Here is a 71,130-nt window from a genome sequence, read left to right on the forward strand (position 1 = left end):
CAAATTGATTTTTTTCTTTCCAGGGCTCCACCGCATCAACCAGGACCCATACACATTGAATATTCATACAAAACCACTGCTGCACTAACTGTATATTTCATTAAAATAATACTTGAGATAATATAGTAAACAGAGTAATCATTTTGACACTCTTACTATGACAAACCAGCGTCTCACAATCAAGCCCAAAGTTCACATTAGAGAGCCAGAATTTCATATTATATTTAATAAATCAATAAATGATCAACATATTTTATATTTAACATTTTTTTAAAAGATTTTAGCCTATACCACCTACCAAACTTTTTTTGTTTTAACATTTTTTATTTAAACTGTTAACTAAAAAAAATAATGAATATAAAATAATAATTTTGACATTCTTAATAAGATCAGCATCTCACAATCAAGACCAAATTTCACATCAAAGCAATTTCATATTAAATTTAATAAATCAATATATAATTGTGATATATAATAATTTCTCAAAGACTTCTCTTACATATAATTATTTTTTATTCATATTTTTTTTAATACATTTCTATCATTCATGATGTCACTGCTTTCGGTCACTACAGTTCTTCTGAGTTCCTATTGGTTTATGTGATGGAACGTGCAGTTCATTAGGAAAAAAAAAATTCAAGACGGCAGCGGGAAAGCGAACGTTTGTTTGATTGGTCAGAAGTGACACAGACACGCCCACTCTGTGCTCTCGGTCCACGTGAACACGATTCTCGTGTAAGCCGGTGGAAAACAGGTCGCGACTGTGACATTTCACTTCACAACAACATTCAAACAGCGATAAAAATCAATCATAATGATCTATATTTGAGTGTCAGAATAAAGTTTTCAGTTAAAGTTCGTCTGAGATGTTTATATTACGTGATTGTTATTTAAAAGAGCCAAGAGAGTTTTAACTAGTTTTGTTATTAGTTTGCATAATGCTCTCGTGATAAATTATAATCAACTTTATAAACACTTTGTGATAAACACAACTTTAAATCAAACGCTATGAATGTGCAAAACGATGAAAAACATGCAACTTACATGATTTCGCTTCTGAGGAGAGTTAAAAAGCGGTAAAATGGCTGTTTGCTGAGTAACCTTGAGAGGTTTCAGATATCCTCGACAGCAGTATAGAGTTCAGAAGTGAAATTTAGTAGTGCCTTTGGGTGAAAGTGTCGAGAAACTCAATCCTGGCGAGATTCGAGCAGTTCTTCTAGCGCTGAAGGGACTTTCTGAACTTTATGAACTACGGTAGGCGTGTCCAGGCGGTGGGCGGGGCCTAGTGGGAACTGCACGTGGACTGAGCCCGGTAAACACATGACAACACGTGAGCGCGTGTGCAGCGTGAACGCGCCTTCATCAGGACATTCCAGTGGATCTGCGTCACAGAAAAGAACAGAACCTCCCAAACTGAGCGGATCCGCCCAGGACAGACGCGCTATTTTTACACGAGAGTGTGCTGCTATTGGTTTTAAGTGTTTATTTCCCTTTCTTGTACGAGCATGGCAATTAAATTACAGAAAAGTCAAGTACATTCAATTACCACGCAAAAAAAAGAAAGATTCTTCAACGTACTCTATATACACTGGAAGGAGCTCTTAGAAATAATTGAAAACTTCTTTCTTACTGTTAAAAATACTAAAAAAAAAATATTGTATCCCTTAAATTTACTACTGCTGCTGCTGAGCCTAGCTTTAACCCATTAACCCACTGTTTTTACATTTTTTAGCTTGTAAACTTGATTTCTGTTTCATGTATAATTAATTATAGACAGAAACCCCACACAGTTGCTAAGGATTTTGAGTAAAATTTAAAATAAATTTCAAGTAAAAAGCGAACATTTAGAATTGTACACTAGATTTTATTTTGCTTTCTAAAGACTGACAGAAAACCATGAGATTAATTGTGAATATTTTATTAATAGCCATGTGAACAGTAAGATTTGAAAACGAATCTGCATTTTGAAAAACAGAAATCATCTCACATTATGTTTTATTGTTTCTCCATACCTTGTTTCCAATACCTTTTTAATTTTTTTTTGTTATTTTTATTTCCTTGGTATTTATGGAATCCCATTTCTCTTAATAATAATAATAAAAAATCATGATTTAGTAAATCATAATTATGACACAAAAAGTTGATATTATGAAATACTAAGTACATACATTATGAGATGAATTGTCAAAACTATGGATTAAAAATTACAAATGTGACAAAAATGTGAAATTCTGAATTAAAAATGACAAAATTCAAAGTTGAAATCGACTTAAAATGTTGACATGACAAAATGTAGAAATTACGAGTCAAAATATAATAAAGTTAAAATATATAAACAAACAATAACAACAATATAAATAGTAAAAATATGACAATGTTGAAATTATGACAAGTTGAAATTATGACTTAAAAAGACAATGACAAAAAGTTAATATAAGACATAAAATTTGAAATTCTTAATTAAAAAGTCAATTACAACATAAAAAGTTGAAATTGACTTAAAAAGTAAATTATGACAAAGTTTAAATTTTTGACAAGAAGTCAATTTTAAAAAAAAAGTCAAAAAAAAAAAAACGACAATTAGAAATTGACAAGTCATAATTGCAACAAAAAGTTGAAATTGATTTAAAAAGTTGAAATTATGGCAAAAGGTCAAAAATTTTGACATAAGTCAGTTGTGACATAAGTCTAAACTGACTCAAGTCAATAACAAAAAGTCTAAATTATGACAAAAGTTGAAATTTCCTAAAAAAGTTTTTTTCATAAGATTTACAACTACATGACTTTTTCCTTTGTGTGGCAGAAATGGCCTTCCATATATTTAAAAAAAAAAAAAAAAAAAAGTAACTTATAACACAAATGTTAACTAATATCTCTGTTCTCTTACAGCAGGATATTACAGACGAGCCCCGCCCACATATGAGAGGAGGCCCTCATTATTTATAAAACTAATAACCTACATCATGTAAAGATTCAAAGTAACAAGCAACACAATTAAGCTGACAACACATGTCCAGAAAACCAGTTTCACAGTAAATAATGAGTCAGGTCAGAGGTCACGCTTCCGCCGGAACTCAACTTACATATGGCTATTGCTGGATGCCAGTTATTGTAGTTTATAAAGTTTTAAATATGGATATTTTTCTTACGAAAACCCATGGCTTCGCTTCAGAAGGTCTTTATTAACCCCCTGGAGACGTGTGGATTACTTCTATGATGGATGGATGCGCTTTTTTGGGCTTCAAAACATCAGTTACTCATATACACCTTAACCCTAACCCATTTTTGTACTATCCCTTTAAGGACCATGGTATTGCATTTTAGTACAATTGATTTTTTCCCCCCTCAAATGTATTTATTCCATATGAAACAGTAGGAGCTAAAGGTGCCTTTGATTTTATTTTCCTCTAAACCACTAGATGGCACAAAAACTTTCCAAAACATCCGCTTTTCAAGATGCACAAGGAAATTTGTCTGGTCCTTGACGAGATCGCAAACAGCAGCGCAAAAATTCTGACTTAAAAAGTCATAATGACAAAGATTAAATTATTGACAAGAAATCAAAATTGACAAGTCAAAAAAAAAAAAACAACAATTAAAAATTAACAAGTCATAATTACAACAAAAAGTTTTTGATTTAAAAAGTTGAAATTAATGACAAAAAGTAAAAAAAAATTGACAAGTCAATTGTGACAAGTCTAAACTGACTCGTCAACGACAAAATGCCTAAATTATGACAAAAGTTGAAATTTTATAAAAGTTTTTTTTCATAAGATTTACAACTATGTGACTTTTTCAGTGCAAAGTTGATTATGTGCTAATTTGATAAAATATTTTGTTTTTTAAAATGTTGTAGATTTAAGTAGTAAATAAGAATTGCTATAATTATTGAATATATTTCGAGACAAAGGTCTTCTTAATGATTTTCAGTTTTATTCAAGGTAATTAAAGCAACAGTTTTTCAATAACTGAAGAATATATAAAAATATGGTATTTAGGGTAAAGCGCGCCGCTGCTTTTTAATTAATGATAATAAACAATTGTCTGATTTGGTTAGATTAAGATGGTAAAATATCATATATTAGTTTGGGTGTCCATCTTAGAGATAATCACCATATTCATAACGAAACCATCATATAATAAAATAAAATTTATTATAAGCATTGACCTTCTTCAATGCTTTCATTTACTTTTTAAAATATTTTCTCTTTTTAAATATATTTTTATATTAACATGTTTTAATGATAGTATATTTATTGACCAAAAATGTTTATTTATAAAAAATAAACCGAAATTAGTACAAACTTTGCTAAAGTGACTGTTTTGAACATGTAGCCTATTAACTTAGACATTATACAAAACATATATGAGCTAAAGTGTTTGTTTTAATACTGTGTCTTTAGTAAACACAACAGCACTAAATAAAATTAAAATCAGTTAGTCAATCAATCACAGTTTGTTCACTAATGAGACCGAGTCAGTGTTTCTCAGGACAATCAACAGTAAAGGCCTTCATTCATTAATTAGTGACCTCTTCATTAGTGTTCGCGGTGTTTTGTTGGGAGTCTGACAGAACATTCCACAGCGCGAGGAAGCCGCGGGAAAATCAGCCAGCCACCCGACGCGTGACTCATCAGAACGTGACGTCACGGAGCCGTGAGTAATGCGAGGGAAAGAGCGGGAAAGTTTGAGTTTCTGTGGAACCCGTTCATTCACTGAGATTCATTGGTTTTAAATGAACGTTTCGTGACTATAAAAGATATTATTAATATAATATGAGCCTTATGAGCTCATATTAATTGAAATATACATGGAAGAAATTAATTTATTAAACCAAAAGAAGACTGAGTGAACTGCTAAAAGCGAAAAGTGATTTAAAATGGTGGAAAACGTAAACGTCTTCTGGTCTGTAAACTAGCGAATGATCCATCATTACTCACTCATAATAGAAAGATTTAACCAACCACACCTCTGGCAGCAGTTACATAACATTTGTTCTCAAAGTGGAGGGGTTTTCAAGGACTATGACAAGCACCACCCCTGAAGTCGAGCTTAAGTAAGAGGTTATCTTGTGATCCGTGGCCTTATGAAACCACGTGACTGTAGGGTTAGAATGAATGACTGCTGGTATTCAGTAGTAGCTGGTTTAGTCGGAATTATTACATCATTTAGTTGTCAAGAAAAAAGTCCTGAATGAATGGAGGATTTGAACTCACCTTTAAACCTCACCAAACCAGAACCCATTTGAGTTATGTATTTTAATGCATAAAGATGCAGTTAATACTATATAAAAAAAGTAATATTATAAATGTGTGAAATGTTTTATTACATTACACCACTGCGTTTTTTCTACTCAATGTAGTACTGTCCTGTATGCAAGTTTCATTTATATACTTAATTTATAAACAAAACCAGAGCCAGTCAATGTAGGGTTAAAGTTCGCCCTCTGCTGGTACTACAACATACTGCACATACACTGATACAGGTCATCTTACCTCTCGCACACCATCTGTATATACTTCAGTTATATAGTAGTCAACATTACAAGTGGATCAAAAAAAATTGATCAAATTTGTCCTAAGAACTAAGTTGTCCTTAGAAGGTGGTTTTAGGACAACTTTGATGAAAAGTTGAGATCCACTTCAAATGTTGACTACTGTATTTAAGAATGTTTTTACCTTATTGTTGGCCGTCCAAATTCCTCATGAGCGATTTAACCTAAACAGGAATCCAAGTTAGATCCAAAATGAAACTTACAGCAAAACCTCAAACAAGGTACAGATATCATTATAGTTTAATATTTAACCAGGATTTTCAGCTAGTCAGTCATCATTACTGTACACAAGCATATATCTTTGAATGGAGACTTTAACATTTGCAGGGATAATAAATGCTGTAAATTAAAGCTAATGCATTAATGTCTTAACCCTGTGTGTTTTGCAATTCAATGTCAATGAAAGATGCACAAACATTACAAACAAAATATCTTGATTTAAATTCAGACAACCCTATAAAATGGACAAGAATTGTAAAAATTCAGAAAGAGACAAGGATATTTTGTAATGAGTTTTAATTCAGATCAACATTATAAACAGTACAAACACTACAAGGAAAAAAACAAACACGAGAATGAAAGCTGTTCTTCATTCCACCCCCTGCTGGCGACACAGTGCCGTTACACCTTCCCCCTCTGATGCACACAAACAAAGCAAAACGCTTGCGGTCGAGCTCAGGCGACAGGAAATGAGCTCAGCGCAGCAGGACCAATCACATTCACCGACAAAAACAAAACAAAAAAAGTCTTAAAAGAAGTGTGAGATGGAATGCTGTCGCATTAAAACCGCAGCTACAGAAGGAAAGAGAACCGCTAAAATAATGTTCATAAAAAAAAAAAACAAAATAAATGGGGGACTCGGAGCAATAAAGTCTTTTCAACGTTTTTGATCGACGTTTTCCCGTCACAACGTTTTTCTCAGAGTTGTGGTTCATTTCCGGTCATTAGATCTGGAACGACTGTAAACGAAAAAAAAATTCGAGATGTGAGCTCTGTGTCGGACGTCGTTTCTGGCCGGACGATATAAAGGAGCGAAACACTTACCTCCTCGATCGGGAGAAAGATCGCGAAGGCTTGTGGTTCCTGTCGCGGGACAGCGATCTCTCCCTCCTGCGTTCTCTGGAAAGAGATCTAGACGGAGTCCAGAACCAGGGTTATTATAGTTAACTACAACTGTAAAAGTGTTTGTTACTTGAAGAAAATAAACTTGCTCGTTTTCCAGCAACATCTCATTTTAATTTAGTTCAACTTGATATAAAACAACTAAAATTAAAAACTATAGACATGTTTACGGAAGAGGATTAGGGCCAAGCAATAATAAAAAAATAAAACCATCGAGATTAAAGTTGTTAAATTTCGAGAAAAAAAGTCGCGATAAAAATGTTTAGAATAAAGTCATTAAATTATAAGAAAAAAAAAGGCGTTAAATTGCGAGAACAAATTCGTTAAATTACGAATTTGTTCATTAAATTACGAGAAAAAAGTCGTTAAATTGCGAGAAATTCGTTAAATTCCAAATTTGTTCTCATAATTTAATGACTTTTTTCTTGTAATTTAATGAGTTTCTCAATTTTATTTTGACTTCATTCTCGAAATTTAACGAGTTTCTCGAAATTTAACAACTTTAATCTCGAGATTTTTTTTTTTTTATTATTGCTTGGCCCTAATCCTCTTCCGTACACATTTAAAAATGACAAAACGGAAAATACATTCTCGAAATATTACTAAAAAAAATATACGATACTAAAACAACACAATGATAAAGTGCTCGCACAATAACGCAGCCTTGTTGCGCGTAAAGTTGCGCTAACTCTTACCTGCTACGACTGCGACTGAAGCTCCTCCTCCTGGGAGATCTGAAGAAGAGAAGAGAAGAAGAGCGAGTGAGCGCGGCGATCGACACGGGAACGCACCTCAAAAGCCCTGAAACTCCAGCCTGCTAACAGTCAAACACTCGTCACCGCCCTGATACAGGGGTGGAGTGGAGATCTCGCCACATGAGGGTTCGCTAAGAGCGTTACGCTCGTGTACAGAGAGCTACACAGTAGTGCACTAGGAGAAACTCAACAGAAACGCACTGCAAACAATCCCACAGAATGAAGACACTGAAAGAAAGCAAGAGCAGCTCTCAAAGCCCACGCTTCTTATGTAACCTGAACCTCCGTTTGGGCTCCCCATCAGTCTGCTTTGCCTAACCTTAACGGAGTCTGCACATCTCAGATCTCATACCAACCCTGTGTTTCTCAACTCAACAGGAGATTTCTCCTCATCTTATATCTGTATTCAGCATTAAACTGTATGAAGCAGGAAAAACTTACTAGTCTTTCGGTTTTCAACAAGCTAGAAAAGGCGAAGGGGAGGCGGCTGGCGGCCGGGGAGCAGAATTGGCGGGAAAGTGCAGGCCAGATGCTGCGAGCTGATTAGCTGGCTTGCGGATGGGGGCTGGATGTAGTGGATTTTTCCTGCTTTTATTGGTTAGCCGAAGGCTGTTGCTGGTGGTTGGTAGTGTAGACATTGGGGAACGTAAAACGCTGATTGGTCAGGAATGTGAAGTGGGCCGCTGCCGATTGGGTGTTAAGGTTGGAGGAAGAGGAGCTGACAACGGCATGCTCAGGAACCAATGGGCTGGTGCGACCTGATGACTGGCCACGCCTGGGTCATGTGACACCAACCCAGCCAGCTGATTGGGGCACGCTGGTCACATGATGCTGAAAGAGGACTAGTAGACTGACTCAGAGGGTGGTGAGGAGAGGCATGGTGGTGACTCTGCAACGGGGTTCATTTTTATTAATATAGATGATAAGATAAGAAAATAAAAACAACCTTCATGTAAAGTTAAGTCAACAAAAGATTGCATTCCAACCATTACTAGAGCCGAGCAGATTACTGAACACAAGCGACTGGGCTTTGACGACCAATTCGCAAAGTTTGCACAATTAACATTAACAAGAATCATCTCTCACAATGCGTGCGAAATCGCATCCGGGTCAAATCTCAATCCGAAATCAAAAGCGCATTTTAAGGACAATTAAGCACATCCAATCGCGCCAAAATTCTCATTAGAAGTGTAAAAAACATCAATCTTTACATTTTGAATACGTTGAATTACCACAATCACAGTAATGAGAAGTTGGTGGAAGAAAAAAAGGTGCTGAATTGTCATCAAATCAAAGATGCAACAAAAGCAGCAACGCTTCACAATAAGGTCCCATTAGTTAAAATCAGGTAATGCAGTACATCTGTTAGACTATTAATGTTGGTTAATCGTGTACAACTGTTCATTGTTAGTTCATGTTAATTTCAACATCAAGATTAGAAGTCATTTTCATCGTTAGTTCAATATGAACAAACGGAACCTTATCGTGAAGCGATACCCAACACGCGATCAAAAGGCTCGTTTTTCTTGTTCCTACTTTTAATTTCGGCGTGAAACGCGACCCGGGTGTCGAGATTAGCCCAAATCACTTGCTGATCTGCATTTAAACAAATCTATCAGAATTTGAAAAGCCCAGTCAGATCATTGTTTAATGGTTATCAATGACAATGAAGATGGAGGAGCTAAAGATCTCCGGCAGACACCCATCAGAACCGGGTCACGTGGCACCGGCGGAGCAGGGGCCTCCAGGACTGGCGGAGGGGGGCAGAATCGCATTAGTTTCCTCTGAAACACAATCTACAGAGAGACAGGTGAGAGGGAAAACAGGTTTACCTGCGCCTGGGAGGCGGGCTTCGCCTGCGGTAGTCGTCGCGCGGACGTCGGCTCCAGGAAGGAGGCGGACCCCGGTTACGAGTTCGCTTCTCGCCATTGGACAGCTCCACCCTCACTCGGCAACCGCAGAGAGTCCTGCGTGACCCGTCGGTTAGATCGAAGCCGTTGGGTAATTTGCTGATAACATCTAGATTTTTAATCCACACTCACCGTCCGTCCAGCTCTCTGACGGCGTCTGTGGCGTCACGAGGGTCCTCAAACTCAACGAACGCAAACCCAGGAGGGTTCCTGGCCACCCACACGCTCCTCAGGGGTCCGTAATAACCGAACGCCCTCTCCAGTTCGGACTTATTCCCATTGTTCCCCAGATTCCCAACGTACACCTTGCAGTCCAGAGGGCAGTCGCGATGCATGGCTCAATCTGCACAATATAAGTTACTGTTACATAAGCGTAATGAGATGAGTTTGTTATTTTGTGTATGAAACAGTCCCAACTTTGAAATTCTGTTGATTTTATCATGAAACTCAAACAATAAATGTGATAAATATATGCACTCTAGATTACATTTTAACTTACACGGTTAGTTCACCCAAAAATTAAAATATGGAGGATATTTTTGGTGCGCCAAAAATAACAAAATAAAGACTTAAATAGTGATGGCCGATTTCAAAACACTGCTTCAGGAAGCTTCGGAGCGTTATGAATCTTTTGTGTCGAATCATGATTCGGATCGCATGTCAAACAGCCAAACTGCTGAAATCACGTGACTTTGGCGCTCCGAACCGCTGATTCATAACGCTCCGAAGCTTCCTGAAGCAGTGTTTTGAAATCGGCCATCACTAAATAAGTCGTTATTTTGTTTTTTTGGTGCACCAAAAATATTCTCGTGGCTTTATAATATTAATATTGAACCACTGTACTCACATGAACCGATTTAAATATGTTTTTAGTACATTAAATGGATCTTGATAGAGGAAATGTCATTGCTGGCTATGCAGGCCTCACTGAGCCATCGGATTTCATCAAAAATATCTTAATTTGAGTTTTGAAGATGAACGAAGGTCTTACGGGTGTGGAACGACATGAGGATGAGTAATTAATGACATTATTTTTGGGTAAACTAACCCTTTAACCTGTTCTTCAATATGTTATTTCATTGAAAAAATACATAATGAAAACAAGTTTATGATTCATTAAAAGTTACTTTAACGTTAATATGAAATCTGCCTTGTTTGCAAAATTGTTAATTTAGCCTTATATATTAATGTACCAACTGCCTCCCCCTATAGTTTACAGCATTATCCCAGAGATTTGACATGTAAAAAAAAAAAAACATAAAAAAAAAAAAATGTAAATCCGATAGAAACGTGAATTGTGTGTCAATAGTTACCGTGCCATTTATACACTAATTTAAATAACAAACCCGAGAATCTCTAGAGAGATGATAATGGAGGTGTGGCTGATTTCGGTCTCCATCCCCCTCAATACCAGTCTCTCTCTTCTATTCTCTTGCTCTTTATGTTGAATGTTGTCTTGACATAATAAAAGATAAATAATTGGTTTTGTCCTAGAGCCCTTAGAGTCAAACACCGTTGATTTGTGTTGTTTTTTAGTTCCTAATAGGCAAAATTGTTTAATTTCACCTACTACAAAACTGGTATGTTACACATTTAAAGCAGAACAAAATAAATGAATCTAGAAATAAAGATTAGCGCCTGAAAATAAAGTAAATTAGGCTACGAAAATAACAGTAATGAAAAAAAAATGCGTCTTTTGCTTTTGTTCGCTGCTCAAAATGGCGCATGGCGTTCACACGCGACTACACACAAAACACAAAACACTGCGAAACACAATCTCTCTCTTTAACGCGCGATAGGTGCTGTAAATATAATTAAGATCATTGTTAATTTAAGACGCGCGATAAAAGACTCAAAGTAAGCTGCTAACAGCTAATCTGGGTCAATAGTAAAATGGCGCCTGAAAGACCCAAAATTAAGCAAAAACGCACAACTGTCTGCTAACGCTGGTCACTAAAAACCACAAACGACAGAATCAAAAGCATTACAACAGAATGAAAGCGAATAAAAGTAAATTTACCGTCAGTATCGCGTGTTTCTGACCGTGTGTATTTGATTCCTGGATCAGATCCGCTCTGAAATGGCGCAGCGCGGAAATACGGAGGCGCTCACGTAATGAACGTCCAGACGCACGCGGCGGGGCGGGGCTTCAGAGAGGAAAAGAGGATATAAAATGAGTGTGGCTCCTGTTTAAATGCACAATTTAGCCACAGTTTTGTTTTGGCACAATGTTGAGCAAACACAAATTATAATCTTCCTCAGAAATGATGCCTTAATGGAGATTTTGCTGTAGCAACTCTCATTTCTGTTTTTGTGTATTGAAGCACACAAAAACCAACAGGGTTATTCATGTCAAATCCAGCACAGTGCATCTTGAGATGCTAAATCTGTTGAGAAAGAGAATAAAATAGAATATTTTGGAATAGAGAGCTAAGGTTGGTACTTTTTAAAGAGACTCAACAGAGAAGTGAAAACATCAAAAAAATGTAAATACACAAAAGGTTATAGAAGTTTAAAAGATTTCAAAGGTAACACAACTTCAAAATGGTTTTCACAAGATGAATTTTGACACTTAATTTATGAATTTTGAGTGCTTAAGCTTTCGAATGACACCTAATTTATAATAATTTACTGTAAATCAAATGTACTGAACTAAACATGTATTTTATACTATATATATATTTGAATATCACAAAAATTGAACCACTAAAAGGTTTTAAAGTACCGTTTCAAAAGTAACGCAACTTCAAAACGATTTTTCACAGGATGATTTTTGAGCGTTTAAAGGGTTAGTTCACCCAAAAATGAAAATAATGTAATTTATTATTAACAACTCATGTCGTTCCACACCCGTAAGACCTTCGTTCATCTTCAGAAAACAAATTAAGATATTTTTGATGAGATCCGATGGCTCAGTGAGGCCTGCATAGCCAGCAATGACATTTCCTCTCTCAAGATCCATTAATGTACTAAAAACATATTTAAATCAGTTCATGTGAGTACAGTGGTTCAATATTAATATTATAAAGCCACGAGAATATTTTTGGTGCGCCAAAAAAACAAAATAACGACTTATTTAGTGATGGCTGATTTCAAAACACTGCTTCAGGAAGCTTTGGAGCGTTATGAATCTTTTGTGTCGAATCAGCGGTTCAGAGTGCCAAAGTCACGTGATTTCAGCAGTTTGGCGGTTTGACACACGATCCGAATCATGATTCGACACAAAAGATTCATAACGCTCCAAAGCTTCCTGAAGTTGAACTAACCCACTAACCCTTAAAGCTTTGAATGACACCTAATTTATAATCATTTACTGTAAAGCAAATGTACTGAACTAATGTTGTATTTAAATAAAAAAATATGTTCTACATAATCATTTGGACTAGAAAATCAAAGTTGTATTGTGTTCCAAATTTGAAGTTGACATCACAAAAATTGAGCTACTAAAAGGTTTTAATACTGTTTCAAAGGTAACGCAATGTCCAATTTTTTCACAGGATAAATTTAGAGTGTTTAAAGGGATACAGTAGTTCACCCAAAAATGAAAATTATTCCATGATATACTCACCCTCAAGCCTTCCTAGGTTTATATGACTCCAGGGGCTTAATAAAGGCCTTTTGTAGCGAATTCGTACGTTTTTGTAAAAAAAATATCCACATTTAAAACTTAATAAATTAAAATAAGGAGCTTCCGGCGCAACAGCCATACGTATTCGACGTACGTCCAAAAAGTGTTAACTTCCGCGATGTAGTACACAATGACATGACGTTCTACGAGTAAACCTTGGACGACTATATTTTTAAATATATCTCTGATTGTGTTCGTATGAAAGAAGATAGTCATATACACCTATAGGATGGCGTGAGGGTGAGTAAAGCTTGAGATCATTTTTATTTTTGGGTGAACTATCCCTTTAAGCTTACAAATGATACCTAATTTAAGATAATTACTCAAATATATGATCTCTCTCTTTCTCTCTAACTATCTATCTATTGATCCATCTATCTAGCTCAACATGTTTATTGTATGTTTTATGGCCACTGTAGGCTAATATTCTTCTTGTTTTCTACAGAAGAAAGAAAGCCATAGAGGTTTGGAGTGACATGAGGGCGAATAAATGATGACAAAATTGTCATTTTTGGCTGAACTATCCCTTTCAAGTAGTTTTGTAGGTTTGAGGGCATCTGGCGGCTGCTAATCAGAGATGTCAGACTTTGCAGCAATCCCCATCATCAAACGCTCGCTGCATTTCTCAGCTGTAGAAACCACATCCAAGACGGGTTGCCATGGTGTAAGTCTCTTTAGCGATGCTCTGCTGACGTGGAAACACGCCGACGGCATTGCTTAGTTTTGAAGTTCTAACGAAAAGGCATTTTAACTAGAAAGCTTGTTATGGACACCAGTAGCTTTATTGTTTAGACTTTTCCTTTCAGCGTCAGTTTTTAACTCTCAAACTAAGACTTTTCTCCTGTTTTCAGCTGATTCACATCTCACAGCCTTTCTCAGCAGTTTCACAACCCACAAAAAAGGCACCAAAATTCAATCCCAGGTGCCTTTGAGCTCAACCTGTGAATTAATCAGTAGTTTGATGCATCCATTATAAATGACTTGATTGAAGCAACTAAAGCATAATTGCATGATAATTGGGGCTTGAGGAGGAGGAGGAGAAGCTCTTCAGACCGTTTCCTCTGAAGTCTGACTGTGTGAGGTCACTTCCTGTGTTGGGGATGCCAGCGGTCTATATAAACCCTGAGAACTGACCGTCTGTCAGTCAAGCATCTGCAGACAGCAGGAGAACAGACGGCCGCCTCACTGTCCAAGAGAGAGACGATGTGAGTACTACTGACCTCCGGAGAAGTTAACGCTCAAGTTAGTAGCTTCATTAACTGAGTCATGTGTTTGTAAAGTTCATGTTTTTGCTCTTCAGCTCAAGGAGTTTATGAGTTTGCAGATGATGTTGAAGACGCAAAGATCTCAGCAGCGCGTCGCTTTCATGATACTGATGGTGGTTGCAGCCGTACAGTGTCAGGAGAATGAGAGGTATGTCTATCTATCTATCTATCTATCTATCTAAGTTCAAAAATATGACCAGAGGTAAAAAATAAATAATAGTGGACCCAACACTGAGCCCTGTGGAACACCGAGATTAACTGAGACCGAGCATTCTTAAAGGATTAGTTCACTTAAAATAAAATTTTCCTGATAATTTACTTTCCTCCATGTCATCCAAGATGTTCATGTCTTTCTTTCTTCAGTCGAAAAGAAATGAAGGTTTTTGATGAAAACATTCCAGGATTATTCTCCTTATAGTGAACTTCAATGGACTCCAGATGGTTGAAGATCAAAATTACAGTTTCAGTGCAGCTTCAAAGAGCTTTAAACGATACCAGACGAGGAATAAGAGTCTTATCTAGAGAAACAATCACTCATTTTCTAAAAAAATACAAGTGTATATGCTTTATCAACACTAAATATCACATTGAACGTGCTTCCGCTTTCCGTATTCTTCAAAACGCTTACGCTGTATGTCCTACGCCTTCCCTGTTCAACTTACAGAACGAACGGAGAACCAGTTTCGTTTTTTTTCCGTAAGTAGAATAGGGAAGGTGTAGGACATACAGCGTAAGCGTTTTGAAGAATACGGAAAGCGGAAGCACTTACAAGGTGATCATTTGTTTATATGAAGCATACACATTTACATTTTTTTCGAAAATGAGCGATGGTTACTCTTTTTCCTCGTCTAGTATTGTTTAAAGCACTTTGAAGCTGCACTGAAACTGTAATTTTGACCTTCAACCATCTGGAGTCCATTGAAGTCCACTATAAGGAGAAAAATCCTGGAATGTTTTCATCAAAAACCTTCATTTCTTTTTGACTGAAGAAAGAAAGACATGAACATCTTGAATGACATGGGGGTGAGTAAATTATCAGGAAATTTTCATTCAGAAGTGAACTAATCCTTTAATCTATCTATCTATCTATCTATCTATCTATCTATCTATCTATCTATCTATCTATCTATCTATCAAGAGTTGTTCTGAGATGAATTGTCCTCTCTGCAGCAGACGGGCGGTCACAGAGCATCAGTTGATGCATGATCGCGGTCGCTCCATTCAGAGTCTGAAGAGACTGATCTGGCTGTCCAGTGCGATCGAGGGGCTTCACACCGCACAGACCCGCACACTGACCACCGACGAGCCGGACAGCAGGTGGCGCTTTCGCGGTCCTCAGCCCGGTAGAGACAGCAGCAGCCACAAGAGGGCGCTAGAGACGCTGTTGAGCGACATGTACAGACCTCACCTCACTTCTGGACTGGACGGAGAGAAATAGCGCCATACGAGCACCATTCTGATTCCCCGGGAAAACTAACCAATGACAGTCCGACCACGTCTATAATGAGACTGACTGGCGAAACGCTGATGAACAAAACTAGATTGCTGCCTTTATAATCAACAAAATTGGATAGTTATTGATTAGAATGTAAGCGATCTAGTTTTGGCGCGTTTCTCCCTCTGCGCAGACGCAGAGCGGCTCATCCGTGATCTTCACCTGTATAAATCTGTCATGTATTCAAGAAATATAGAATCAGTTTAGAATATTTCTTTGAAATACACCACGTGCAATCGCATTACCATGGTCTTCACTAATCACCTACACGTCCAAAAATATATGTATAAAAAATATCACGCTGTTTTTGTTTTGTAAGTGTTGATTTATTTATGAGCAGAGGATGTGTTGGATGGGTTTCAAATCATTCTTGATATATATGGATGGCTATAAACAGATCGTATTTTTGATTTATTATGTATGTGTGTGATTAAAGATGCTTTTAAGTAAACTGTTGTTCATTTCAGAACTCAATTCGGTTAAATATGGTGTAATGAATGTTTGTGTGTTTGTAATACACAAAATGAAGCACGACACCAAAACAATGCATTTTTATTCGTTTTTCTAACAATAGTGAAGGTCGTTTCCATTTAGTAGCCTATATTTATTGCTTGCACAACTATGTCATATAGGCCTACAGCTGCAAATCTAATTTGAGTTTAGTTTGCAAAGTATTAATACAAAACATTATGAATTTCACAGTGCCCAGTATGAATTTGTGCATGAATATAAAATGATGAAGTAAAATTGAAGTTCCACCCAGCTAACAGGCAACGTTATCTCAAAGTTATGAACAAACGTTTTATTTCTGACACGTTTTAGTTGGATGTTTGTCTTTTTTAAACGTTCAGAGAACATCGAAAAGTAACGTCCCCATAATGTTTGAAGAATGATAAATGGAATGTTTCCTTAACGTTCGCGTAACCAAGAAACAATAACTAAAAACTGGATGTTTTGAACGTTCAGAGAACATTCAGAAATAACGTTTTCATAACTTAATGGAAACGCTGGCAAAAAGTATTTTTGTTAACTGGGTCAGAATATAAAACAGTATGAAATATGAAATGCTTCACATCAAAGAAAAGTAAGCAGATGAACAAAACGCAGTGATTCATTCAAACTTGAAACGAATTATTAAAAAGTATAAATCCTCTCGCTGCAGAAAACATAAAAGTACTAAAGTAATCCATCAGTTTTACAGGATTCTCGGATTTCAAACCCTCACGGTAGAAATCACAAGTAACTAAACGTCTCTTGATGCAGAAAGTGAAAGGTTTGGGTTTCTCTCTCATGCACACAAACACTCTCTCTTCACTTTTGTACAAGTGTACGTCCACTATCATTTCATTACCCTGCAAAAGATAAAAACAATGGCTTTAATTGACAAAATGAGAGTTTGAATAGTCTAAAATATCTCAAACGTCACCTAGAACATCTTGACCTAGAAGCTAAAGTGAGACCTGAATCATCAGATGATCCCTGCGATATATGAGACACACTTGAGATAGACAGACCAAATGAAGGACTACACTTACTATTTCAGCCATTTCTATATTTTGCAGAAATAGTAGTATAGCGTGCTGTTCGGAAAGGGTTAGTTCACCCAAATATGAAAATAATTTAATTAATTACTCTCCCTCATGTTGTTCCACACCCGTAAGACCTTCGTTCATCTTCAGAACACAAATTAAGATATTTTTGATGAAATCCGATGGCTCAGTGAGGCCTGAGCAATGACATTTCCTCTCTCAAGATCCATTAATGTACTAAAAACATATTTAAATCAGTTCATGTGAGTACAGTGGTTCAATATTAATATTATAAAGCCACGAGAATATTTTTAGTGCGCCAAAAAAACAAAATAACGACTTATATAGTGATGGCCGATTTCAAAACACTGCTTCAGGAAGCTTCGGAGCGTTATGAATCAGTGTGTCGAATCAGCTGTTCGGAGCGAATCATGATTCAACACACTGATTCATAACGCTCATACATTACATTAATGGATCTTGAGAGAGGAAATGTCATTGCTGGCTACGCAGGCCTCATTGAGCCATCGGATTTCATCAAAAATATCTTAATCTGTGTTCTGAAGATTAACGAAGGTCTTACGGGAGTGGAACGACATGAGGGTGAGTAATAAATTATATTATTATAATTTTTGGGTGAACTAACCCTTGAACATTGCTAATCTCAAAATGGTGCTCCCTCACAAAACAAGGCTTTCCCAGAATTCATTGCAGCTATCTTTAATCCAAGATGGCGGACGGAGTCAAGTGAGTATATTTGTAGTCATTACTGTTTTTTTTATAAATTTTATTTTAAATTTATTTTATATCAAGTAACAAAAATGTTTTTATGGTTTTGTCGTAGGCTAATGATCTTCTCTTACATCACTGCAGGATGTCGGCCAGTTTATCTTGATAGTACTCGTAGTTCTCCTGGCAGTCCTCCCACGGCGTGAACTGCTCCTCGTCGTTCTCTACGAACGTGTCCCAGGTGTAGGTGAAATCCAGCGGCTTCATCATGCGCAGTTTGCAGCCAGCAGCCGCCAGCGCCTTTAGCCCCGCCTGAATCTCAGGCTCCTCCCACTCGAAGAGTCGCGCGGAGAAGATCGCCAGACGGACGCTTTTCCTGGACTTCAGGACCTCCGCCAACTTTCCGGCGCAGACGGCACATGGGCTGGACGACATGTACCATGTGATGGTGTATTTGCAGGCGGGGTCATAGTTGGGCAGGACCTGCTGGAAGAACGCCTCCTCGGCGTGGCCGCCCGCGTGCTCGTCTTCGATGTAGCCCCGGAGGAGGCCGTCCGAGCCCTGGTCCACCAGATAACACAAGAAGGTTTTATTCCGGCCGGACGAGTACTCGACATTCTTAAACTGGAACTTGAAGAAAAATGGGTCCATGCGATCCCTGTGGACATAAAAGGGGGTGAATTCAAGATCTGCACAGCGCCCTCTACTGGAACCTCTTCACATTACAAGGTATTTAGCTCAGATTAGTCACATGATACTTTTAGCTGCTCAAAGTTTGGAACACAACTTGGTTAGACATGTGACTTTAGTTTTCTATCAATTTTAGAGTCCAGATTATTTTGTAAAATATATATTTTGTGTAAAATAAAACGTTTAGCTTGCTTTACAGTAAGCTTAATCTTCTGTAACTGTTTTACACTTTAATTTTTTTGATGTGTTTTCACTTCACTGCAATAATCTCCTGAGTGTCTCTTTAAAAAGAACCAAACTTAGGTCTGTATTCCAAAGCATTCATGAATTGCAAACATTTAAGTTCATGCTATGCTCCAAAAGGAGGGTGATTATTTACAGTTAACAGGTTAAATGTGCATAAAAGTATCTCGGCTGTATTATTACCCAGCATTCCAGATTCTGCAGCCTCCGAGGGGGTTTCTGTGGTCGTTTATAACAGCTCCTTCACAGGCTGACAGATGGAAGGGTTGTCAGGGTTATAAATACCCTCAGCGGGGGCAGAACTTTATTCTTGGAGTCTGACCCATATACAGAACCGTTTGTGGTGAGACGGTTTGGAAGTATTGTGTGTGTTTGCTGCCAGATGAACCTGTTTCATCTGTAATGAGCACCTGCTATTAGATGATCCATAACAATTCACAGCTTTAATGTGTCGACAGAATCAAACTCATCAAACTCGCTTGGATTCTTAATCGCCAGTCGGAAATGCAAAATACCCAAAACTCAAAGATGTTTAACCCTTTAGAAATGCAGCAAACATCTCAACGATGTCTCAACCTGTGCTCTAGGTAATAATCAGAAATATGAAATGATAATTTCTCATCAGATGATCTGAGCTGCTCCACGTTCATTTTGCAGCTCTAGACTCGACGACTGCTGACTCATTTGGGTCTGTTTTTATTTCTCCTTGGGAATTTTAGTAGAAACATCTGAGAGGACGTTGATACCTACATGAGATTCAATTGAGAACTTGTTGGAGACTAATAAAGTTCTTGTTATTTCAGGTTCTTCAGATTTGTGTTTTGGTTTCTAGAGTCTTCAAAGCACCAGGTGGATGTTCTAACGTTATTTTTAAGAGCGTGTTCTTTAGACGACACACTGCAGACAGCGAGACACATCACCGCCTGTCACGACTGACCTTGGTGGGGGTTGGGTTGAATCTATCTGCTCTACACAAGCTTTTGACCTGAATGTTCATGCAATTCCCTACAGAAACACAATTCTTAAAAACAAAGGTTCTTCATTGGCATCAGTGGCTCCATGCAGAACCTTCAACATCCCTGGAAACTTTCCATTCCACAGTAGGTTCTTTATAGCAGAGATTCTTCAGATTATTCTTAAAAATAAAGCTTGTTTATTGGCATTAATGGTTCCATGAAGGACCTTTAACATGAAACCTTTTCACTGCACAAAAGATTCTGTCTTCTGGAGAAATGTACTCTCTTAAAATAAAGCAGTAATTCCATAGAAGAACGATTTTTGATTCCTTTCTTAAAAGAACCATTTTTTTCTTTGTGTGAAGAACCTTTGATGTTAAAGGTTCTTCATGGAACCATCAATGCCAATCAAGAAAAAAGTCTTCTGAAGTCACAATGCTTTGTCTGAGGAACCGACCCTTAATTATTCATTTATTAATTTATTCTTGTCATCTGTTGTCATTCGTGTTTGTGTAGATTGGCATACTCCGCTAGAAGATGCCACTGATCCCAAGCACCATTGGTTATCACATATCATGTGACCGATTGTGATTCAGCAAGTTTGTGAGCAAAAGTATGACTGGATCTGTTCCTCACACACAACTGTCATATGGCTTAAGAAGAGTTGAAATATAGCGCACAAGTAACATTGACTACTTTTACGAAACTTTTAAGGTTCCAGTAGGGTGTTTTTGATGACATAGAAGCACCATTTTGGTGTTTAGTGAACAGTTCTTCATTTTTTTAAAGTGTGAAGAACATTTTAATAATCTGAAGAACTTAAAGAACCATAAGGGGTTCCATGGATGTTCTTCATGGAACCATTGATGCTAATAAAGAACTTTTATTTTAATTAAGTGTACGTTTATGATGTTTTCTGTCTTTTTTTGAGCTCGAGAGCAGAAACAACATCTCCTGTTGTGTTCCACAGAAGAAAGAAGGTAGTACAGGTATGGACTGTAAATGAAGGTTCAGTTCTAGCTCCTCGTCTAATGTTCTGTCGTGTCTCTCTGTGTTTTCAGACTCACCCTGTGATGATCTCAAACGGCGGCAGCTCCATTGGCTCAGGTTTATCTCCGTTCGCTGCGGCTCCATTCTCTGCACCGGTGACGGCGGCAGCAGCCTCTCCGTTCTCCACGGGCGCGTTCTTCCCATTTACCTCAGGTTTCTCTCCTTCTTTCGGAGGTTTATCCTCTTTCTTTGCCTCATTTTCTGCTTTCTCTTTCCTCCTGACGGTCAGGCGAGAGCCGCTGCTGCTCTTTCTGTCAGCCATCTCTGAAACTAAACACACACACACACACCTCAGTATTTATAACAGCACTTGAGTGTGTGTGTGTGTGTGTGCAGCTGTTGGTCTGTTCTATTAAAAGACCTCCTGGCCATAGAGATGATAGATAAACGAAATCTTACACAGGATACATCGTCAAAAGTTGGGCACTTCTTTCTCAGATATCAAAATTATTTTTGTTGTTGTAGCACATAGTGAAGTAAAACATCATGACGTGGGTTTATTAATGCTCCAATATAGACAAAGAAGAAGCTCAAATATAAAAAAAAACAAGTTCTAAGAACTTTTGCTAACATTCCCATTCAGTTATTTCGGAATCTTCTCTGAACGTTCAGAACCTCATTGTTTTTCTTGGTTATGTGAACGTTAAGGGAACATTCCATTGTATCATTCTTCAGACATTATTGGAACGTTACTTTTGGATGTTCTCAGAACAAGTAGTGACATTTAAAAAATGTTAAACATTTGAGGTAAAATCGTTCCATGAACAATGTATAAATATTTGTTTTTGTGCTAAGAACATTATTAACGACCAGATAACTTTTAAACAAACATTCTATTTCTTATATATATATATATACACTGCGTTCCAAATTATTATGCAATTGACATATCAGTAAGATTTCAGTACAATAAACATTCAGATTTTAGTTTTTCTAAGAAAATGTTTGTTTGTTTATTTATCCATGTCTTTTTAGATAACTGGTATCAATCTCAGACAAAATAATTTGCCAGGTCTATGGAAACCCTACTTAGAGGTTGTTCCACATTATTAAGCAAGTCACAGTTCTCATGCAATATGGAGAGGAAGAAAGATCTTTCTGAAGATGAAAAGCATGAAATGGTGCAATGTTGTGCAAAAGGCATGAAAACAACTAATATTGTGTGAAACTGAATGGAGATTATCAAATTATCATAAGATTTGTGAGTGATTTAGAGCACAGCAGAACTCGGTCAGATAAAGGCTTTTTAATGAAAGGTCCTATCAAAAAAATTAGTTGTATTAAAAGGGCAGCTATAAAAAAGCCAGTGTTGAGCAGCAAACAGGTATTTGAAGCTGCTGGTGTCTCTGGAGTCTCAAGAAGCTCTCCATCAGGCTGGCAGTTGTGCGTAAAGATGCATTTCAGCCACTCCAAACCAAACATCACAAAGAGAAACACTTACAGTGGGTGTAGAAATACATTTTCAAACAGTTTTATTGCTGTGGTGTTTTTTGCAGCATGGGATAGTGCATAGTGCATTGTACAAATAGTGCATTGTACTATGCACTATCCTCCTTTTTATACCATAGCTGAAAATGAATTATTATGAACTCCACATATCTTGCAAAAGTCATTTTAATACCCTCCATCTCACTTCCCAGTATTCCAGCCCAAATCATCACCCACCAGCTCCTTGCTGACGTCGCAGTCTTGTTGGAACGTGGAGCCATTCACCAACCATCCAGAAATCCATCCATTTAGACCATCCATTGCAGTACTGCATTTAAAAATTAGTCTTCATGTATTTCTAAACCCATGGTAAATGTTTCTCTGTGTGAGGTTTGGTTTGGAGTGGCTGAAATGCATCTTTACGCACAACTGCCAGCCTGCATGGAGAGCTTCTGGAGACTCCAGAGACACCAGCAGCTTCAAATACCTGTTTGCTGCTCAACACTGGCTTTTTTTATAGCTGTTTCCATAGATCTGGCAAATTATTTTGTCTGAGATTGATACCAGTTACCTAAAAAGACATGGATAAATAAACGAACAAACATTTTCTTAGAAAAACTAAAATCTGAATGTTTATTGTACAGAAATCTTACTGATTTGTCTCTTGCATAATAATTTGGAACGCAGTGTATATATATACAGTGGTGTGAAAAAGTGCTTGCCCCCTTCCTGATTTTTTATTTTTTTGCATGTTTGTCACACTTTATTGTTTCAGATCATCAAACAAATTTAAATATGAATCAAAGATAACACAAGTAAACACAACATGCAGTTTTTAAATGAAGGTTTTTATTATGAAGGGAAAACAAAATCCAAACCCAGCAACAACTGCAATCAAGCGTTTGCGATAACTGGCAATGAGTCCGTTACAGCACTGTGGAGGAATTTTGGCTCACTCATCTTTGCAGAATTGTTGTAATTCAGCCACATTGGAGGGTTTTCGAGCATGAACCGCCTTTTTAAGGTCATGCCACAGCATCTCAATAGGATTGAGGTCAGGACGTTGACTAGGCCACTCCAAAGTCTTCATTTTGTTTTTCTTCAGCCATTCAGAGGTGGACTTGCTGGTGTGTTTTGGATCATTGTCCTGCTGCAGAACCCAAGTTCGCTTCAGCTTGAGGTCACGAACAGATGGCCGGACATTGTCCTTTTTTTTGGTAGACAGCAGAATTCATGGTTCCATTTATCACAGCAAGTCTTCCAGGTCCTGAAGCAGCAAAACAGCCCCAGACCATCACACTACCACCACCATATTTTATGGTTGGTATGATGTTCTTTTTCTGAAATGCTGTGTTACTTTTACGCCAGACGTAATGGGACACACACCTTCCAAAAAGTTCAACTTTTGTCTCGTCAGTCCACAGAGTATTTTCCCAAAAGTCTTGGGGATCATCAAGATGTTTTCTGGGAAAACTGAGACGAGCCTTTATGTTCTTTTTGCTCAGCAGCAGTTTTCGTCTTGGAACTCTGCCATGCAGGCCATTTTTGCCCCGTCTCTTTCTTATTGTTGGAGTCATGAACATTGAGCTTAACTGAGGCAAGTGAGGCCTGCAGTTCTTTGCATGTTGTTGTGGGGTCTTTTGTGACCTCTTGGATGAGTCGTCGCTGTGCTCTTGGGGTAATTTTGGTTTCATTTGTGGATAATGGCTCTCACTGTGGTTCGCTGGAGTCCCAAAGCTTTAGAAATGGCTCTATAACCTTTTCCAGATTGATAGATCTCAATTACTTTCTTTCTCATTTGTTCCTGAATTTCTTTGGATCTCAACATGATGTGTAGCTTTTGAGGGTGTGGATAGAGAAACCGAACTCAGGTGTGATAAACCACAGTTAAGTTATGTTTTAACAGGGCCATGTGGGTTTGGATTTTGTTTTCCCTTCATAATAAAAACCTTCATTTAAAAACTGCATGTTGTGTTTACTTGTGTTATCTTCTTCATATTTACATTTGTTTGATGATCTGAAACATTAAAGTGTGACAAACATGCAAAAAAAAAAAAAAAAAAAAAATCATGAAGGGGGTAAGCTCTTTTTCACACCACTGTATATATAATTCGAAATTGAGAAAAGTGTTGGATATTGGTGAAAAGTGTGTTTTATTGTAGCGCCATGAGTGTTGAATTTAGAGACATTTTTAAATTTGGTTTTCAAAAGAAAGATTGCTATCAAAGATCACTTCTACACTTTAGAAGCAAATTTACACTTCTCAGTTTCTCCAGATGAAAAGACCAAGATAAACTCGCATGTGTTTCATCTAGAGTTTTAAAAGAGTTATTTTGCTCAAATTCACCAAAATACCAAAGTCTGCAATCAAAAGCAAAACATCTGATTATGAACTAATTTCTCATCAAATTTTCCCAAGACCAAAACTTTCTGGTAACCAAATGATATTTCTCTAAATGAATGATTACATTTACAGGTTACTGTATGTTTGCATTAATGTTCAATCATGGATTTTGATGTAACAACACAAACATTGTACATGTGATTTACTGGCTTTTGAGTCGAATGAAGATGTTTTTCTCTTTTATTTGATCTGTTCAAACATCAGTGTGTCTGGTTTGATCTGTCGGTGGATAAACAGCTTCTGCTGGATGTTTGTCGTCTCTGTGTGCGTCAGCAGTTTGTGGCTGAAGTATTTCTTCATTTTCTCTCCTGCTAATAAGAAGATCACAATCTTCCACTCCACACTAAACATCTTTACACTGAAATAAAGTGAATCCATCAACAGTCAAATAAGAGTCGCAGGTCAGAGGTCAAATATGATTGGCAGCTCACAGCACTAAATAACACACCAGTAGATTCAGATATCTAGTCCAATATTTCACTCTTCTGCTATTAGTTTTCATTCAGGCCCAGAATTCATTTGAAAATGTAAGATCGGCAAAAACTTGTTGATTTTCGTGATGGTAAAGGAGACGGATGTGTGAGCGGAAACTAACTGAGGATGGGAGGATTCACACACACCCAGATAAATATCACAGTCAATATCACAATCTGAGTGCTTTCAGACATTTTAAGAGTCACTATCGTGGGCTTTTCAGTGAACCGATGAAGAAAATGTTCCTCAAGTTAGTTTTGCTCTGTTTGTGGCGTCTGGATGGTGAGTTTTAAATGTGTTTTTATGGCTTCAGTTGTTTCTGTTCTGGTACCATGTGATAAATTACTGGTTAAATTAGTTAGAGAAGATTAACATTCACTGTTAGTGTCAGCGACGGTGGCTGTAGTGAAGCGCACGACTCAGGAAATAACTCAAATGGTTTAAATGTGACATTAAACATTAAAAATGTCTTTTTTAGTTATTGATCCATATATAAATCTATTTCTCTTTTCATTCATCATCTTTTGACTTTGTGCTGCTGCAGAATATTATTCACGTCACATTTAAATGATTCAAAGTATTTCAGTGAAGCTTCATCAAACCAACATCAAGTGATTTTAAAGCTTTAATCTGTGAAAAACTCTGTTCTTCAGGAGTGTTTGGTTATTATAAACAGAAGAGAGTGTTTGAGGGAGATTCAGTCACTCTAAACTCTGATCCTACTGAAATGAAGAATAATGTTTGGATGAAGTGGTGGTTTAAAGATCATAAATACACTTTAATAGCTGAAATCAATAAACGGGCCGACAGATTCACTGTAAATGATGATGTTCTTGATGGGAGATTCAGAGACAGACTGAAGCTGGACAATCAAACTGGATCTCTGACCATCACAAACTTCACAATGAAACATGCTGGAGATTATAAACTACAGACTGGTTACTATAAGAGTGTTGATTTCCGTCTCATTGTCATTGGTGAGTTCAATATCATTTTCACCTGTTTTATATTTTAATCAGCACAAAGATTCAATTAATAATCCAAACTAAATTTTGCTTCTGTTGTTTAATGATGAAATTTCAAATTTAAGTTTAAAACCATTTACTTTCATAAATGAGTGTCTTAATCTGTGTTGAACCTGTTTGTGTTTGTTCTCCATGTGTGTGTTTGATTCAGTGTCAGTGAAGGAGGGAGATTCAGTCACTCTCGACTCTACTCTTACTGAAATGAAGGATGATGATGATATTCAGTGGTGGATTGGAGATTATAAAAATGCTGTAATAGCTGAAATCAATAAACGGGGCATCAGATTCACTGTAAATGATGATGTTCTTGATGGGAGATTCAGAGACAGACTGAAGCTGGACAATCAAACTGGATCTCTGACCATCACAAACATCACAATGAATCATAGTGGAAATTATGAAGTACAGACCAAGGATATAAGGGTTGATTTCTATCTCGCTGTCATTGGTGAGTTAAAACATTTTCTCTTTCGATATTACACTTGTACTGCATCATTTGCCTTATTATTATAAGGCAAGACGCTACAGGGAAAACTCCTTTTTCACCAATTTCTGAAGCCTTACAGCAAGCCAGTAGTGAGCAAGCCAATTTGATCGGCAGTCAGAACAGCTCGCCACTCACATTCTCAAGCAGCCTGGTCAGCGCTTCGCTCCTGAGCTGCCTGCAGCACCGAGCATATGCTTCCCGGTGTTTCATTTACATTTATTCATTTGGGAGACGCTTTTATCCAAAGAGACTTACAAGTGAGGAATACAACAAGTGAGTCGTCATGACGAGGCAAATAGACACAAGAAGTGCTCACAATACAAGTTATAGGCAGTGCTCAGAGAGGGATTAAAGGAAGTGAAAGGATAGGTATAGGATTTTTTTTTAGTATGAGGATCACAAAAGAGATGAGTTTTCAGCTGTCTTTTGAATATTGCCAGGGATTCTGCACTCCGGATGAAGACAGGAAGATCATTCCACTAGCAAGGGACAGTGAACATGTTCTGGAGAGTGATTTCGAGCCTCTCTGTGATGGTACCACAAGCCTTCGCTCCTTTGAAGGCCGTAGGTTTCTGGTAAGAGTGTAGACTCGTAAGAGTGAGTGGAAGTAGGAGGGTGCTGAGCCTGTGGTAGATCTGTAAGCAAACGTCAACACCTTGAATTTGATGTGAACAGCAAGTGGTAGCCAGTGCAGAGAGATGTGAAGTGGGCTCTTTTGGGCTCGTTGAAGACGAGACGTGCTGCTGCGTTCTGAATCATTTGTAGAGGCTTGACTGTGCATGATGGCAGTCCAGCCAGAAGAGCATTGCAGTAATCAAGCCTAGAAATGACCAGAGCCTGGACCAGAAGTTGTGTTGCATGTTCTGTTAGAAAGGGCCTGATTTTCCTGATATTGTAAAGTGCAAATCTGCATGACCGAGCTGTCTTTGCAATGTGGTCTTTGAAGGTCAGTTGGTCATCAAGGATTACTCCAAGATTTCTGGCCGAATTTGATGGAGTAATTGAGGATGTACCTAGCTGGATGCTGAAATCATGATTTAGAGTCAGATTGGCAGGGAAGATGAGAAGCTCAGTCTTAGCCAGGTTGAGCTGCAGATGATGTGAAGTTAATAAATGTAATTTCGGGAGGAGTACGGCCATCTAATCTTCCAATTAATACCAAGGTATAAAACCAGCATCTTACCTCTTTCTGTTGTTAGTTCTTTTGGCATTCCTCCTCCTCCCCTTCTCCTCCTTTTGTACTAATTTTGCTTGTTATACAGGGGCAATCGGAGCTCGAGAAGGATATTCTTTCCAAGCCCCTCTATAGCAGACAGCAAGCCAAATCTGTTTACCACTTACGCTAAGATTATTTGGGCACACAAACTCATGAAGTTCTTTCATCCATGCCGAGATGTCCGCCAGACAGCTTGTGATTTGTGCAGCTACTGTGGGATCATCTGGTTGGAATGAAAGGAAGAGTTGTGTGTCATCAGCATAGCAATGGTAGGAGAAACCATGTGCCTGAATGCTGGGACCAAGTGATGTAGTATAAATGGAGAAGAGGAGGGGTCCAAGAACTGAACCCTGAGGAACACCCGTGGTCAGTTAATGAGCTTTGGATACCTCCCCTCTCCAGGCAACCCTGAAAGACCTTCCTGAGAGATAGGATTCAAACCAGAGAAGTGGAGTACCTGTGATGCCCAGTGACGAGAGGGTGGACAGGAGGATCTGATGATTCACCGTGTCAAAGGCAGCAGATAGATCGAGCAGAATGAGAACTGATGATTTGGAATCAGCCTTTGCAATCCGCAGGGATTCAGTGACCGACAGCAGTGCAGTCTCAGTCGAGTGGCCACTCTTGAAACCAGATTGATTGACATCCAATTGGTTGCTCTGTGAGAGGAAAGATGACACCTGGTTGAAAACAACTCGTTCAAGTGTTTTTCCTATGAAGGGTAGGAGAGAAACAGGTCTGTATCTGTCTACAAGAGACGTGTTTAATGTGGGTTTCTTAAGCAGTGGGGTTACCCGAGCCTGCTTGAATGTGTTAGGGAAAGTGCCAGTGTGGAGAGATGTGTTGATGATGTGTGTCAGTGCTGGTAAAAGTGTGGGAGCGATGGCTTGTAGAAGGTGTGTGGGGATGGGATCTAGAGGGCAGGTGGTGGGATGGCTGGAGAGGAGAAGTTTGGATACTTCTGTCTCAGTGAGGGAGGAGAATGAAGAGAGGAGGTGTGTGGCTGTGTGTGTGGAGCGGAGAACTGACTGCTGATGGTAGATGTTTTGTCAGTGAAAAACTTAGCAAAATTATCAGCAGTTAGAGATGAGGTGGGTGGTGGTGGAGGGGGACGGAGGAGAGAGTTGAATGTTTTGAAAAGTGTGTGTGTGTTTGAAGCACTGTTGATTTTGCTGTGGAAAGTTTTGGAGTTGTAGATTAAAAGTAACAAAGAAATGATCAGAAATGTGCAGAGGATTTACCAAAATGTTGTCAGTGATGCTGTTGCGAGTGTAAATTAGGTCAAGTTGGTTGCCAGATTTGTGTGTACTTGTGGTGATGAGCCGATTGAGATCGAATGAGGCTAGAAGAGAGTGGAAGTCTGAAGCATAAGGCTTCTCTAGATGAATGTTGTGTAATATATAACGACGTAGCGGTTATTAATCAATTTATGGATGAAATATGAATATAATAATTCATAAAGCCTTATGAATAAATTATGATTCATATATCGACCCAACGGGGAATTAAACATATATTGTGAATTAATTACAACGAATTATAATCAATTACATATATGTTTAGTTCTGGTTTACTAATTATTTAGCGAAACTGTTGGTTTGTCCAGCAAACTGCAGCTCCTCAGAATGTTATAAAATATTAGGAACGGAGTTATTCTCTGGCCAATGATATTATAGCATCAAAGCATAAAACGATCGAAAAACTTTAAAGTGACTTGGTCTTCAGTTGAAAGAACAAACAGAGCAATCTAGCATGAATTAAGTGTTTAATATATGCAGCTACGACTACAGAGATTATACGTCTAAAATATATACAGAAGGTATACACATATATATACACAAAAGTGAAAATGAAGAAAAGACAGGAAAAGAAAGATGATCAAAGAATGGCAAATTACACAGTTAAACCTTTTTGAGAGAGCCAGCACAGAAATCAGTTTAAACAAATTTCAGGTAAATTCTAATACTTGCTTATTGGTTCAAGTCCGTGTGTAGCAGTTTCAATGCGCCTGGCTGGGTTGGTCCTTTCAGAGAGGGTTTCTCCGGCGGGGTTTTCAAAAGAGGTTTAAACTTAAGTAACTTAACCGAAGAGAGAGAGAGAAAGAGAGAGTCCAGAGAAGTGGTCCCGAAGATGAGCGCGATGGCAGCGCGTGGTCACAGGAGGCGTCCGTGCACGAGGTGCTCGTGAGACCATCGGGAGACAAAGGAGAGGAAGGAGAAGGAGAAGGTGTATGTCGTTGTTTTTATGGAAACCCAAGCTAACACACCTCCTGAATTGTAGCGACCAATAGATGCGCAGCACTATTTGGCGGGCAAAGTTCCTTTGTTTGGTCTCCTAGCTGAATTTGCATACTTAATGACTATCAGATCGGATTTCGAGATGGAGTCCGTTCTTCACAGGATCATTAAACACATAGAAAAATGCATTTGTCCGCTGTGTGACATATCTCAATGAATAGCTCGAGTCCGGAGCTTTACGGAGAGATCAAACTTGACAGATCAGAAAGGCATAGAAAGGAAGTTATGGTTTACAGACAGAATTCTATCATTAAAATGCACACTAGCACAAATACACTCATTTAAACACTAGAAAACATGCATACGCTTCAAAATACAGGATGGGTATATGTTGGCATAGTTGTATTTTACATATACAGTCAAAAATGTATGTTTGTGTGTTTCTGTATGTGTCTCTGTGTGTGTTTTTGTGTGTGCCTGTGTGTGTGGGCGTTGGAATGTGGATCTGGCCCGTAGTCCACATGAGGGGCCCCTTTGATGTCCTAAGAGCAAGGAAATTGGGCCTCCTGTGTTACCTCGGAGGGCAACAAAGGTGTCAAGTGGGCTCATCTTTAGCAGACTGTTCGGAGCCGATTTAGTGATTAACGAACACAGTTCATCAGGTTAAAAGCGTTCTGAAAACTCCAAAGTTTATTGATTATCCTGATACATGTGCATATGCTACAGTTGAAATCGCCAAAAACTACAAGTGGGTTACCATCCTCTGGGAATGAGGACAGCAGCATGTCCAGTTTCTCTACAAAGGTACCCAGTTGGCCTAGAGGGCGATAAATTACTACGATATGAATTTTGACAGGAATAAGGGTTGTAATACCATGAAACTCAAATGAATTGTTGTTGCAACGAGAGAAATGAGTCGAGAATTTCCAGTTGTCAGAAATGAGAAGACCTGTGCCCCCACCCCTCCCAGATTGGCGAGGAGTATGAGAGAAAGTGACTTAAGATGGATACTGACACCATTTTCTTCCAGAGCTGCTGTGCAGCCAAAATTATATACCAGCTAACGAGTTCGTTTGACCATATAATCTTTAGGGTATTAGATTAGCTAATTTGGCTTGCTGTCCACTGAGGAGGGGCTCGATGAAGCAGCTTCAACTCGAGCTCTGATATACGCCCCCAGTGAATAAATATAGATTATGATTACATAGGGCAAGGTACCTGAGATGAAGGTGAGTTTGGGGAGGTGGAGGGATGCTGGAACAGCTGAGACTGAAGAGAGGTAAGCAGCTGCTTATATACTCTGGCTGTTGATTGGAAGATTAGATGGGCTCGCTCCTCCCTAAATTACGTTTAGGAACTTCACTTATCACTGTAAAGCTGCTTTAACACAATCTGCATTGTAAAAAGAATATATAAATAAAGGTGACTTGACTTGATGATGGGCGCAGCGAGTGTGTGCAACATCTGGGGAAATCTCACGCAGAAGCCAGAAACCAGGTCCTTTCTGCATAAGCCTCACAATTGTGACCAGCTTATGAATCCCCGTCTATGGCCCAAACAAGTCTGGGTAATGACTATATTTTGTGTTCCCTATATGCGCTCTAGGCTATATGGGATTGGGAGGAGGACTACAGTGTCTTTCAGTCCCCGATTTGTCTGGCCCATCCTGCCCTATGTGCATCCGTCACGAGCCCTTCTTAGTCGCCCCCTTCATAGCACGCCGTGATTGGACTGTCCCCGTAGTGTCTTGCCTTATAATAATAATAAGGAAAACTTATTGTTTTTAAAACTTGTTTTTAATGACAAAGTTGAAATTAATTCATACAGTGCTCAGCATAAATGAGTAAAAACTTAAACGTAAACGACCCCACAACAAAAACTACTACATCTAGTACTTTCAATGGCCTCCATGATTTTTTAATAAATAATTAGACTCACCTTGTTAAATTAGACATTTGAAGTCTAAGATTTTGCTTTGCTCCAGAGACTTTCAGTGGGGTGTACTTTGAGTAAAACTGAAAATTTTGTTCTTTAAGTTATATTATTAACCTTACTTTCATGTTTTAAGTTAAACAGATGTCATATTAAACTTAGTCTTGTCAACATTTTGGAAATTGTTTTTGTGTTCATTGAGATGTTACTTTTCAAAGGGGTGTACTCACTTACGCTGAGCACTATACAGCATTTAGTTTCTTTTTGCTGTTTTATGATATTGTTTATTTCAATTTTAAATTTTAAACTATTGAATATACAAAACGATTATAATCAGTTTATCTGTGACAAACTCTGTTTCAGTGTCAGTGACGGAGGGAGATTCAGTCACTTTCAACTCTACTCTTACTGAAATTAAGGATAATGGTATGATTCAGTGGAGGTTTGGAAACACTTTAATAGCTGAAATTGATAAACAGGACGACATATTCACTGTATATGATGATGATGATGAAGATGATGATGATGAAGATGATGATGATGATGTTCTTGATGGGAGATTCAGAGACAGACTGAAGCTGGACAATCAAACTGGATCTCTGACCATCACAAACATCACAATGAAACACACTGGAGTTTATGAACTATGGACCAAAACTTTCATCAGGCATTCTTATTATATTCATCTCATTGTCTACGGTGAGTTAAATATCAGTTTCACATGTTTTATTTATTACAGCTAGATCTAAAGAAGTATCTTATCATGACTAATGAGTTCAAATGACTAATTCTCTCACTTTCACATGAACAGCAGGTTTATATTTAACTTTCTATTAAATAGTTTTAAATGCTCTACTTTTGATCATCTTGGTTCCTCTGGATGTTTCTTGAATCTCTTCATTCATCCTCATTTCTCTTTATTCTCTGATGTTTTTCAGCTCGTCTGCCTGTTCCTGTCATCAGCAGTAACTCTTCTCAATGTTCTTCATCATCATCATCATGTTCATTGGTGTGTTCAGTGGTGAATGTGAGTCATGTGACTCTCTCCTGGTACAAAGGAAACAGTTCATTGTCCAGCATCAGTGTGTCTGATCTCAGCATCAGTCTCTCTCTACCTCTGGAGGTGGAATATCATGATAAAAACACCTACAGCTGTGTGCTGAACAATCCCATCAGCCACCAGACTCAACATCTGAACATCACTCAACTCTGTCACACATGTTCAGGTACGGCAGCGCTGATGATATTAGCGTTTATTGACTGAGCTGATCTCACTTTGATGTTTTTATTCCTCAGTCCACTGTTGTGGTCCTACTGAAGCTGTGATCCGATTGGTCCTCTCTGCTCTGGTGGGCGTGGCTACTGTCATTCTTGTGGTTTATGACATCAGATCCAGAAGAGCTGAAGGAGATCAAGCACATATTCACACATCAGGTACATGATTGATGATGACTGATTCAGCATATATTAATATTGGTGAGATTGATTAATTTATGGCTTTACATGTTCATCTTTTTCAGGAAGTGCTTAAATCTGAAGCAGAACGCTGAACTTTAAAGATTCTTCAAGTGTGTTTTTGTCATAATAAATACTGATGATTATTTGAGCTTCTCTTTCAGGGTCAGATTTGTAAAACTCTTATTTGTAAGGCTTTATTGTTTATATTTCTCTCAGAGACACACAGATCTCACTTTACTACTACTGCTGTATATTTGTCATGTGTATTTTACACTGTTGTTGAGGATCAAATTAAAATAGCATCTTTTTAATGTGTCTGACGGAGTTGACACAAATTCAGTTCTGAAGTGAATAAATGTACATTTTCAGAAGAAAACATTTTCAGAAAAACCTGTTCCCTTACATGTTCATTAGCTGAGACCTTTGTCTACAAATATATCAGTTTATAATAATGTGTTATTCAATAATAAAAACTAACATCTAAAACATGTTTTGTCTCTTCTCTCAAGAATCAGTGAGATTAAGTTCAGACTTCTATTCTTGCCATAACTCTGATATCATTTCATGATCACTACATTCACTTGCGTCTTGTGTTTTGGGTTCACTAACATCGTCCTGTCAGAGTCTCTGTAACAATTGTAGTCACACATTTATTTCAATAATAATTCCAGATTCTGTAGAAATGCTCTCTGTTACAGTCACAGCTGTGTGTATTTGTGTAAAACATTCTTTATGAACTCCTACACTATTTTTAATACTTTAATACTATTTGTGCAGTTTAATATTGGGAATATAAATGCTTTCTGCACCCAAGATGTAGTCTCATGCTCTTTTATTAGTAATTTTTCTTTTCTTTCTTTATCCATTCATCAGTCCTTACTATGTCTCCATTATATCTGCTGAACTTTAACTAGATATCTCTCTTTTCTTTAGACTATCTTCACATGGCCTTGATGTCTCCATTTCCCTTTCTTCCTGGCATCTGCTACCTTCATCAGCTGGTCATTTTGTGTTTAAGCTTTTTGTCCTTTTTCCCCATTTTTGGAGGCTGTCCTATAGTATCTCTGCGTCATTGATGTCTTGACCTTGGCATCTCTACAGCACTGTTAACAATTTCCCTGTATTTTTACAGTACAGTACTGGCAGCAGGGTTGCCAGCAATGTACTGTATTTCGCTTTACAGCAATGTACTGTAATGCAATTTTACAGTACAAAGAACAGTACTGTATAACTACATAACAGTATTTTACTGTATTTTTACAGTATTTTGTAATTTGATCCAGTTTTACTGTATTTTACTATATTGTAATATATATTGTTATTTTACTGTTAAATATTACTTATAATCATTGCTAATAATGATAAAATATATAATTATATAATACATAGGTTAGAATAGTACATACATACTATAGTTAGTAACATTACAATAGCACTATACTACAGAATAACATTACAAATCAAAAGGCAAACCAAACAGAGTAAATTTAAAAAATATATTTTTATTCAATCAATATATTTAAACATTTCAAAACATTTCAGAATTGTCACCATCTTTCGCCCCATCAGCAACGGCCCTGGTACAGTGCATCAGAAATTTGATTTATCTTAAAAAGTGAGCAACAACAACAAGTGTCCCACAAGATTCACCCCTAACTGAAGGGCACGTGGATGGCTGCAAATAGGCCACAGTCCCTCAGTGTGAAGTCTTCCATTTAAACAAAAAGGACCGAACGAAGCTGTTGACATGTGGGTTGATGGCCATCACTCTGCACCACCGTCCTGGTCTTCTGCTCACTCCCTGTCGGGCAGTACATTTCTTCCCTCCAATGCCAAAACTGTAACAAAGTCAAGGCACAAACACAAATACACGTATTACAAAAACTGTTATCCACAGCACCAATAAAGATGAACAGACAGTGTAAGATAGAAATGTCAAATGAAAATTCTGTAGCAAAACAAAATGCAACTTATTTTAAAGTTTAAAAGGTTGTATTATTATGGCTAATACTTACAAATACGCTTCCTTGTGAAAGCAATGCACTTCCCAGGATGCAAAGACAAGTGGACCACACTGCTGGAAGAAATCAAAATAAATGTTTATTCATTGATGTTGCTTGTTGGGGATAGGCTAACACATACACTGTTGCCACATGCATTTCATATAGGCCTACTTCAATAATACATCTAGTTTAGTAAAATATTATCCTTGACCTTGCTGAATATATTGCCATGGCATGCATTATACTTGCTTTGTTGTCTAATAGATAATTATTAACGGTGATAAAAGTAATTTACACCCCAATTAATATATTTTTTTAATTATCATAATCGTTTATTGTCATTACAGTCACTATGCTACAGAACAGGGTCTTCTTGCCCAAACAGATGCAGTAATAATCTGATCAAGTTAACAATAGCCAATCTTTCTGACCCCAAACCACCCATTTACAGTACGTTTCAAGTGAAACTTAAGTATTTTCGATCTGGGCCGTCTTTTTTCATGTTTTTGTGCCTAAGCACTAACTGTGATGGCCGCTGCAGCCGTCAGCGGACTGCAAATATAAGTTAACTACGTTTGAGCTTGTGTGCACCATCAGTGTACGACTATAAAAGTGCTTGTTTTTCTCACTGACAGGCTAGCATCGGACAACATTATGGAAAGGATCCCCACAGGAATAGACTTTTTTTTAATCGCAAGATCCTTTTTGTTTAAACACAAACGGCCGTCTATCGATCTCCCAGCAGATTCCAACCTCGCGCTCATTAGTAAAACAAACTTCGTTCAAACTCGACAGAAACAAATTAAAACTCAACAAACCCGTTTCGGTTCGTCTTTCCACGGTTCCAACAATCATCGACATCGAGTTTGGTCGAAATAACCCCTAAACTAATTCACTGAGTTAGATTTTAAAATGTCAGGAGAGCAGCGGGGCAAAACAGCGCGTACACATCTAATAACGGTGTTTTCGACTACAGCTAGCAACATTCGCTGGCTAAATGTTTAGTTTCATTCCAGAATAAAAACGATGCACTTTGTAAAAACCTAATAGTAAAATTAACTTACCGAACTTCCAGAAATACACCGTTCTGCTTCTCCAGTCACCAGCGGCCGTGTTCTTCTGTCTGTGTGATGTGACGTCAGGTCAGGTGGCGCATTATTTACAGCAATCCTGTATTATTGCCTGGTATATTACAGCCAGGTTACAGCAGGGTTACAGCAACACTAAAATATACTGTAAAATATTCCCGCTCAATCAAAATTACCCAGAATGCAATATAAATTACAGTATTTTACTGTAATATAGAAATGTGGTACTGTACTGTAGGTTTTTACAGTAATGTGCTGCTAAATCTACAGCGACATTTAACAGTGAGGTGTTGATGTTATTATAATCTAAATTATTATCACTATATTTTCCACACCTTTTTAGTAGGCTATACCTTTCGAATCTGCGTATTCTTATCTAGTTATCACCAAGATAATCAGACAATATAGATATATTTGATTAGTCTTTCTCTATTTCATTTCCACTGGTGGGAATAATGCTGTTCAATAATCAAAACGTTGTTCAAAGTATATGTTGGAATTTGTTCCCCTACTTTCTGTTTATAAAATAGTCAGAACTAGAAAGGGTGAACTCTCTCTCTCTCTCTCTCTCTCAGATTCAGATTGGTTGAGGTAGTGGTCACAGTGCAGCAGGAAGTGTGTCTGAGATCACAGTGAACACAGTCTCTGCTCTCGCGGCTGCCATCTGTCTGTGCCGTCCTCTCTCTACAGCTAGGCTATGATCATATATGTTCTTTCACACAGCTCAGATATTCTGCTGGTTTGTAGTCTCTTTTTAGTTGTAAATTGAGCTCCATCTTCTTTTGTAATTTAGTGGCATCTTTCCAATAGTTGATGTAATTTTGTTTTTGTAATTGAACAGTTTAGTTGTGCCAGATTGTGGTGTGCAGGTTTGGCTGTAGTTTCAGCACCAGCTGTGAGAGGGCGCCCTTGAGCAGGTTCTGCTCCTGACACTGCAGAGCTTCAGTCTGGCATGAGCTCGATTCACTGCATTTCAGGTGCTGGTAGAATTTCAGAGCTCATTTTTGGATGGTTATCAATAAAGGGTACTGTCCTCATTCAGCTCTGCATGAGTTGTTTGGTGTCGCTCTGTTTACTTTTAAGATGCTTTTACAAATTTGAGTATGCAGAGTTTCGGTTTCCTCTTTTTCCCATTTTCAGAAATCTTGGGTTTTTAGAGGTCCCCGTAGCTGGACTTGATTGAGACATTTGCAAAAGGCTTAAAATTAATGAGGCAAATATTGTCTCGTCCGGGGAACTCCAGGCCCAGTCTCTTTCACTGGATGATTCGGATCCAGCTACTCAATCTCAGCACACTGCAGAGTAGAGTGGGTCTGGCGGTGGGCTTCCACTATCTGAAGTCACAGGTTGAGCTTTGTAGGTCACCTCACCATTGGTTAGAACCATTAAGGAGATGAGGTCACTGAATTGATATAGAAAGGAATTAAGGGGGCATTTATTCATAATTTTATATATTATATTTTACATTATTACATTGGGGCAATTTAACTGGGGCCCTGGAGCTCCAATTATTATGGAAGGTTATCATGACACCCTTACCATGTGCCTCCTCTCATCTGAGAGTTGTTTTCTTAATATAGTGGGTAGCATTAGAACAAATCTCACCTGTTGTGATGTGGCTTGGCCTCCTCTCAATTGGAGAGTCATCTTGAAACCAAGGCCACCGCTCATCTGAGCTCCAGGTATTTGATATTTCAAGTGTTCGGCCCTCTGGGGGCTGCCTAGATAACCATTCTGTTGTGAGTGAGTTGGCTTAGAGGGTCTTTCTAAAAAGCTGAAGCCACTGCTCTACTGAGCTCCAGGCGAGATCATGATTTCAAGTGTATAGCCGTCTTTAGGCCTCCTTGATCAAGCACCCTATGCTCCTCTCTCTGAGAGAGTATGAAGCACTATGCTGAAGCCTCGGCTCCCCTAAACTCCAGCTAGATCATGACTTCAAGCGTTCTGCCCTCTGTGGGCCCTCTTGACAATCACCCTGTGGTGAGTGAGCTGGCTTTCTCTCATCTGAGAGCCACTACGTCGAAGCTGCTGCTACATTTTGAAATTTGTTTTGAATATGCATTGCAGTACTGTATGAGTAGAATATATTGTATTTTAGAGGTTAAGTACATGTTCAAATAAAAAGTTTAAAAGTCAAAGTCTCTCTCTCTCTCTTAGTCTTACTCTCTTCTTGCAGCTCCTCGTTCTTTTCACTCACAAGATTTCTCACATGGCCCCTCCTCTCTCTGTCAGAGGCAGTCCGCCCTCTCTCTCTCTCTCTCTCTCTCTCTCTCTTATCACAGTCACCATTTACTTTTGCTATAGGAGAGAGAAACAAGTGTTCTTTCCTGATTCTAGTTTATCTCTATCAGTGGATATTGTTCTTTTTTCAAACAGTCATAATCTGTGCATCATTAATGAAAGAGAGAGAAAAACAGATTCTTTCTCTATTCACACACACAAGTCACCGGGTCACTGTTTATTTCTATCAGGTACTTCTTATTTTCTTAATAACAGCGTGTGAAATTTAGAAAATTGTTTCCTTTGTTTTGTGAAGCCTTGTGCCAGCCACCGTGGTCCTATCCTGACCTCTTCCTGGCTCCTGGCTGGCTCACCAGTAATGTTGTGGCAAATTCAATGTCTCAGTGTCGCTTCAGTTCTGGTCTCAAAGAAATCTCTCAGAGTCGAATTTCCAGGTCTCAGAAGCTTTAACTTTATTGTCAAGCAACAAAGTGAGATGCCAGCTGTTCATCTGATCATCTCACTTGCAACACGATTGAAACTAGAGGTTGCAGCATTTAGCCTCCTTGTTAGTGCATCCGACTCCCATGCCAGACACCCAGGTTCGAGGCCCGCACCTCCATCTGTCAGTCAAACAGACAAACAGGCAGCAGCTAGAGAGGCTGGGAATGTCACGATTGCTGATCCGCTGTCTCATCCTGTTGTCTGCGTGTGTGTGCGTTCGGTCACGTAATCGGTTCGTGTGGGCATCGCTGCTGATTGTCATGATCAGCGGCAGCTGTTTCTCATCACCTCAGCCTATTTAATGCCCTGTCTTTCGTCTCTTGTTTGTCAGATCGTTGTATGAAGTACCCTGTGTTGTTTCCTGTGTTCCTCGTGTGTGTTTCCTGTTGGATCAGAGATCTTCGTGCCGTTGTGTTCCTGTCTCTTGTTCTTCGTTGGATTATTCTCGTTGATCATCACCTGATCTTCACTCACCCGGACTTCAATCACGATCTTCACTCACCTGTTCCACAGCTCATCGAAGTCCCTGCATCATCGCTCTCCTGCTGACTGCCACATTACCTCTGTTTCCTGGTGTGAAGCTCAATAAATGAGATTATTTAACTTGCACTTGCATCTGCCTTTTATTTCCCGTGACAGAGAAAATCTCATCTATCACCGCACCATCAGTAGTGGTGCTCTACAGGGATGTGTGCTCACCCCATTGCTCTTCTTCCTCTACACCTACAACTGCACCACAAAAGATCCCTCCGGCAAGGTCCTGAAGATTACAGATGACACCACACTCATCGGCCTCTTCCAGTACAGTGACGAGTCTGCTTACAGACAGGTGGTTAAAGAGCTGGCCGTCTGGTGCAGTTATAACAACCTGGAGCTGAACACACTCAAAACAGTGCAGATGATAGTGGACTTCAGGAGAAACACTCCAGCATTATTCCCACTCTTCATCATGGACAGCACTGAGGCAGCAGTGGAGTCATTCAGGTTCTTGGGCACCATCATCTCTCAGGACCTGAAGTGGGAGTTCCACATAGACTCCAGCGTGAAAAAGTCCCAGCAGAGACTATACTTCCTTCACCAGCTGAGGAAGTTCAACCTACCACAGGAGCTGCTGAAACAGTTCTACTCTGCAGTGTTGACAGAACCGGGCTAATATGGTCACACTTCCTGGTTCTAGTAAGAACTCAACACAGGCAAACATTACACATGTGATTTACTGGCTTTTGAGTCAAATGAACCCTGTGATGATTTTCTCTTTTATTTGATCTGTTCAAACATCAGTGTGTCTGGTTTGATCTGTCGGTGGATAAACAGCTTCTGCTGGATGTTTGTCGTCTCTGTGTGCGTCAGCAGTTTGAGGTTGAAGTATTTCTTCATTTTCTCTCCTGATAATAAGAAGGTCACTATCTTCCACTCCACACTAAACATCTTTACACTGAAATAAAGTGAATCCATCAACAGTCAAATAAGAGTCACAGGTCAGAGGTCAAATATGATTGGCAGCTCACAGCACTAAATAACACACCAGTAGATTCAGATATCTAGTCCAATATTTCACTCTTCTGCTGTTAGTTTTCATTCAGGCCCAGAATTCATTTGAAAATGTAAGATCAGCAAAAGCTTGTTGATTTTCGTGATGTTAAAGGAGACGGATGTGTGAGTGGAAACTAACTGAGTTTGGGGGAGGATTCACACACAACCAGATAAATATCAAAGTTCAGTGTGTTTCAGATCAATCTGAGGGTTTTCAGACATTTTAAGAGTTACTATCGTGGGCTTTTCAGTGAAGCGATGAAGAAAATGTTCCTCAAGTTAGTTTTGCTCTGTTTGTGGCGTCTGGATGGTGAGTTTTAAATGTGTTTTTATGGCTTCAGTTGTGTCTGTTCTGGTACCATGTGATGAATTACTGGTTAAATTAGTTAGAGAAGATTAACATTCACTGTTAGTGTCAGCGACGGTGGCTGTAGTGAAGCGCACGACTCAGGAAATAACTAAAAGAACAGTTTTTAATCTGTTACGAACCTGTCTTTTCCTTTGTCACATGGTGGTGGAAGTGTGGCGTTTGGATGTGACGTAAATGTCCAATTGGATAATTTATGGGTGGAGAGTATAAATAGCCGGCTGATCTACTCAACAGTACTTCCTCTGGTAGAACGTGTTTCTCCAGAGAAGTCATTTGCTCCAACCTGCTTTCATTTTTGTTCTTCCCAACCTTTCCTACCCACTGGATTCTTATTTTCTTTTGGTTTATTTACTCCCCTAGACATTGTGCTATTTTGTTTGGAACAGATAATTTTGTAATAAACAACATGGCAATTCAAAGAACTCATTTGTGTTTGTGATCCTCTTTATGTTATGGTCAGGAACGAGCTGGCTGTGACAAATCTAATAATCCACAAAATACACAGGAGAATCATGAGGAGAAACACAACCACGTAACGTAGACGATACCGGACGATGAACTGAACAGAACTCAGGCTTTAAATAACAGGGACTGTTAAAGATTTGGTGTGAAGAGAGTATTAAGTGCCTTCAGGGTTGTTTTGAATGTATTTTGTGGGACCCACAAAAACATATAAAATATATCCTAATAACAAACCATGTGTATCAAAGAAATTTAAACAACTATTAATTCAGAAGAAAATAGCTTATTATAATAACAATGTCTCAGCTAAAAGAGACATTCAAAGAGAATTCAAAAGACAAACTAAAGTAGATAAGACCTTAATCAAAAAATTGAGGCTACAATGTCACAAGGAAATTCTAAACAGGTCTGGGAGGGAATCAGGACGATGATTGATATCCCACATAAGAGTATAGAGAAGAAAAACATAAATATGACAGCCACAGATGGGAAAAAAGATTTTGAGCTATCAAACAGGTTAAGTTTGTTCTTTTCTCATTTTTGAGTGGAATAGTGAAGAGAGAAATAAAAATGAAGAAAATATCTTGACATTGACTAATATTTTTTCTATCATAGAAGAAGCTGATGTCAAGAAAATGTTTCAAAAATGCACAATACACACTATAATACAATACACAAGAGTCCTGGGACAGATAATATTTGTGGTTATGTCTTAAAAACCTGTGCTCAGCAATTATCTACAGTTTTTGCTCTGTTGTTTCAAAAGTCTTTTGACCAGCATGTAGTGTCAACTATATGAAAAAACTTTAACTATAGTACTGATTCCTAAAATGAACATGCTTGCATAATGGTCTGAAACTATTCTGATTCGTTCGGGCCGCTCTGTCACTGAATCATCTGAAGAGGTTTCTCGCTCAGTAAAACAAACAGACCATATATCAAGAGAACAAATAGCGCTGTTGTTTAGTTGATTCACTAGTTTGATCTACGCTGCACAGCCAAGTGTCAATCATTTGACAGTGGTAGTGAGTAGCCAGTACGGTTTTACCTGTGGTTACCAAGTCAGTCTCACTGTCAGAATATCTTCATTTAAGCCTATAATAATATGATAATTATAAATAAAACAATTCTTACCAATAACTATGAGGTTGTATAATTAATATATATATATTTTTTATAATTTAAATAGTTGTACAAATCTGTAAATTACTAAGTTTTTACTTATGGTCTTATATCTGCATACTGTTGGGTTTCACATTTCCAAGTAAATACAATGCTTTTAAGGTATATTTTAGCTCATTTATTGAAAGTGTTATGCGCCACCACAACCCTCCACTTTTCGGTTTGATGATCCAGCCCTCAAATTAAGCTAATTGAATAGTTCTGCACTAAACTAATAATGAGCAGTGGGTTCTGGGAAATGTAGTCTGGGATTAACAGAGTCTACAGAGACAATAATGGATGAGGCTGCCATCTGCTGGTACATAATGGCATCTGCAGCTGACAGGTAAAACATAGGGGGCAGCTTCCAGATGCTCCAACACAAAAGAACCGGTGGGAAGCAGAGCAGAGGTGGAGCCGGCGACAGGAAGGTGGGCCAGGACCATGGAGCAGAAACAGATGCAGGAGGAGAAGCAGGACCAAGAGCCAGAGACCAGCAAGCTGGATGTGAGGAGATCATAAAGCCAGGGATTACCAAGGACGAAGCCTGCTGGACAGAAGGTCTCCAGAGTAGTCATTATAATGGTGCTTTTGTCAAAAATGATTGATGAGTTAACAGGTGATCTGACCTATGACATTTGACATTTATGACATATGATATTTACCCTCAGGATATATCCCCTCCCCCTCAACGGTTGACCTTTGACATTGGTTATCAATATGACTACTGATCCCTGCATTTTTGAAATACTTATGTTGTTGACCTATGGGTCCTTTGGGGGTGGAACAAATTGATGATTTTTGACTGTGCAAATTGGAAGTCCTGGGGGTAATTTTTGAACTTTCTGGGTCACACATGTGTTGAGCAGATGTGTGGTGGCATCCGCATTCCTGCTCACGGGCCACTCTTATCGCTCTCTCTCTGTGCAAGTGACAAAAATAAGAATCTATTGAAGAAACAGTTGGATCAAAATAACAAAAGAATAAACATGGTATATTTTATGAATTAGACTACACACACATTTCAAACATTCAGTTCTTTAAATAATTATAAATAAAATATATAATTGTATATAACATTGTTAATATAAGAGCCATTATTTGAATAATGCAATTTAATATTAAAGTTAGAAATGCATGAATAAGATATAATTTTAATTTGTTTGGATTTATATGTATATTTGTTAAACACCCCCATGTTTATTCTGTAATGGTTTGCTCTGTTTTATTATTTATACTTCCAATTTGCACGGTCAAATATCATCAATTCATTCCACTCCCAAAGGATGCAGGGATTGGGTCGCTAGTGAGCATACAATGGAGTAAGTGGTGTTGAACTTAATTCCAAAAATGTGCTATAAAATAACAATTTTAGCAAAAACTAGATTTTGCTAAAATTTTTATTTTATAGCACATTTTTGGCAAATTTACACTGCCCTCCAAAAGTTTGGAAACACCCCTGGCAAAGTGTGGTTTTGGACGATATCAGCATAAATCCTGATCATTTTTTGGTGCAAATACATTACAGTAACTTGACATTATCATTGAAGACCAGCAATAATAATTTTCATTTTGATTACATAATAATGCCGATATATACATGTTAAAGTCAGACATGCCCCTTTGCCAGCTGTGATGTCTGGTTACTGGTTTAAACTTGGCCCAGGTTTGTAAAAGATTTTTGGGTCAGCACACATTGATAGCTTCAGCAATTGATTGCCAATTAAGTTTAGAAAACAATAAACCAATCAGAACCCAGTTTAGGTCAGATAGCTGCTAATGGTGGATATTTTGATGAATCGAAAATTTAAGTTTTTTTTTTTTATGTATAAACTGTTTATGTAATAAAATATGTTTTCATAGTTTTTGTTGTCCCTTATCAGTGCAAAATTATCACAAATTAAAAAGGATTCATGCCAATATTGTCCAAAACCCCACTTTTCTAGGGCGTTTCTAAACTTTTTCCTAATACCCGTGAGAGCTCTCTGAATAACGAGTACCTGTGTCATTTACTCAAATGGTGACTAAGTTGCGTAAATATAAATACAGCGGCCCTGCGAACACTAGGCCGCAGACGTCCTCGACTCAAGCTTCCACCGCCTCTGGCGATCTGCCTTCTATTTCGGAACTAGAATCGACGATGGACACAGAGAGCTGGAACCTAGATTTTATGCTCCTAAATGAAACATGGCTTAAAGACAGTTGCAGTTCAACAATCCTGAATGAAACCCCCTCCTAACTTTACTTTTATGAGTGTCTGCAGAGCTGTTAGGAGAGGTGGAGGTGTAGCTGCTCTATTTAAAGATGTCTATCAATGCAAGCAAGTGTCATTTGGTGATTACTTGTCTTTCGAATACTTGGGTATTGTGTTAAAAGGTGCTCCTCACATTCTACTTATAGTTATTTACAGGCCTCCAAAATACTCTCCAGTCTTTGTTGAGGACTTTACAGAACTGTTATCAGCAATTTCCTCAGAGTTTGACTGTTTTGCTATTACTGGGGACTTTAACATCCACCTAGATAATGCAGAATTCAATATGGCAAAAGAAATCCTAACAGTTTTTAATACTTTTGATCTGACTCAGCATGTACATGGACCTACACATGAGGCATGAGGCATGAGGCATGTGGCGAAAGACAAAACTTGAAATCCACTATAACATCTATAAAGATATCCTTCATGCTTTCATTGTGGAACTAGGCAAAGCTAGACAGACCTTCTTCTCAAATATTATAAACAGAAACTTAAACAACACCCGCACTCTTTTTGCTACTGTAGAGAGACTAACAAACCCCCCAAGTCAGATTATTTTAAGTCTGTTTTGCTGCAATTTGAAAAAATACCTGAAAACGCGCCGGCGCGTTTTTTAGACCTCAGGGAGTTAAATGGTTCAGGTCATACTTAGAAGGGAGAGGTTATTATGTGAGTATCGGTGACCATAAGTCAGAGTGGATATCCATGACATGCGGAGTCCCTCAAGATTCAATACTTGCACCCCTCCTGTTAAACCTATATTTGCTGCCACTGAGCCAAATATTAAGAAAGAACCAAATTGCATATCACAGCTATGCAGATGACATCCAGATTTACCTAGCCCTATCACCTAACGACTATAGCCCCATTGACTCCCTGTGCCAATGCATTGATGAAATTAAAAATTTTATGTGCCTAAACCTACTAAGACAAAACTGAAGTCATTGCATTTGGAAACAAAGATGAAGTTCTCAAAGTGAACATGTACCTTCACTCTAGGGGTCAAACAACTAAAAATCAAGTCAGGAATCTTGGTGTGATTTTGGAGTCAGACCTGAGTTTCATTAGCCATGTAAAGACAGTAACTAAATCAGCATATTATCATCTCAAAAATATTGCAAGAATTAGATGCTTTGTCTCCAGTCAAGACTTAGAGATTGTTCATGCTTTCATCACCAGCAGGGTGGATTATTGTAATGGGCTCCTCACTGGCCTTGCCAAAAAGACCATAAGACAGCTGCAGCTCGTACAGAATGCTACTGTCACGGTTCGCAGATGCATTGTTTCCTTCTTGTCACGTGCTCTGTGTTGTGACAGCAGTGGGTGTGTTTGTGTATGTATGCGTGCGAGTGTGTTTGTATCCAGGCCACGTGGATCATCAGTGGATCCAGCTGCCACTCATCACCGTCTCCACCTGCTGCTCATTCCCTCACCCCTTTAAATACTCACCTCATTCTCATCTCCATTGTCAGATCGTTGTTTGGTGTCCTGTTCGTGGTTGTCTGTTCCTGACCGGAGTTCCTGTTGTTCGTCGTCAGTCCCTGGATTACTGTCATCGTGTCTCGTCTCATGTCTGGATCCTGGAATCATCTCACCGCCATTCTTCACGTCACCACCACGCTGCACCAATCGATCATCCCAGTCCCTGCGCCAACCGAAGCCTGCACATTTCATTGACTGAGACTTTATATCTGCTTGTTGTTCAATAAACGGCCGTTACTTGCAATTGCTTCCTGTGTTCAATCATGACAGCTGCTGGCAGGATTCTGAGCAGAACCAGAAAATATGAACACATCACACCAGTCCTCAGATCCTTGCACTGGCTTCCAGTTGCATTTAGAATTGATTTTAAAGTACTGTTACCTGTTTATAAATCACTCAATGGCCTACGACCTCAATACATTGCAGATATGCTCATAGAATATAAACTCAGATCACTCAGATCATCAGGATCAAGTCACTTAGAAATACCAAGGGTTCACTCAAAACAAGGAGAGTCTGCTTTTAGCTGTTACGCCAGCCGCAGCTGGAACCATCTTCCAGAAGAGATCAGGTGTGCTCCAACAGTAGCCACATTCAAATCCAGACTCAAAACATATCTTTTTATCTATGCATTTGCTGATTGAGCACTGTGCTATGTCTGAAGTGTTTGCATTTTATTTTATACGTATTATCTTTTTTTTTATTCTTTTAATTCCTTTTCCTGTTTTTATTTAATTTTTAATGTATTTTATATCTTTTATGTATCATCTCGTTGTTTCTGACTTTTAATGCATTTTAAATATCGCGGTCTGGTTGAAAGAGCTGGGAGAATTAGGAAGAAAGTGATTTAAATTTTGGTAAATTTGGATAAGGGGAAATTTGAGCTATGGTGCATGGTTAAGATATCTCTGGATTACAGTCAGGACACTTTCCAAAGGGAGAAATTTCCAAAGGGGAAATTTGAACTGCGTTGCATAGATAAGATATCTCCGGAAGGGGGATTAGGGCTGTGTGGTGCAGTTTGAGGTGTCTTGGCAAAAGGGGAGATTAAAACTTTGTTTATCAGTTTGAAGTGCCTTAACAGCTGGAGCTAGACAGCGGTGCCGTTGTGTGAGGATGATCCATTTAGATCCAATCTGATGGCACATGGCAAACATCAACAACAAAAAAACTCCCTGAAACTTCCTAGCTCATCCATCCAGATAGCAAAATTCTCTGTTTTTACTGTTATTTCTATTCCTTATGTTCTATTTTTATTACTCTTCTTCATGTAAAGCACTTTGAATTACCATTGTGTCAAGTCAAGTCAAGTCAAATTTATTTATATAGCGCTTTTACAATTGGTAATTGTTTCAAAGCAGCTTTACATATTAGAAGCAGTGTATGAAATGAAGTGTATGAAAAAGAAGTGTATGAAATGTGCTATACAAATAAAATTGCCTTGCCTTGCCTAGGCACGGTTGCCTTGAACCAAGACAGAGCGCGATTGTCTGTATCAATCTTTTTCTTTCTCACAATAAAACTCTGGGGATGTCTTTTCTAACAATCTGAAAATCATTGAAAGCATATTTACGGGGACAGATCATTTCATATGGTTCAATGCAAAGGAAGGCCACTACCGGACACTTTAGGCAGCTAATGGATGATATTTTAAAAATTAGATATTTGATACAGTCATTCACCATGAGATACTTAAACAGTGTCTGATGCTTAAGACGGAGTTTGATCTCCTCTCGACACGTCAAGCAGAAAACCTTATACTAAAATCTAGACACATTTCTTATGAATATGGGGAAAGGGGTGCAAAAATCTTAGCACATCAGCTGCGCCAGAAGACTACTAATCAGTATATATTAGAGAATATTGATGAACATGGTCAAAAACATATAGATCATATAGAGATAAATTCATGTTTTCATTGCTATTACGCTGCCCTTTACACTTCAGAACCACCCAATGATAAATCCCTTCTGCTTCTCACTGTATTTAAATAAACTTTGTCTTTATACTCTCTCTCCTCACCTATGCGTGAAGGAACTATTTCTCTTATTTTGAAAAATGATCCCTCTCAGTGTAGCTCCTACCGTCCGATCTCCCTCCTAAACTCAGGTGTTAAAAATCTTACGAAACTACTAGCACGTTGTCTTGAGGCGCTCATTCCTTCCATAATTTCATCAGATCAGACTGGGTTCATAAGGAATCGGTACAGTTTTTTTAATGTTAGGAGGCTTTTAAATATTTATAGCCCTTCCCCACGCGACATACCAGAGATCTTGATATTGCTTGATGCTGAAAAAGCCTTTGATCGGGTGGAGTGGGACTACGTGTTCTGCACCTTTGGAAAATTTGGATTTGGTCCTAATTTTATATTGTGGGTTAAAATCCTCTAGTCCTCCCCAATGGCTGCGGTCCACACCAACAATAATCAATCTGCCCTATTTAGTCTACAAAGAGGTACTAGGCAAGGTTGCCCACTATCTTCACTTTTATTTGCCATTGCAATTGAGCCACTGGCAATAGCCATGTGGCAATATATGTTTATTAAAGGGATTCATAGGGGGGATGTGGAGTGTAAAATTTCACTTTATGAGGATGATTTATTATTGTATTTGTCAGATCCCTTGCTGGGTCTCTCTAAATTATTGAATATTTTGAAAAGATTCAGCAAGATTTCCGATTACAAAATAAACCTTCAAAAATATGAGTTAATGCCAATCAATGTGGCTGCTACATGTGTTTCTTTCAATTCAATTCCTTTTAAAGTTTCTATAAAAAAGATTAAATATCTGGGCAACACGCGATTACAAGGATCTATATAAAGCTAATTTTCTACCCTTGATAGAAGGTCTGAAACAGGAAATCAAATGCTTGGATCTGCTGCCCCTCTCTTTAAGTGGAAGAATTAATACTATTAAGATGAATGTCTTGCCTAAGTTCCTATATTTATTTCAAAATCTCCTTATTTTTCTAACTAAATATTTTTTCAACTCCACAGAGAATCTTCTGTCAGCATTTATTTGGAAAAACAAAAATCCTTTGATTATGAAAGATAGTGATAGCCCTTGCACCCCTAAATGGCTTAGTTTGGAGAAAACCTCCTGTAAATCTGTTTCCCTATCTTCTTCAATGTGCTCTGAACTTCCAATGCCTAAACCTGCCTCTCACTACTCCTTGAATACTGATACAATCACTAAAAATGTGGAATAAATTTAGAAAGTCATTTGCTCTCCGTAGTCTCTCTTTATGTGCCCTTTATGTGCTTCTCTTTATGTAATAACATCTCTGGTTAAGTCTGTAACCCTGGTTCCCTGAATAGGGAACGAGACACTGTGTCGATACGCATTGGTACCACCTCTGCGTGATTACGTCTTGAAGTACTTGTGAAATCGAACCAATGGCGTGACAGAATGTCAGAGGCAAGTGATGTCATGGACCAGGAAACTATAAAGCATACCGAGAACAAAGAACACCAGCTTCTGATTGGCTGAAGCAAGATGCTCACTGGCATGCAGGAGTATGGCAAGGCAATGCAGCGTCTTGTTCCCTATTCAGGGAACCAGGGTTACAGACGTAACAGACGTTACAGACATTCCCTTTCATGGGAACATCGACGCTGCATCGATACGCATTGGGAACCCTATCCCAACTACGCTATAGTACCTAGTACCTGTCTGTTATCTTAACACTCTGAGGTCTAAAAACGCGCCGGCGCGTTTTGCAGGTTTTTTTTCACATTGCAGCAAAACAGACTTAAAATACTCCGTCATTTTTTGTCATAGAAACATAAGTAATACATCAATTGAAACTATAGAATATCTCCTTTTATTTGTATACTCTCAGAGTAAAAACAAAATGTTGTGCTTTTTGTAAAATAAAGAAAACTAACATGATGCGTGATCTCTCATCTCCCTCTGAACGAAGTCCAATCTGATAGTTCTCAGAAAATGAAGTGTAACTTAGTGAATACTAATCACAAAAAATTAATACTTATGTCTAACAAAACGTTGAAATGTCAGGTTTTAAATCGTGCAAGTCAAATCGAAAACAAACATTCTGTGTTTATGTAATCTGTATGAAAAGAGAGCCATGTCAGAAGTCCGTGATTCAGCTCATTACCCACTAATGCGGCCACGCCCACGGAGCCAGCGCTATTCACAGGCAAATTCAGAGACAACACATGCATTCATCATCTCAATCGTGTATTTATTGCCTTGAAAATTGTTTATCTGGATGAAAAAGCCATGGTTAGCGATCTCTGGAAGACATTCAGTAAATTCCTGTTTGTTTTCTTCTATTGATAAGTTTTAAGTGAGTTTTTGTTTCTTTAGCGCCCTCCGGCTGTAGTATGAATTGGTAAACACCATTCATGGAATATCGTCTTCTTCTTAGGTGAATTTGTGGACTAAAATGCACAGAGCGCCCTCCGGCTGCAGTATGAATTGCAAACACCAGCGCTCATAGAGATAACAATGAATATTAAATAAAAAATAACTCCTCTGTATAGAAAATTGACATAAACATATGAGAATCCTATATTTCTCCAAATGTGCATGCTTTTAAACTAAAAGCCTATATTCAGACTCTTTGCATCACAGAAATACATTATATTTTAAAGTATAATATAAAACCATTATTTTATATTGTAATAAAATTTTTCTGTATGTTTCATATACCATGATGAGCTTGAGACATCACAGAAGTTTTTTTTCACAGCCTACCTGACTGAAATGCCTCATTAATATGCAAGTCTTTTCAGGTCATTACTATTCAATTCTTTTGTCTTCACAGGTGAGAATGAGCCATTATTCATGGAGATTCACGCCTCCTCGCATACCGTGTTTCTTGGCAAAAAGTGTCTTACAAAAACTAAATCAGTATATTGTTATAAATGAAAGAGTAGTCAGCATAATTTTTACATAATTTTGAAGCAAAAACTCTAGTCTACAACCTTCAATACCCAAAAGTCTTGTGAACACAGATTTAATATACTTTTATTGGCCTTATATCAGTGACTTAAGTTTTTTGTTTTTTCAGTAACCACGCATAAACGTTATTCCTTCAAAAACACAAACATGTACACACATGTTCCTCACATATTATGGTAGCCTAGTTTGTGCTGAATACAGTGTAATGACACTTGTGTCATTAATATGTTTATGAACAACTGAAAAAAGCACAAATGTCAGGGCATGTCAAAACTTCTCCAGGCCCCAAATCAGCCTCAGACTCCAGAGGGTTAAGATGAGAGCACAGCAGACCTCGGAGTCAAGGTTATAAAACCTGATAAATGTATGCTGATTGGACCACCCAGCCACAACATATATATTTCATGAAGGGGGACCCCTGAGAACAAAGCCTTTGAGGCAGCCATACCCCTGGCAGAGATCGAGTCGACTAGATCATCCATTGTGAAGACATCATCAACATGACAGCCAGTGCCACAGTTCCTCAACAAACCGTCCATACCGGCGTGATGAATACGATCCTCAATTGGACACGACCACAATGCAGCCCTGAAGTATCAGCAGAGATCGAGTCAACTAGATCATCCACTGTGAAGGCCTCATCGACACGACAGCCAGTAGCGCAGTTCCTCAACAAACCGTCCATACCGGCGTGATGAATACGATCCTCAACTGGATGGAACTGAAATAAATACTTTGATTGTTGCGATCCTATCAGACTTATGATAGCAACCTGATTTGTAACAAAGCACTGTTCGCCAGAGGAGAACTGGCCCCCCGACTAAGCCTGGTTTCTCCCAAGGTTTTTTTTTTCTTTTCTCCATTTTAACACCTATTTGCCACTTGTTTGCCACCTGATGTCACTTGTTGGAGTTTGGGTTCCTTGCCGCTGTCGCCTTTGGCTTGCTTAGTTGGGTACATTTGACATTTGACTTGACATTTGATATTCAACAGTATTCTTGACATTTATTCAACAGTGCTTTGATCTGCCTGCATTAACACTATTCTTTAAGAGCTGCTGTGCAGCAAAAATTATGTACCAGTTATCAATGTAAAGCTGCTTTGACACAATCTGCATTGTAAAAAGCGCTATATAAATAAAGGTGACTTGACTTGACTTGACTGGCCACAGGAAAAAGAGACCCCCAAACGCTCAAAATTAGAGTATAGGTTTCTGTCCGGTGGCCAGGGGGAGGAGTTTCAATGCCAATCTCTCCCCTTCTTTGAGGATCTCCATGATGAAATAACTAAGTCATGGAGAAAACCGTATACTTCCTGGAACTTTGTGCCCTCAATGTCGATTTATTTGACTATTGTGGGTGCGGAGGTACGGGGGTATACGACGATGCCCCAGGTCAAAGAGACGCTCATGAGCTATCTCTCGCCTGGATCAGCATTGTCCCATAAAGAAACCTACACTCCCCACAAAGCCCTGTAGAACCATCTTAGCTATTGTGGGTAAGGCTTTTCAAGCTGAAGGTCAGGCTGGTGCTGCTCTGCACACCATGGCGGTGTTGCAAGCCTATCAGGCTGACCTGAGTGCGGTACCACCATCGATGAGGAAGCATTCTCAGAGCTCCGTCGTGCCACAGACTTGTCTCTCCGTGCTACCAAGCAGATGTTTCGTGCTATCGGTCGTTCTATGGCTGCTATGGTCAGCACGGAGAGACACCTGTGGTTCAATCTCACTGGCATCAATGACAAAGACCGCATATTTATGCTTGATGTGCCAGTGACAACTCTGGCCAGTTTGGCAACTCGGCCTGAGGGAGCATTCATGCAATTCCTTCCTCACCACACTCAGGGGGAGGGGCTGTCGGCCACCCAGTCCCAACCTGGTCTTTCAAAAAGGGAGGTGCAAAAACAAAGTGTGGTCAGTTGAGCTCCCCCCTCGAAAAGACTGTCTTGCCGCCCATAGCAACCTCCCAGGCAAGACCTCAGAACTATTTAAAAAAAAAAAAAAAGAAGAAGAAGTCCTGATGGTCTTGCGCCCAGCCCTGTGGGGATGGCCCCCCTCGGAACGGGGCCCATAGTACACCTAAAACCCACCCCTTCTCGCTGTATTTCTGGCCCTGAAATACTTTCTCCAGCAGCTGTTAGGCTGTCATGTCCTAGTGCGGATGGACAACACAACAGCAGTCACTTATATAAATCGCCAGGGAGGTCTGTGTTCATGCCATCTGAACAAGATAGCACGACAGATCTTCCTCTGGGCCCAGAACAAGTTCCAGTCACTGAGGGCAGTGTACATTCCTAGGTACCAGAATGTGGGAGCGGATTTACTGTCCAGACAGAAACTACTGAATGAGGAGTGGAAACTACACCCCGAGGTGGTGAAACAGATATGGCTGAGATTCTACGAGGCGAAGGTGGACCTCTTCACCTCCCATCAGACAGCGCAATGTCCCCTTTACTTCTCTCTGAGTCACCCAGGCCCCCTAGGTCTGGATGCAATGGCGCATACATGGCCTTTGATGCATCTGTATGCCTTTCCTTCAGTTGCTCTGCTCTCGGGAGTTCTAGCCAGAGTTCGCCAACAAGGGCCTTGCCTCTTACTGATAGCTCCGCGTTGGCTGAACAGAATATGGTTTTCAGAAATAATATCTATAATATCCTCAATGCCTTTGGGCAAGCATGTCCTGCTCTCTCGCTCGTTCGAGGAGCTAGGTGGCTTAAGCCTCCTTCTAGAACCAGGATCCCTTCATGGAATCTAGTAATAGAGAGCCTAGTTGAGACCTACTTAAAACTCTAAAAAATGGATTTTCTCATGGCTATAATTTCTCTAGAAAGAATTGGGGATCAGCAGGCTCTGTCCATTGTGCCATCCTGCTTAGACTTTGCCACAGGAATGGTGAAAGCTATTTTGCATCCTTATCCTGACTATCTGCCTAAGGTTCCTTTCTCAAACTTGCATCTGGTCACTCTTGAAGCTTTCTGTCCTCTGCCGTTCACTACACTGGAGCAGGAGAGACTTTACAGAATGTGTCCAGTTCATGCTCTTCAGGCCTACATCCAGTGCACTAGCCAGTGGCGTAAATCAGAGCAACTATTCGTTTGTCTTGCCATTCATAACAGGGGTGCAGGCACCATGAAACAGACCATCACACTGGGTGAGAGATGCTATTGCCCTTGCCTATGAGGCGCGTGGTCAAACTTCGCCAACAGACATCAGGGCTCATTCCACCAGGGGAGCTGCCTCTTCTAGAGCTTTGGCGGGAGGTGCCCCCTTACAAATTGTTTGTGATGTGGCAGGTTGGTCCTATCCGCACACATTCATAAGATTTTATAGTTTGGATGTTCATGTTATTCCGGGCTCTTGGGTCCTTGAGTCAACATCGCAAGCTAGTGTCTGAGACTCTCTGCACTTGGTGACACATTTCACAGCCTGGGGTTCCATGGGCGGTGTGGGTATTCTCGTTCCCATAGCGCTGATAAAGCATAGCTTGGAATGTAGCCTTTGAAAGGTAACGCCCCGGGTTACTAACCCTGTTCCCTGAGAAAGCAGGAACAAGAAGCTGCACTTCATTGCTGCACTGAGATGTCCCAGGACTGCTCTTCAGACAAAATATCTGCTAATGCACAGGTGGAACATCTATTTATAGCCTCGTTTATGACGCATACCAATGACGTCACACAAAGCTATAAATATAGGTCAATTTCATTGACGTTGTTATACACATATATTCACAACTAAAGACGTTCCCATAGCGCTGATAAAGTGCAGCTTCTCATTCCAGCCTTCTCAGGGAACAGGGTAACAGTGAAGTAACCTGGGTGTTTCACATGTTTTATTTATTACAGCTAGATCTAAAGAAGTATCTTATCATGACTAATGAGTTCAAATGACTAATTCTCTTACTTTCACATGAACAGCAGGTTTATATTTAACTTTCTATTAAATAGTTTAAATTCTCTACTTTTGATCATCTTGGTTCCTCTGGATGTTCTTGAATCTCTTCATTCATCCTCATTTCTCTTTATTCTCTCATGTTTTCAGCTCGTCTGTCTGTTCCTGTCATCAGCAGCAACTCTTCACAATGTTCTTCATCATCATCATCATCATCATGTTCATTGGTGTGTTCAGTGGTGAATGTGAGTCATGTGACTCTCTCCTGGTACAAAGGAAACAGTTCATTGTCCAGCATCAGTGCGTCTGATCTCAGCATCAGTCTCTCTCTACCTCTGGAGGTGGAATATCAGGATAAAAACACCTACAGCTGTGTGCTGAACAATCCCATCAGCCACCAGACTCAACATCTGAACATCACTCAACTCTGTCACACATGTTCAGGTACGGCAGCGCATGCCGTAATGATGATATTAGCGTTTATTGACTGAGCTGATCTCACTTTGATGTTTTTATTCCTCAGTCCACTGTTGTGGTCCTACTGAAGCTGTGATCCGATTGGTCCTCTCTGCTCTGGTGGGCATGGCTACTGTCATTCTTGTGGTTTATGACATCAGATCCAGAAGAGCTGAAGGAGATCAAGCACATATTCACACATCAGGTACATGATTGATGATGACTGATTCAGCATATATTAATATTGGTGAGATTGATTCATTTATGGCTTTACATGTTCATGTTTTTCAGGAAGTGCTTAAATCTGAAGCAGAACGCTGAACTTTAAAGGTTCTTCAAGTGTGTTTTTGTCATAATAAACACTGATGATTATTTGAGCCTCTCTTTCAGGGTCAGATTTGTAAAACTCTTATTTGTAAGGCTTTATTGTTCATATTTCTCTCAGAGACACACAGATCTCACTTTTACTACTACTGCTGTATATTTGTCATGTGTATTTTACACTGTTGTTGAGGATCAAATTAAAATAGGATCTTTTTAATGTGTCTGACGGAGTTGACACAAATTCAGTTCTGAAGTGAATAAATGTACATTTTTAGAAGAAAACATTTTCAGAAAAACCTGTTCCCTTACATGTTCATTAGCTGAGACCTTTGTCTACAAATATATCAGTTTATAATAATGTGTTATTCAATAATAAAAACTAACTTTTAAAACATGACTAACTTTTTTGTCTCTTATCTCAAGAACCAGTGAGACATCTATATCTATATCAATACGTCATAAGACTGCGCCGCGCTCCTGCCTCTGTTGTGATTCAGCTGAAAAAAAGTTTGTCATTTTAGGTGTTTTAAAGTATTTAAATTAATGCAAGCCATCCAGACAATTGTATAGTTTTTAAGTGTAAATGTTAAATTGATGAATTTTTATTGAAAGTAACATTTTAACGATTTATCTAAAGTTAATGCTCATCCAGGATGTGGATCCGGCTGCTCAACCTCCTCGCATGGAACCGCTACCCTCCAACAGCAACCTTCTATTAGTCCTGCCAGCCCACAGGTACCAGCTAGCTCCGGTTTCAATAACTGATGTAGTTGATATCGGCACATTTAAAGCAGATGAGCTTAAATCAGCCACTGACTCTGTTAGACTCAGAATAGATTCAGACCATCCAGAGACTGGGTCGCTCCATCAAGATCCATTTTTGGGAAACAAAAAAAAAAATCCCTGATGAGTTTTTCAATGAGACTTTATATCCAACGTTGAGATAGAGCATATGGCCTGTTCTGTGTGGCCTTCATACTCTCCTCTGGCAACAAGACTCTCAGGACAAAGCAGCTCAGTGATTGGAGTAACGTAAAAACAACTGAATTCAATAATTCAATCAATCTGGTCTACAGATAGCTCCTTTATCCAAAATGTGTGCAGTGATAGTTGTTTTTGCTTAACTTCAAGAAGGTGAGGAAAGACAACTGACATTAACTTTTGTTGAGAGGAATTAAAGAGCCAGCTGTGAACTGGATGTGCTTCGAGAGCTGATCCCCATGGGACTCCATATGCTCTCAGGGCTGAATGCCATTGCAAAAACAGAAAAAAGGCTGATGCTGGTACATTAAAGACGCAACTATATTTTGAAAGCTAAACATGCTATTATCATTCCATATGTCAGCAAGAGTCCTTATTCCCCACTTTGACCACTGTTCTGATATGAATGTTTCAGAACCACATTTAATATTCATATTACGCCTTAAGGGAGTCTATAGGTGTCATTTGTTATTGTAACTTAATAATTTCTTCACTGCCTAAAAGTGTTAATGGTGTTTGTTACAATTGGACCGAATGATTGTTTGCAATACTTTAAAGAGAATCCAGGAAAAAGTACATTGTAACAGAGTCATAAATAAACATTCATTCACTCCAAAATCAACAGACAGGAATCCAGGAGTGTGGCAGCCAGTAGTCTTTCTCTCTCTCACTCGCTCCTGCTTCTCCTGGTGTTTTATACACTCTCCACGCCAATTACTGAAACAAGAGACAGGTGTTTGTTATTTGCGCTTAACCCACTCACTCACCGCATGTCTCCTGCCTCTCTCTCCTATGCAGACTTCCCTGAACCACGCCCCCCTTGCGTGCTGCATATTCCATATTCCCTGAACCACCACCCTCAAATGCTGCATATGCCGCTGCCAGTCATTACTAAATATAATGATATCATCCAAATAGGCAGCAGCATATGCAGCATGGGGCCGTAGCACCCTGTCCATCAGCCGCTGAAAGGTAGCCGGTGCCCCAAACAGCCCGAACGGAAGTGTAACAAATTGGTGTAATCCGAACGGCGTCGTGAAAGCTGTTTTTTCTCGGGATAATGGAGACAAGGGGATCTGCTAATAACCCTTAGTTAAGTCCAATGTCGAGTAAAAACGAGCCTTCTCCATAGAAAGCCGCCCCAAAGTGTGGAGTTTTGTTCTCAGGTCCAGCACATACTGAATTTCGTATTTTGATTGAGAAGGTCCGTCCTCCCAAGTTTCTCTTATGACGTCTAACACCCCTCTGGGCTGACGACCATAGAGTAACTCGAAGGGGGAAAACCCCGTGGAGGCTTGCGGGACCTCTCGCACAGCAAACAACAGAGGTTCCAACTATCTATCCAAATTTTTGGCGTCTTCCTGCATGAATTTATGAATCATTGTTTTAAGCGTGCGATTAAAACGTTCGACCAGCCCGTCTGTTTGTGGGTGAAAGACGCTGGTGCGAATCGATTTAATGCCCAATAATTCGTAAAGTTTGCGTAACGTCATGTAAACGCCATGCCCTGATCAGTGAGGATTTCCTTGGGAGATTAAAGTAAACAGTGCGTCAGCAACGCTCTTAGCAGAAATGTTGCGGAGAGACACTGTTTCTGGATATCGTGTTGCATAATCTACAATGACTAATGCAAAAACGATGTCCTCTTGCTGATCGCTCTAATGGCGAGATGAGGTCCATGCCAATTCTCTCGAAGGGGACCTGCACTAATGGGTGGGGCGCAAAGGCGCTTTTGGGGTGGCCGGTGGGTTTACCAACTGACATTCATGACAAGCCACGCACCACCTGCGCACATTCTCGTGAATGCCCGGCCAAAAAAATCGGGTCATGAGGAGATTTAGTGTCGTCACCTGTCCTAAATGACCAGCCATTAGACCAACCCACTCACTCACCGCGCGTCTCCTGCCTCTCTCTCCCGCTGCAGACTTGCACATACATCTTCAAGTCTAATTGGTCTGACAATTTCTGCTTCTATTTCTCTGCAAGGTGTGGAAGCCATAGAGTCAAACCATGTCTTGAATGCTCACAGACCTCCCTCCATTTTAGTACATTGCAACGTAGCCAGTTTTAACTTTGGCTGTTTGCCAGTCCAAAGAAAAATTGCGAATTAAAGAGTCAAGTCGATTTCCACCATTTTAACACTCTGAAGTCTGAAAACGCGCCGGCGCGTTTTGCAGGGTTTTTTTCACATTGCAGCAAAACAGACTTAAAATACTCTGTCATTTTTTGTCATAGAGACATAAGTAATATATCAATTGAAACTATAGAATATCTTCTTTTATTTGTATACACTCAGAGTAAAAACACAATGTTGTGCTTTTTGTAAAATAAAGAAAACTGACATGATGCGTGATTTCTCCTCTCCCTCTGAACGAAGTCCAATCTGATAGTTCTCAGAAAATGAACTGTAACTTAGTGAATACTAATCACAGAAAAATTAAACTTATGTCTAAAAAAAACGTTAAGATGTCAGGTTTTAAATCATGTAAGTCAAATCGAAAACAAACCTTCTGTGTTTATGTAATCTGTATGAAAAGAGAGCCATGTCAGAAGTCCGTGATTCAGCTCATTATCCGTTAATGCGGCCACGCCCACGGAGCCAGCGCTATTCAGACGCAAATTCAGAGGCAATACATGCATTCATCGTCTCAATTGTGTATTTATTGTCTTGAAAAGTGTTTATCTGGATGTAAAAGTCATGGTTAGGGAGCTCTAGAAGACATGCAGTTAGTTCCTGTTTTCTTTTCTTCTATAGATGAATTTTAGATGAGTTTTTGTTTCTTTAGCGCCCTCCGGCTGCAGTATGAATTGGAAACTCCATTCATGGAATAGCCTCTTCTTCTTTTAGATGAATTTGTGGACTAAAAATGCACAGAGAGCGCCCTCCGACTTCAAGGATGAATTGAAAACACCAGCGCTCATAGTAATGACAATGAATATTAAATAAATATAACTCCTCTGTATAGAAAATTGACATAAGCATATGAGAATCCAATATTTCTCCAAATGTGCATGCTTTTAAACTAAAAGCCTATATTCAGACTCTTTGCATCACAGAAATACATTATATTTTAAAGTATAATATAAAACCATTACTTTATATTGTAATAATATTTTTCTGTATGTTTCATATATCATGATGAGCTTGAGACATCACAGAAGGTTTTTTTCACAGCCTACCTGACTGAAATGCCTCATTAATATGCAAGTCATTTCAGCTCATTACTATGCAATTCTTTTGTCTTCTCAGGTGAGAATGGCCCATTTTTCAGTGGTGATTCACGCCTCCACGCATACTGTGTTTCTTGGCAAAAAGTGTCTTACAAAAACTAAATCAATATATTGTTTTATATGAAGGAGTAGGCAGCATAATTTTTACATAATTTTGAAGCAAAAACTCTAGTTTACAACCTCCAATACCCTAAAGTATTGTAAACACAGATTTAATATACTTTTTTTGGCCTTATTTCAGTGACTTAAGTTTTTTGTTATTTCAATAACCACGCATAAATGTTATTCCTTCAAAAACACAAACATGTACATACATGTTCCTCACATATTATTGTAGCCTAGTTTGTGCTGAATACAGTGTAATGACACTTTTTCCATTAATATGTTTATGAACAACTGAAAAAAGCAGAAATGTCAGGGCATGTCAAAACTTCTCCAGGCCCCAAATCAGCCTCAGACTCCAGAGGGTTAAAAGAGGTGCAAGGAATCATGGCACTAAGAAAAATAACCCTAGGTAATATATTCATCTTCACAGTCAAGACTCTAGATTGTAGTGATGTAGGAATTGTCCTCCATCTGTCAATATCTCTATTAAGATTTTGAAAGACTTTATCATAATTTATGATAATTTATGCTGTATTAATATCCCTAGGTAAGTTATCAGATTCATGACTGGGATAAATGAAAGTGTAAGTTCTGCCAGGAAGACTCAATGTTACATCACCTATTAGTTTAGATCTAACAAATCATTATCTTACATTTGGAGTATAAAAGATTGCTGACACTTGTTTGAGTCTGCAGATGCTGACGCCAACCTTCATCTCCATCCTCCCCACCACCACCAAGATGGTCCCTGTCCATACCTCCCAGGGGGTCGGCTACTCCCCTGCCTTCATCTTCAGGCAGGAAATGCAGAGTCCAGCCCAGTTCTAGAATCCAGAAATTTACCAGAAATTAGTGAGGGTGCTTTAATCACTGCTCAGATCAACAAATCGTGTCCATAATTCAGCCACACTGTCTGCCGCTGCAACACACTGCATTGAAAACACCTAATGTTATCCAGAGCGCAAACACAGATTATAACACAAATTCAAATTAAGCATCAACTGAGGTGCTCTTGCGTCATTTGAAGAATACATGAAACTGCATCGGCACACTCTAAGGTAAGTAGAAATGATAAATATCAATCTATGTGAAATCTATTAATTAGATGATGGTAACATAATGACCTTGCAACATTGCTGTTCGTCCTGTAGTATGAAATAGTATATGCCCAATAAAATCCAAATATAGCTGCTCGCGTACTTCGTATGTAAATAAGATGAAAACATTGTTTGCATTTTAATCATGATAATATTCACATTGCATGATCAACTCATTAGCCGACACAAAGTCATCTCAGTCAATAGCAACAGGTAACTTTAGGCCTGAACGCGGCACACACCGCAACGTCTGCTGCGTTCTACATTGTTGATATTCGCTCTATTGCTATCTGAATTTGTTATCCATACTCCTGCTGCTGCTGCTGTACAAAACACTTGCTGTAGCTTCGTTAGAATGTGAATACAAAAGCGAACCTGTTTCCATTTAAAGTTAAGCAACATGTGTATGCGCTAGCTGCTAATATGCTTAGTAATTCTCTTTAAGCATTAAACAGACTGTTGATGTGACAGAATTGAGCAGACTACACTAAAACGCACAGTGACATAGTATAAAAACCCATATACTTATCTTAGATGATTTCTGAAGCACGCTGCGCTGCTAAGCAAATGCTAACTCAATATTTAAAGATTAAGCATGCAAGCTCATTGGCTACTAATACAGCAGGAACCAATCATCTGAGACCTATAGATAATGATGTGATTATTAGCAGGTTGAGTTAAAAGAACCCTGTGATGTTTTTTGCTCTTTATTTGATCTGTTCAAACATCAGTGTGTCTGGTTTGATCTGTCGGTGGATAAACAGCTTCTGCTGGATGTTTGTCGTCTCTGTGTGCGTCAGCAGTTTGAGGCTGAAGCATTTCTTCATTTTCTCTCCTGATAATAAGATCACAATCTTCCACTCCACACAAAATATCTTTCAGCTCAAAATGTACTTCACTTTTTATGCGTTCACGAGGGTCAGCGAACAGTGCACGTGATGTGAATTTTGTCATCAGAATATGTGTGTGCACCGCTGGATTTTTGTAATCACATGTACTTTGTACATGCAGGTCACATATGCGCATTTCATTTTTTCTTTTTCAGTAATAAGGCCTATATAGACAAGACATTAGACGAGATGTAAGAAAATACCCTAATTTACAGAGTTCAAATATGATTGACAACTACAGCACTAAATAACACACCAGTAGATTCAGATATCTAGTCCAATATTTCACTCTTCTGCTATTAGTTTTCATTCAGGCCCAGAATTCATTTGAAAATGTAAGATCGGCAAAAACTTGTTGATTTTCGTGATGGTAAAGGAGACGGATGTGTGAGCGGAAACTAACTGAGGATGGGGGAGGATTCACACACAACCAGATAAATATCACAGTTCAGTGTGTTTCAGATCAATCTGAGGGTTTTCAGACATTTTAAGAGTTACTATCGTGGGCTTTTCAGTGAACCGATGAAGAAAATGTTCCTCAAGTTAGTTTTGCTCTGTTTGTGGCGTCTGGATGGTGAGTTTTAAATGTGTTTTTATGGCTTCAGTTGTTTCTGTTCTGGTACCATGTGATAAATTACTGGTTAAATTAGTCAGAGAAGATTAACATTCACTGTTAGTGTCAGCGACGGAGGCTGTAGTGAAGCGCACGACTCAGGAAATAACTCAAAGAACAGTCTTTAATCTAATAATCCACACAATACACAGGAGAATCTAGAGGAGAAACACAACCACGTAACGTAGACGATACCGGACGATGAACTGAACAGAACTCAGGCTTTAAATAACAGGGAGATCATTGGAAGAACAGAAACAGGTCTGGGATTAATGAACTAATGATAGAGAACACAGGCAAATGGAAACAGAGAGAAAACGTCCTGTTGCATTCTACATGTTGTCACTTCTTCTTGAGTCTCTCCATCATTGTCTGACTCCGGTTTGAACATAAAAGGCTTTCTAACAGTTTCAGCACGTGTTTGCATGAGGTAATCGGAGCTGCTAACATCAGCTCTTGAAGCTCTGACACTTCTGGAAAGGCTAAAGCTAAATCTTCACATACACACTCTGGGAACATCAGAGCTTTATTTTACATCATTTTACAAAGGGAAATTAAAGTCTCTTTTAGTATAAATCTGTTTCTCTTTTCATTCATCATCTTTTGTCTTTGTGCTGCTTGCAGAATATTATTTACGTCACATTTAAATGATTAAAAGTATTTCAGTGAAGCTTCATCAAACCAACATGAAATGATTTTAAAGCTTTAATCTGTGAAAAACTCTGTTCTTCAGGAGTGTTTGGTGCTGAAGAGAAGAGAGTGTCAGTGAAGGAGGGAGATTCAGTCACTCTAAACTCTGAAATGAAGGATTATTTTCTGATTCATTGGAAGTTTGAAAACACTTTAATAGCTGAAATCAATAAATGGGCCAAAAGATTCACTGTAAATAATGATGTTCTTGATGGGAGATTCAGAGACAGACTGAAACTGGACAAACAAACTGGATCTCTGACCATCACAAACATCACAATGAAACATGCTGGAGATTATAAAGTATGGGCCAACACTCTCAGCAGGCCTTCTTTTATCCATCTCATTGTCTACGGTGAGTTAAATATCAGTTTCACATGTTCCCTTTCGTGGGAACTGTCGACGCTGCGTGGAAACGCATTGGGAACCTTCTGCGTGATGTCGTCACTGAAGCACTCATGTATCTAACCAATCGCGTAGCGAGACATCAGAGGCGGGTGACGTCACGGACCAGGAAACTATAAAGCATACCCGGATGCAGAGAATGCTAGCTTCTGTGTCTTCAGCAAGCGCTCTATGTTATCTTGTGTGTCTTATTTGGTGTTGTTTGTCTCCCTCTATTTCGCTAGAAAGAGAAGATCTCTTCGGGCTGGGGGGCGATCATGAGTGGTCGCCCAGCTCAGGGTCTATGGGAGGACCATCAGCTCTCCTGGCACATAAATCGGCTGGAGATGATGGCAGTGTTTCTGGCTTTAAAACACTTCAGACCTGAGAGGCCACCATGTGTTGGTCCGCACAGACAACACGGCAGTGGTCGCATATATAAACCATCAGGTGGGTCTGCGGTCTCGCCAACTTTATTACTTGGCCCGTCGGATCCTCCTGTGGTCCCAAGGGATGCTGCTCTCTCTGAGGGCAGCTCACATCCCAGGGTACCAAAATGTGGGAGCAGATGCCCTGTCGAGGCAGGGGCCGAGGCCCGGGGAGTGGAGGCTTCACCCAGAAGTGGTGGACCTCCTATGGAAAAATTTCGGTCATGCAGAAGTCGACCTGTTTGCTTCAGGAGAGTCAACCCAGTGTCCACTCTGGTACTCCCTAACACATCCAGCACCCTTGGGTCTGGATGCCATGGTACAGACGTGGCCGAGGCTACGTCTGTACGCATTTCCCCCAATCGCTCTGCTCCCAGGAGTTCTGGACAAAGTACGCCGGGAAGGGGTCAGCCTAATACTGGTGGCCCCCTTCAGGCCAACCAGGATATGGTTCTCGGACTTAGTGTCCCTTCTGGATGGCTCCCCGATGGAGCTTCCCCTCAGACAGGACCTCCTGTCACAAGCGGGCGGTATGATAATAATCAGCCTATCATGCTCCTCTTGAGGGGGATTCCTGAGTAGGACGAGACCCCCTCGTCACACGCTTCCTCCGTGGCACACTGAGGTTGAGGCCTCCAGTGCGCACAAGGGTTCCGGCCTGGGACTTGGCCGTGGTTTTACAAGGGTTGGCTGAGGCTCCCTTTGAACCACTAGAGGAGGTTCCTGAGAGGTTCCTCACTCTGAAAACTGTTCTGCTGCTAGCTATCACTTCTTTGAAGAGGATAGGAGATTTAAAAGCACTTTCAGTTGCTCCTTCATATCTTGAATTTGCTCCAGGAATGGTGAAGGCATTCCTGTATCCTAGACCAGGCTATGTCCCAAAGGTCCCTACCCATGTTCCAGGTCCCATTGTGCTCCAGGCCTTTTATCCTCCTCCCTTTGAGTCTTCGGATCAGGAAAAACTGAATCTGCTCTGCCCAGTAAGGGCTTTGGATGCTTACGTCCACAGAGCTGCCCTGTGGCGTAAATCAGATCAGCTGTTTGTCTGTTATGGGTCCCCTAAGAAAGGGGGCCCAGCATCTAAGCAGAGGATGAGCAAGTTGGTGGTCGAGGCCATCTCACTTGCTTATGAAGCAGCCAGACAGCCTTCTCCATTAAATGTCCGTGCCCACTCTACCAGGGGTATGGCAGCATCAAAAGCTTTGATGTCAGGAGTATCCATCAATGATGTATGTGATGCAGCTGGATGGTCATGCCAGCACACATTTGTCAGGTTTTACAACCTTGATGTTGGCTCCACTCCGGGGTCCTCTGTTCTGTCAAGATAACTTTGACAAGTATTTGAAGCTATGGCACAGTTGGGATAGCGTTCCCAATGCGTTTCCACGCAGAGTCAACAGTTCCCACGAAAGGGAATGTCTCAGGTTACAGATGTAATCCTGGTTCCCTGATTAGGGAACGAGACGCTGCGTCTCTTGCTGTACCCCCTGCATACTTGTGAGTGCTTGCTTCAGACTTATCCAGAAGCTAGCATTCTCTGCATCCGGGTATGCTTTATAGTTTCCTGGTCCGTGACGTCATCCGCCTCTGATGTCTCGCTACGCGATTGTTAGATACATGAGTGCTTCAGTGACGACATCACACAGAAGGTTCCCAATGCGTTTCCACGCAGCGTCTCGTTCCCTACTCAGGGAACCAGGGTTACATCTGTAACCTGAGACGTTTTATTTATTACAGCTAGATCTAAAGAAGTATCTTATCATGACTAATGAGTTCAAATGACTAATTCTCTCACTTTCACATGAACAGCAGGTTTATATTTAACTTTCTATTAAATAGTTTTAAATGCTCTACTTTTGATCATCTTGGTTCCTCTGGATGTTTCTTGAATCTCTTCATTCATCCTCATTTCTCTTTATTCTCTCATGTTTTCAGCTCGTCTGCCTGTTCCTGTCATCAGCAGTAACTCTTCACAATGTTCTTCATCATCATCATCATCATCATGTTCATTGGTGTGTTCAGTGGTGAATGTGAATCATGTGACTCTCTCCTGGTACAAAGGAAACAGTTCATTGTCCAGCATCAGTGCGTCTGATCTCAGCATCAGTCTCTCTCTACCTCTGGAGGTGGAATATCAGGATAAAAACACCTACAGCTGTGTGCTGAACAATTCCATCAGCCACCAGACTCAACATCTGGACATCACTCAACTCTGTCACACATGTTCAGGTACGGCAGCGCTGATGATATTAGCGTTTATTGACTGAGCTGATCTCACTTTGATGTTTTTATTCCTCAGTCCACTGTTGTGGTCCTACTGAAGCTGTGATCCGATTGGTCCTCTCTGCTCTGGTGGGCGTGGCTACTGTCATTCTTGTGGTTTATGACATCAGATCCAGAAGAGCTGAAGGAGATCAAGCACATATTCACACATCAGGTACATGATTGATGATGGCTGATTCAGCATATATTAATATTGGTGAGATTGATTAATTTATGGCTTTACATGTTCATCTTTTTCAGGAAGTGCTTAAATCTGAAGCAGAACGCTGAACTTTAAAGATTCTTCAAGTGTGTTTTTGTCATAATAAATACTGATGATTATTTGAGCTTCTCTTTCAGTGTCAGATTTGTAAAACTCTTATTTGTAAGGCTTTATTGTTCATATTTCTCTCAGAGACACACAGATCTCACTTTACTACTACTGCTGTATATTTGTCATGTGTATTTTACACTGTTGTTGATGATCAAATTAAAATAGCATCTTTTTAATGTGTCTGACGGAGTTGACACAAATTAAGTTCTGAAGTGAATAAATGTAAATTTTTAGAAGAAAATATTTTCAGAAAAACCTGTTCCCTTACATGTTCATTAGCTGAGACCTTTGTCTACAAATATATCAGTTTATGATAATGTGTTATTCAATAATAAAAACTAACATCTCAAACATGTTTGGTCTCTTCTCTCAAGAATCAGTGAGATTAAGTTCAGACTTCTATTCTTGCCATAACTCTGATATCATTTCATGATCACTACATTCACTTTTTTTTGTCAAAACTATACTTCACATACTACTGCATTGAGTTAAAAGTTTACGAAGAGACATTGCACTCTTGGAAAAAAGACATTTTGAATAATAATGGAACTGTGAATAATGAGAGGTTAAACAAGAAAAAAGAAGAACTTAGATCTTTTTAACAAGAAAAGGTAAAAGGAGCACTTAAAAGATCAATAATTTGCTCAATCAAAGATATGGATGCTACTAGTGCTTTTTGGAACTGTAACCCTATGGAAATGAGGAAAATGACAGTAGATTTTTATTCTAAATTATATAGTGCTCAGACTTGTGACACTGGAAATATTGCTGAATTGCTTTGTGATCTGCCTCAGTTGAGAGATGAGCAAAGAAAATCACTGGATGAACAAATAACTCTGCAAGAGCTCACAGATGCAATGAGACAGTTATCTCCTGGAAGATCCCAGGACCGGATGGTATACCTGTGGGTTTTTGGGAATTATCTGGACATGATTTTAATGAACTGTTGATGGATTGCATCAAAAGAAAAACATTACCCACAAGGTGTTGCAGAGCTGTTCTATCTTTAATTCATAAAAAAGGAGACTTGGGATTATTAAAAAACTGGAGACCAGTGTTGTTGCTATGTTCAGACTACAAAATAGTTTCAAAGGTAAGACTTAGTTCATAGAGACCAGTCCCATTGTATACCAGATAGATCAATTATGGATAATTTATTTTTATTGCATGATGTGATTGATTTTAATCAAAGTAATAGTTTTAATTTAGGGGTTATTTCGCTTGATCAAGAAAAAGCTTTTCATCGAGTTGATCATAAGTATCTTTTCACTGTATTAAAAGAATTTGGGTTTGGTGAGAATTTTATATCGTATATAAAATTGTTGTATTCTAATGCATTTGTGATGTCAAAGCTGGAGGTGGTTTGAGTGCACCTATAATGATGTCCAGAGGTATCAGACAAGGCTGCCCACTTTCTGGACAGTTATATTGTCTGGTAATTGAACCATTTTTGTGCAGATTAAGGAAAGAACTAACAGGAATTTCAATTCCAGATTTAAAGAGTACATTTAAAGTATCCTTATACTTTTCTATGTTTTCTATGTGAATATATATATATAGTATATATTTACTTTTAGATTACTTTTTTTTTTTTTTTTAAAGGTGTTTATTAAAGGTCAAGATGATGTGAAAGTTTTAACGAAAATTATTGGAAAATATGAACAAGCATCGTCAGCCAGAGTGAACTGGGGGAAAAGTGAGGGATATATTATTGGTAAGTGGGAAGAAGTAGGACCTCCATACTACCATGTGGTTACAATGGGCAGAGAAGGGATAAAAGCATTAGGTGTCTTTTTAGGAAATGAACATTTTCTGATGAGAAACTGGGAGGGATTGATAGAGAAGGTGTCTAAATGGAAATCGCTATTACCACAATAGTCGTACAGAGGGCGAGTTTTGATCACTAACAACTTGACGGCCTCTACATAAAATGGCTGTTATGAAGCCTCCAGTTGAGTTGGTTTGTAAAATACAAAGGACAATCATGAATGTTTTTTGGAGTGGGTCACTCTTTATTTACCTCTTCATGAAAGAGGTCAAGGGCTGGGGTGAACTCGGTTTGGATAAACATTTGTTCATAATGGACTTAGGGAAGGTGAGCTTGTCAGAGATCATTCCCTTCTATAAGTCAATGTTACAGTTCTGGAAAACACTTTTTAAAGTGGATCGGAGTAGTGATGACACAGGACACTGGGTTTTTTAAATCCAATGATCCAAACAAAGCTTTTGACTTCAGTAAGTGTATCTACAGTTTTGAATCATAATGGGGTTGTAAAAATGAGACAACTCTTGAATGATGGGTGGAAGCCGGTTGTAATACTTAAAGAAATGACAGGATTGAAATCTTAACGTCTCGTATCAAAAGTGATAGAAGAGATTTGGAAGTGACCACAGAGAGTACACTGAAAGTGGTCGGTCGATGGACATAAGAGACACAGAAAAGGAATTACCAAAAATCAGAGTGTCTCCAGTTATACTTGAGGAGAGAGTGGAAGTAAATATGGAGTCAATTCTGCCTTTTGATACACCTCAGCTGGACTATTTTAATTCAACATCAAAGAAAGAAATTTACGATTCTTCAGTAAAAGTCACACATCAAACTTTTGTCAAAAGAAAACAAGCTTCAAAGTGGCCAAGATTGTAAGGATTACAATATTGCGTTACTCCCTAAAAAAAGTAACTTATTGGTTAGTTACTTTTTATGAAAAGTAATCTATTACATTATTTTTGCATTACTTTTTCTCACTTGGGCTATGCTTGCTTATGTTTTTTAATAACAAAAAAAAAGTTCTATTTTTGGCAAATGTTAAGGCCCTTTCACACCAAAAGTGAACTGAATAAAGTATATGCAAGTATATGAAGGAAATGCAAATTCACGCCTGTACAGTAGAGGGCGCAGCTCAAGGAAACCTTTCAGCTGTGCTGCCTTTCTGGATTAAAGAAGAATGAAGGAAGTTCAACACCTATTTCTAAATCTAATCTAAAGTAAAGTAATTTTTGCTTATTAGTATGGTTGATTTAGATCATTGAATGTCAGCAGCAAATACATTGGTTAATAAAATGAGAATAAATACATAAAGTATATTTGTGTAATTTAATATAGTAAATTATTACAGGATTGCGTAAAATTCATTTCACTGTTTTTATTCATTTTGAGGATGTTTTCGTGTGAGATGAGATGAGTGAATAAATAAATGTCTCACAAATCTGTCACTCAAACCACTTATTTTCACACAATACCAAAGATTACTCACTCATAACATGCAAGCGCACTACATTCAGATTAAAGCTCCTCTACCACATCTAGCCAACTGTCCATCACTTCGTTAATACCTCAGTTGTCCAAAACAGCAATGAGATCAATGGAGACTTCTCTTGCTTCTTGGATGTTTTGCCTGAGAAATAGACCTCAATAAGCATCTCAAACTAAAGTTTCAAAGAGATATCAACAAGTGCGTTTAAATGCACTTTTTAAAAAGGTTTATGGCTATTTTTTAAGCTTTAGACAAAGGAAATCACCAGTTCTAGGAGTGTGATTGTATCTCAGCTTCATCCAACATACATGTACATTGAAAGGGTGGTTTAACCACAAATGAAAATTCTGGCTTCATTTCTGGCAGCGTTCTTATTTTGAAGAACGTTGAGGTCCAAACAAAATTGGACCCTATTGACTTTCATTGTATGGTAAAAAAAAACAACACACCAAACCGATGTCGACGGTGGTGTCGGCTCACGTTGGCTCACGTTGGCTGCGTCTGGGCATAAAAGTTGCACTTGATCACACTGCAAAAACTACAGCTGACGACAAACTAGCATATACGTTCTACGCCTGTGTGAGAAATAATAACTGTCTACAACAG

General features: G+C 39.0%; 5 protein-coding genes and 2 long non-coding RNA genes across 11 annotated transcripts in view; 4 read left to right on the forward strand and 3 right to left on the reverse strand.

Annotated features, from left to right (window-relative positions):
• Window positions 1–1,324, reverse strand: part of cdkn1a (cyclin-dependent kinase inhibitor 1A) — a 3,728-nt gene extending 2,404 nt beyond the window's left edge. The window contains exon 1 of the mRNA XM_048181901.1: window positions 1,045–1,324. The gene's annotated coding sequence lies outside the window, so the exon portion shown is untranslated. The remainder of the gene's footprint in view (window positions 1–1,044) is intronic.
• A 4,729-nt stretch (window positions 1,325–6,053) lies between these two features.
• On the reverse strand, window positions 6,054–11,515 carry srsf3b (serine and arginine rich splicing factor 3b). Of its 2 annotated transcripts, none has more exons than XM_048181902.1 (6): window positions 11,362–11,515; window positions 9,474–9,684; window positions 9,264–9,398; window positions 7,372–7,410; window positions 6,599–6,685; window positions 6,054–6,513 (listed from the first exon to the last, which is right to left on the reverse strand). In XM_048181902.1, exons 2-6 carry the CDS (start codon window positions 9,674–9,676, stop codon window positions 6,486–6,488), a joined length of 492 nt encoding a protein of 163 aa, XP_048037859.1. In that variant the 5' UTR covers window positions 9,677–9,684; window positions 11,362–11,515; the 3' UTR covers window positions 6,054–6,485. The 2 variants fall into 2 exon arrangements, with proteins under 2 accessions (XP_048037859.1, XP_048037860.1); XM_048181903.1 differs by lacking the exon at window positions 11,362–11,515 and adding an exon at window positions 10,688–11,287.
• A 985-nt stretch (window positions 11,516–12,500) lies between these two features.
• Window positions 12,501–16,180, forward strand: pth4 (parathyroid hormone 4). 3 transcript variants are annotated; one of them, XM_048181906.1, is made up of 4 exons: window positions 12,502–13,633; window positions 13,821–14,174; window positions 14,270–14,382; window positions 15,405–16,180. In XM_048181906.1, the coding sequence occupies exons 3-4, from the start codon at window positions 14,282–14,284 to the stop codon at window positions 15,670–15,672; spliced, it is 369 nt and encodes a 122-aa protein (XP_048037863.1). In that variant the 5' UTR covers window positions 12,502–13,633; window positions 13,821–14,174; window positions 14,270–14,281; the 3' UTR covers window positions 15,673–16,180. The 3 variants fall into 3 exon arrangements, with proteins under 3 accessions (XP_048037864.1, XP_048037863.1, XP_048037862.1); XM_048181907.1 differs by having other exon boundaries at window positions 12,501–14,174; window positions 14,250–14,382; XM_048181905.1 differs by having other exon boundaries at window positions 12,502–14,174.
• An 85-nt stretch (window positions 16,181–16,265) lies between these two features.
• Window positions 16,266–21,207, reverse strand: apobec2a (apolipoprotein B mRNA editing enzyme, catalytic polypeptide-like 2a). Its single transcript, XM_048181904.1, has 3 exons — window positions 20,944–21,207; window positions 18,122–18,645; window positions 16,266–17,081 (listed from the first exon to the last, which is right to left on the reverse strand). Exons 1-2 carry the CDS (start codon window positions 21,186–21,188, stop codon window positions 18,123–18,125), a joined length of 768 nt encoding a protein of 255 aa, XP_048037861.1. The 5' UTR covers window positions 21,189–21,207; the 3' UTR covers window positions 16,266–17,081; window position 18,122.
• Window positions 21,208–24,427: 3,220 nt separating this feature from the next.
• Window positions 24,428–34,861, forward strand: LOC125263048. 2 transcript variants are annotated; one of them, XR_007183678.1, is made up of 6 exons: window positions 24,428–25,514; window positions 25,886–26,209; window positions 26,409–26,705; window positions 32,493–32,828; window positions 33,068–33,563; window positions 33,650–34,861. XR_007183678.1 is itself a non-coding variant. In XM_048181908.1 (6 exons), exons 1-6 carry the CDS (start codon window positions 25,334–25,336, stop codon window positions 33,658–33,660), a joined length of 1,437 nt encoding a protein of 478 aa, XP_048037865.1. In that variant the 5' UTR covers window positions 24,428–25,333; the 3' UTR covers window positions 33,661–34,861. The 2 variants fall into 2 exon arrangements, 1 of the variants encoding a protein (XP_048037865.1); XM_048181908.1 differs by having other exon boundaries at window positions 33,068–33,355.
• A 20,996-nt stretch (window positions 34,862–55,857) lies between these two features.
• LOC125263050 lies at window positions 55,858–56,652 on the forward strand. Its single transcript, XR_007183680.1, has 3 exons — window positions 55,858–55,919; window positions 55,999–56,136; window positions 56,223–56,652. It is a non-coding gene; the product is annotated as an uncharacterized LOC125263050 (long non-coding RNA).
• A 10,231-nt stretch (window positions 56,653–66,883) lies between these two features.
• Window positions 66,884–67,632, forward strand: LOC125263049. Its single transcript, XR_007183679.1, has 3 exons — window positions 66,884–66,903; window positions 66,974–67,111; window positions 67,198–67,632. It is a non-coding gene; the product is annotated as an uncharacterized LOC125263049 (long non-coding RNA).
• Window positions 67,633–71,130: the final 3,498 nt, after the last annotated feature.

Source organism: Megalobrama amblycephala, linkage group LG2 (genome assembly GCF_018812025.1).
Source record: "Megalobrama amblycephala isolate DHTTF-2021 linkage group LG2, ASM1881202v1, whole genome shotgun sequence".
NCBI classification, from domain to species: Eukaryota; Metazoa; Chordata; class Actinopteri; order Cypriniformes; family Xenocyprididae; genus Megalobrama; species Megalobrama amblycephala.

Excerpts from the sequence above, each read along its gene's own strand:
- srsf3b (XM_048181902.1), bottom strand. The coding sequence starts at position 9,676 with ATGCATCGCGACTGCCCTCTGGACTGCAAGGTGTACGTTGGGAATCTG. Across the intron at positions 7,411-9,263 it reads AGCCCGCCTCCCAGGCGCAG|ATCTCCCAGGAGGAGGAGCT; the intron begins GTAAACCTGTTT and ends TCTCTTCTTCAG. Across the intron at positions 6,686-7,371 it reads TTCAGTCGCAGTCGTAGCAG|ATCTCTTTCCAGAGAACGCA; the intron begins GTAAGAGTTAGC and ends GACTCCGTCTAG.
- pth4 (XM_048181907.1), top strand. The coding sequence starts at position 14,282 with ATGAGTTTGCAGATGATGTTGAAGACGCAAAGATCTCAGCAGCGCGTC. Across the intron at positions 14,383-15,404 it reads CAGTGTCAGGAGAATGAGAG|CAGACGGGCGGTCACAGAGC; the intron begins GTATGTCTATCT and ends TCCTCTCTGCAG.
- apobec2a (XM_048181904.1), bottom strand. The coding sequence starts at position 21,188 with ATGGCTGACAGAAAGAGCAGCAGCGGCTCTCGCCTGACCGTCAGGAGG. Across the intron at positions 18,646-20,943 it reads CCGTTTGAGATCATCACAGG|GGATCGCATGGACCCATTTT; the intron begins GTGAGTCTGAAA and ends TTATGTCCACAG.
- LOC125263048 (XM_048181908.1), top strand. The coding sequence starts at position 25,334 with ATGTGTGAGCGGAAACTAACTGAGGATGGGAGGATTCACACACACCCA. Across the intron at positions 25,515-25,885 it reads CTGTTTGTGGCGTCTGGATG|GAGTGTTTGGTTATTATAAA; the intron begins GTGAGTTTTAAA and ends TCTGTTCTTCAG. Across the intron at positions 32,829-33,067 it reads TATTCATCTCATTGTCTACG|CTCGTCTGCCTGTTCCTGTC; the intron begins GTGAGTTAAATA and ends GATGTTTTTCAG.